At 35.2% G+C, this 72,089-nt stretch overlaps 5 protein-coding genes across 5 annotated transcripts; 1 reads left to right on the top strand and 4 right to left on the bottom strand.

The window, feature by feature from the left end:
- The first annotated feature begins 15,289 nt into the window (after window positions 1-15,289).
- On the top strand, window positions 15,290-16,225 carry LOC107637671 (uncharacterized). Its single transcript, XM_016341044.3, has one exon. The coding sequence runs from the start codon at window positions 15,436-15,438 to the stop codon at window positions 16,123-16,125; it is 690 nt and encodes a 229-aa protein (XP_016196530.1). The 5' UTR covers window positions 15,290-15,435; the 3' UTR covers window positions 16,126-16,225.
- A 619-nt stretch (window positions 16,226-16,844) lies between these two features.
- Window positions 16,845-20,601, bottom strand: PDE320 (pigment defective 320). The gene is made up of 5 exons (XM_021120959.2): window positions 19,839-20,601; window positions 18,991-19,228; window positions 18,223-18,586; window positions 17,730-18,061; window positions 16,845-17,184 (listed from the first exon to the last, which is right to left on the bottom strand). Exons 1-5 carry the CDS (start codon window positions 20,096-20,098, stop codon window positions 16,990-16,992), a joined length of 1,389 nt encoding a protein of 462 aa, XP_020976618.1. The 5' UTR covers window positions 20,099-20,601; the 3' UTR covers window positions 16,845-16,989.
- Window positions 20,602-32,390: 11,789 nt separating this feature from the next.
- LOC107639115 (uncharacterized) lies at window positions 32,391-35,882 on the bottom strand. Its single transcript, XM_016342537.3, has 4 exons — window positions 35,754-35,882; window positions 34,406-34,660; window positions 33,630-33,697; window positions 32,391-33,538 (listed from the first exon to the last, which is right to left on the bottom strand). The coding sequence occupies exons 2-4, from the start codon at window positions 34,509-34,511 to the stop codon at window positions 32,657-32,659; spliced, it is 1,056 nt and encodes a 351-aa protein (XP_016198023.1). The 5' UTR covers window positions 34,512-34,660; window positions 35,754-35,882; the 3' UTR covers window positions 32,391-32,656.
- Window positions 35,883-35,918: 36 nt separating this feature from the next.
- GCD1 (ribosomal protein L20) lies at window positions 35,919-40,074 on the bottom strand. The gene is made up of 3 exons (XM_016342539.2): window positions 39,328-40,074; window positions 37,042-37,231; window positions 35,919-36,395 (listed from the first exon to the last, which is right to left on the bottom strand). Exons 1-3 carry the CDS (start codon window positions 39,960-39,962, stop codon window positions 36,177-36,179), a joined length of 1,044 nt encoding a protein of 347 aa, XP_016198025.1. The 5' UTR covers window positions 39,963-40,074; the 3' UTR covers window positions 35,919-36,176.
- Window positions 40,075-43,053: 2,979 nt separating this feature from the next.
- LOC148566896 (uncharacterized) lies at window positions 43,054-45,862 on the bottom strand. Its single transcript, XM_088484477.1, has 4 exons — window positions 45,821-45,862; window positions 43,906-44,139; window positions 43,609-43,701; window positions 43,054-43,293 (listed from the first exon to the last, which is right to left on the bottom strand). The coding sequence occupies exons 1-4, from the start codon at window positions 45,860-45,862 to the stop codon at window positions 43,054-43,056; spliced, it is 609 nt and encodes a 202-aa protein (XP_088340603.1).
- Between the last annotated feature and the right edge of the window lie 26,227 nt (window positions 45,863-72,089).

The raw sequence follows: 72,089 nt of genomic DNA, 5'->3' as shown, positions 1-72,089 counted from the left end.
CGTTTCTTAGGAATACGCAACGTTCTCAATGGGTTTTAATGGGCCTTTATCATTTAAAACCTCTTCGTGTTCCTCAAATCATCCTTATTCATCATTTTCTTTCTTCTTGTTTCAAAATTTTTCATCTTCTCTGCAACATTTTCATTATTAGAAAATTTCACTTTCATGGATTCTCAATCCGATCTTCACTCCAGTAGTACTCCAGCCATTACGGCTGTATCATCTTCTTCCACCACCATTGCAGCGACTACTATCACTATCGTTCTTGTCACCGCCTCCACTGTAGGTGCTACTATATCTTCTTCTCTTCCTGCCTTTGCCTCCACTGCTGTAGCCACTTCTCCAGGTGGGGCTCCCGTCACCCCTAGTTCTTCTTCACGAGAAGAAGATGACGACAATGTTCACGTCCTGGATCTTTCTTTTTTGGTGACAAATGTATCACAGTTTTATAATGATAATGGAATCCTAAGAGCTCCAAACCCTTATGTAGAGACCACCGTTCTATGGAAGAGTCAGGTACTACTTCCATTCAAAATCTTCAACGTTTTGTATTCATATTTAGGGTCTATCTCTACCCAAGAGCAAGTCGAGTCAATTTCTTCTTTCTTTTCGTCTCCCCTTGATTTTTTGCAAGAACGTTAAAGACAAATATTTTGCTAGTCGAGTTTTTAAGACTACACCACCTAAAGAGTTGAGTTCCTTATTTTTGACATGGCTATCGAGACTTTCTCCAACCTACAAACCTGTGCGAAGGTCTTTGGGCATAGTATCTACCCTTCGAATGGCTACTTATGATTTGTCTTACACTGCCCCACTTCTTGGTGCTAGTTTATATTTTTGGCATCCAACCACAAATAACTTTGATTTTTCATATGGAATGATGGGTCTGACCTTAATGGAGATTTTAGCCTAATTGGTTTATCTCCTGATGAGGAAGATGTCTGCTGGACAACTTCATGTCTTAAAGACATCTTCGATATCAACTTCGACTCGACTTCTATGTCGGGTTTTATTAAGAATAATATGGGTTCCGAGGGTGATCCTGTTATTGACAGTGAGCATGTTACCTTTCTCCTTTTATGGTTCAATGCTTTTATTTTTTTTCCCAAAATCGATCCAAATTCAAAAAAGCAATTACTCCCATTAGCTATCATGTTCCATCATAAAAAATACATCAACCTTCTCTCTCTTATTTTGGGTCAGTTATACGAGACACTTTTCTAGGTGGTTAGTGAAATGTGACGGGGTAAATCATCGACCAATCCTTTTGCTCCCCTTTGGATTGTCAACTTGTGGCTGAAATCTTTGTTTGAGCCTAAGTTTACTGCTCCTTCTGAATTCCCTAAAATTCTACTTGAAGGTATTCGACTGTCTTCTCTTTCATGGTCGAAGCCAAAGGGTATATCCTCCATTGATGCTTTTTATCATTTCATTAAACTCTTCCTTAATATCAAGAATAACGAAGACTCCTCATATCATCCCAATCCCCTAACTTGTCGAAAAAGTATTGTGGGTTACCTCCATTCCCTTACTAGTCTCAAACCCGAAAATCAAGAAGTTCTTGATGAACTGTGGTCGACAACTTTAACTTCTCAAATATTTCCAATAGGATTTCCTCATGAGTTGACTATAGTTCTTAAAAAGAAACTTGTCACCTACTCCCCACAATTTGTGTCGAGGCAATTTGGTCTTGCACAAGCACTACTTTTTCCACTCTCACTCGAAGCCGAAGCTCAAATAATTCATTATGAGGTGTCGGATCTCAAGGAGTTCGACTAAATTTTGGACCTGAACTACCAGAGAGTGACTTCCCAGTATTAGAGATATGGCATTAAATTTTGCTTTCTTTTGACACCTGATTTCCATAAATAGTGGTCAAATTATTATCCCTCTCATTTTCCTTCAATTGAGCAAGCACTTTCTAACTTGGTTCTTCTTTCTGCACAGACTGTTGTTTCGTCGAAGAAAACAAAAGATAAGCACATCGACGAAATCATTGCCTTTAAAAAATATTATAAGGTAAAATGAAATTTTAGGAACGTAAGGTATGTGTTCATCGAGGCCTCTGAGGTAATGGGAAAAGAAAAAAGAAGCACATTTTCATAGATGTCTTGATTGTTACTTTAAAGCCTCATCTCGAGACCCTTTTATTCAGAAAAATTACTTTATGAAAAAATTTAAATTTCCTTCTTTTTTCTAATGTCCCCTTTTGGCCTTGCTGATCGACTACCTGACCCTCCTAAAGGAGCCTTGGAAGTGGATTATCGACTTCGAAAGAAGGATCCTTGTACCTTATGCATGAACACAACTGGTGCCATCTATTACCCAGGCGCTAGAGATAAAATTCATGGTCGGACAAGGATTGATAGATATCCTCTAGGTACTATGTTTTCCTAAATGCTTGAAAACTTTTTAAGTCCTTACTCCTCTTATACTTTTTTTTATGTTTCAGCTGCTTGACCAACAGTGGCGGATGTTGCTCCTGACCCTAAACCAGTCGAAGAAAACAAGGAGTCGGATGAGAAACCATTCCTAAGAAAACAAAATCCAAACGGGATCAGGGTAGAGGATGGTCAAGCGAGGCTACCGTTACTTCAAAGAAGTGCGGAGCTGTCAACATCCTCATGGGAATAAACCTAAGAAGGTACAAAAATCTGATCCAGTTCCTCATGTCAAGGTATCTTTCGCGCACTTCATCTTTAATAATTGACTTATATATTATGCATATTTTAATAATATATTCACCTTATCTTCCGGTCGAATCCTACAAGGCATAGCTCTAAATCTCAAGTTGAAATACAAAGCTACTCCGAGCCAGGTGTCGACCCCTCAGGTGTCGAACCTGAAGTTACTCAACCTCTTTCAAAAGTGACTACCTCCCTTCCTTTCTTAAGTCCAATTCAAACTACACCGTCGACTACCGCTTCTCAAGCTTCGACTGACTCCCCAATGGTAATCACACTTGCCTTTCTCTTCTCTTTTATTATATTCATATTCTTACTTCACGTAATACTTTGTTATTTTCCCTAGGCAAGTTATATGCCTCTTTAGACCAATGCAGAGACCCAGCAAGAATCTGCTTCTGTTTTGACCTCAGTTGCAGTAACTTCGACCATCTTTTCTACCCAAAATCCAACTAATGTCGAGTCTCTTATCAATGTCCCTACTCCTGAAGCTGAAGACTTGAATTTTGATAATTTTTATTTTGACCTTGCCAACATCCTCTTAGAGGCTCAACAAGTATACTCCTCCGAAGGAACAACAGTCTTATCTTCTTCTGGTTAAGAACCTGAAGTCGCCCCTTCAGTACAAGAATCGGAAAAATCATTCCGACTCGCAAAGAAGGAATCACCTCTCCTGAGCCACAACTTCCATCAGGCCCCGACCATTCGGTTGTTGAAAGGGTCTACATTGTTCTTGATTGTCTCAACCATCCCTTGGAAGAGATTAACAATAATGTTGACCTGAAGGCTTGATTATTGGCAGCCTTCAACTTCCAGAATCAGAAAATCTCGACCAATGCCTTAACATCTTTGGAGACCTTTATGGAAGATATTTATTACCATATCTCCAAAATCGAATCTATTGAGAAGAACTTTAACACAACAATCGAGACTTTGACTATTCATGATAAACAGTTAAAGAAATGTGAAACAGCCAAGTCTCAAATTGAAGAAGTCCTATCAAAAAGTTAATCCAAGGAAAAGATTATGGCCACTAAAGTTGAAATTATAGAAAAGGAGTTGGCTGAACTAAGATCAAGCAAAGCAAAGGTCGAGGCGACAAATACAACACTCAATCAATTACTTCAGAAAATAGGTTAAGTCCGTGCATCTAAGACTTCGAGTCGCACTGCTTTTGTCGGAACTGTTAATCAGACCATCAAGGCAAAAGACAAAACTGTCGAAGCTTCTGCCGCTCTGGGTCGAAAGCAGGAGGACCTTAAGATTAAATTTAGAACCTTGTTTTAATTTATTGTATTTTAGTTGATACTTTTGACTATGAATTTTCTATGTATGCACATTCCCTATCTTTTGTTTAATGACAATAAGATAACTTAAGATATTTACCATTTACATGCCCTATTTGTTGAGCAGTTGTTATATCTCTCAATTCATAAGCGTTGCCATTAAATATTTTTTCGACTCTAAAAGGACCTTCCCATAAGAGAGGCCATTTTCCTTTAACTTGCTCAGTAGGGAGAACTAACTTTAATACCAAGTCACCGACCATAAATGCTTTTTTCTTTATTTTTCTATTGTATGACTTATCGATACTGTCTTTTTGTCTCACCATTCGATTAAGAGCCATTAGTCGAGATTGGTTTAATTGGTCTAATTCATCAATCATACTCGGCCAATATTGTTCAACAGGTAAATCATTCTGTTTTGTCACTCTGACTGTTTGCAAATTTATTTCAATTGGTAATACTGCCTTGTAACCGTATACCAACTCATAGGGAGTCGAACCTATGACCTCTCGAGGGGAACACCTATATGCCTATAATACTTTACTTAAAGTATTATGCCAATTCCGAGGCTATCTTCTTATATGTTTCTTAATCAAACTAATTAAAGTTTTATTAACAACTTCGACTTGGCCATTTGCTTATGCATAATTAGTGCGGAATTTATAACCCACAAACTAACCGGCAAGTGCACCCGCTCGTACCAAGTAGTACCTCAAGTGAATGAGGGTCGATCCCACGAGGATTGATGGACTAAGCAACAATGATTGTGTGATTTACTTAGTTAGACAAACAAAAAAGAGTGTTGAGAGTTCAATTGCATCAAACAATAAATTCAGAAAATCAGAAAATAAGCAGTAAATTGGTGTGAATAATATGGGAAAAAACAGTTAAGGTTTCAGAGATATTTATCTTCTGGATTAACTTTTCTTACTAACTATTTTAATCATGCAAGATTCAATTCATGGCAAACTATATGTGATTAAACCCTAATTTCTTAGATATTTTTAGTCTCCTCTAACATTCATCAACCGTCAATTCCTTGGTCACTTGATTCCAATTAGAGGGTTAAGTTCAATTCTAGTTTATATGTCACATAAATTCTAATTACCCAAATATAAGAGGATTATATGTCATGTATCCCGTTAAGTCCAGATAATTAGAGATTTAGAAGAAATTATTTTCAATTTGTTGTTCAAGTAAAGAGCTTTTCCAAGTTATATAAGAACTCAAATAGAATAAGGATCATACTTCCATTCCACCCAGATTCATAAGATAAAGAACAAAAACAATTCTTGAAATTGAAATCAATACATGAATTAAAATAGAAAAGTAATAGTATTAATCCATAGAATAAATAGAGTTCCTAACCTTAACAGTGAAAGTTTAGTTGCTCATGGTTCAGAGAGAAAACTAGGATTCAGAAAAACTGTAAATTGCGGAATGAGGTAAGAGAAGAGAAGAGATCAGAGAAGCCCGAAGGGCTGATTCTTTTCCCTTTTATATCTAATCCTAATTAATGTAAAAATATATTTTCTAAAAAAAAAATATATTTTCCTATTTATAAATAAAATAAAAGTTTAATCAAAATTAATAAAAGATTGCGTGCTGGCTTCTTGGAGAAGTGGGGACCACCCCAAATTGCTGAACCTGGCGCCAAACTTAGGCTGGGCCAAGTTTAGCGCCATTCCTTCCGCTTGCGATTTTCAATTGTTTCTTCATCCTAGCGCCAAACTTGGGAGAATCCCAAGTTTGGCGCCACCAAGGCAGTACGCATGGGAAGCTTTGTGATGATCATGGCGCCAAACTTGGAGAATCCCAAGTTTGGTGCCACCAAGGCCGTACAATCTGGGAGAGAAGTGTATACTATTATATATTGTTGAAAAGCTCTGAAAGTTAGATTTTCGATGCCACTAAAACCGCATTAATTTGACCTCTGTAGCTCAAGTTATACCCGTTGGAGTACAAAGAGGTCAGGATTGACAATATCATCAACTTTCTTCCTTTTCTTCTACACAAACTCTATCAAATCTATCCGAATGCTACCTGAAATAAACAGAAATTGTAAACAACTCAAAGTAGTATTCATAGTGGCTAAAAGTAATTAAATCTTGATTAAACTTAATAATTCAAATGCAAATTCACTAGAAAAATATAGAAAAGATGCTCACGCATCAATAATACGGAGTCAAATATATAAGTTTAATTCCTCCCGACTCAATATATCCTTTGACTTGTCGACCTGTGAACATAGTTCTTTGGTCTATAGTCACAGTTTAAGGAATGCCAAATCTATGAATAATCAACTCTTTAATAAAATCAATTATTTTAGCTTGTGTGACCTCTTTTATGAGCTCAACTTCCACCCACTTAGTAAAGTAATCAACCGCAACCAAGATGAATTTATGCCCCTTAGTCGAAGGGGGATGAATCATTCCTATTAAGTCAAGAACTCATCCTCTAAATCGCCATGATTTAATTATAGTATGTAAATCGGTGGCAGGGACTCTCTGGACTTGTGCATGTATTTGGAATTGATCACAATGTTGAGTAAAGTCGATACAATCTTTCATCATTGAAGGCCAATACAGTTCTTGTCGACGCAAGGTCCAATGTATTTTTCGACCCGCTTGATGAGTGCTACAAATTCCTTCATGCACCTCAGCCATAGCTAATATGCATCTTGCATACTCAAGTATTGGAGTAAAGAACCATCGACACTTTTCATGAAAAGCTCACTTCAAACCAATACAAAACATAATGCTTAATACTTATTTTTTTTTCTTTGATTAGGAATTTTGAGAAAGTCGACAATCTTATACCTCCAATCATTTGGATCTAGAGTGTTTGCACAACAAACTCCTCTTACTTCTAAAGGAGTTAAATTGGTTTTAATTTCACTAAACTCTTTTATCAATTTAGGAGATATTTTATAGCCAGAAGCAATCTGAGCTAACTTTAGAATCTTGATTCTACTCTCTAAATATGTGCTTAATCAAAACCGAGTCAAACTCAGCCAAGAGTCGAACGGCTACTACAAAATACTTGGCCAAATTCTTACTAATAACTCGATAGTTTCTGGCTAATTGTTGAATCACTAATTATGAATCTCCTAGTATTTCGACTGTTCTAGCTCCTTTCTCAATTAAAAGCTCTAGGCCAATAACTAAAGTCTCATACTCTGCTTTATTGTTTGATAATCCTGACTCCAATCGAAATATAAATTTGGTCAAACTATCATCATGGGTGATTAAGATTTTTCCTACTCCTACTCTGTTTTGATGTTTCGACCCATCAAAAAATAACCTCCAAGGTTTGAGCTCAAGATACCTAATTTTGGTTTGTTTATCAATCTCGACACAAGGATGATCTGCTAAGAAATCAGCAATCACTTGCCTTTTGACAATCTTGGAAGGGATATAAAACAAAAAATATTCGATTAATCCTAACATCAATTTGCCAATTTTCTCCCTTAGTATTGGGTAAGAAAATATGTATTTGATAACATCAAATTTTGATATAACATAAACATTCCTTCTAATTAAATAACTTTTAAGTTTAGTACAAGAGAAATAAAGGGATAAACAAAGTTTTTTGACTGCACTAAATCTAGTTTCTACATCAATTAACATTCGATTCAGATAGTAAACTACTTTCTCATTTTCATTTTTGTCTTCTTGGGCTAGCATGCTCCCTAAAGTTGTATCTGATGTAGCAATATATAATTTTAGTGGTCAATCTCGTTTGATCGGTGCCAAGATTGGTGGTTAAATCAAATACTTCTTTATTTGGTTGAAAGCTTCCTGATGTTCTTTCTCCTATTTGAATTCTTTCCCCTACTTCAATTTCAATAGAGGAGTAAATATCTTTGTTTTTTGCAGATAAATTTAAAATGAAGTGTCAAAAAAAATATTTTACTTAAAAAAGATTGAAGTTCTTTCTTGCTCTTGGGAGGGGGACTCGAAAATATCCTGACATTTATTAGTGTGGATGGCTACACCCTTTTTCTGCATAAGGAATCCCAGAAAATTTTGTACAGATACACTAAAAGCACATTTTAGTGGGTTCATCTTGAGTCGATGATGCCTCATTTGCTTAAAAACCATTTCTAGATTACATAAATGAGCTTGTTTTGACTCTGATTTAATTACCACATCATCAATGTAAATTTTATAAACTTACCGATAAAATCATGGAAGATCAAGTTCATAGCTCTTTGGTAGTTAGCCCCAGTATTTTTAAACCCAAATGGCATAACTAGCCATTCATAAGTGCCAATGGCTCTAGGACATCGAAAGGCTGTCTTTGACACATCTTCTTGGGATATAAAAATATGATTATATCCTGAATATCCATCCATGAAGTTCAGAAGTTTACTTCCCGCAGTAGAGTCGATCAACATCTCTGCAATTGGCATGTGATATTCATCTTTTGGTGTAGCTTTGTTCAAATCCCTTAAATTAATACATACTCTTAATTTCCCATTTTTCTTAATAACAGGAACAATATTAGCAATTCATTTGGCATACCTGACTGTGCAGATGAACCCAGCTTTAATGGGTTGAGCGTTTTCAATTAGAGAAAGTTTATGCTCAACCAGAGATCTATCCAGACCAGACATTTTCTCATATTGCCAAGCGAAACAATCTTGAAATCTCTTCAAGACTTTTATTTGTTCTTTCATGAATTCAGGATCTAAGCTTTGGCTAATGCAAGTTATTCGACGTTTCCCACCAATCTCGACCTCGTCGAGAGAATTTTGTACTTCAACTTTTTTATTGTGCAAATCTTGATAAACTAATCTGACCTTTCAAACCCTAAAGGGTCGAGGTCATATATACAATCCAGTGTACATTCTCCTATGCACTCCTTTTCTCAGCCATATAGGCTGAAAGTCGAGCCTAGTAGCTCGTTGCATCCATCTAATAAGTGGATATTGTGGCCAAGTTTTTCTTGGCCTTAGGGACCAACTTCATACCATGGGTCCCGACATAGAAATTTTTTATAAGAGAGATCAAAGGTGATCATATCAATATCTAGTGGTCGAACACTAGTATGATATTCTTTGAAGCTGACATTTGTTTGTTCGACATAGCACGAGCTATCATCAGCTTCAATTTCCTTAATCCTTCTATCCTCATCTTAAAGCACCAACTTTTGATGCAATGTCGAAGGAATTGCCCCTACTCCATGGATCCAGTCTCTTTCTAGCAACATGTTGAAAGTTGCCTTGGTAGGCGCCACAATGAACACTGTGAGTCTTTCGACACTTCCTACCTTAACCCTTAGTGGGATCATTCAAACGATTATTGTTGATTTACCATTAAATCCAATAACAACCAAGTTCATTTTAATCAGATCTTTGACTATTTTTTAGAACAGAGGTAACATGCTCTCTGGCAATAGATTAATTGCTGCTCTTCCATCAACTAATATATGATTGATTACTAATCATTCAACCTTTACTTTAATATGCAATCATCAAAGATGACCCTTAATGATCTCATCAGATCTTTCAAATAATTTTTCCTTAATCATACCATTTTCAACAAATCGGCATTCATCTCCTGGGATGAGGACATCACAATCTCCTTCGAGACAATTCCAAGACCCTTTAGGATTGCCTTGGAAGTCGTAAGAGAGAATAGAAATAGTAGCAATATACCCAAAACCAGTTTCTCCAAACATCACATCCAAATCATCCTCAAAATCAGAATTGAAGTCTTCTGTCAATGCCTCTTCTTCTTCCTTTCCCTTAAGGATCGACTTGGTTAATGAAGCTTCTTCCGACTCACCTTTCACTTATTGACCTTCCACCAAGGATACTTTTTTCCTTTCTGTCCTTGTCCTTGAGGCGGCTTACTTTCCTTGCTCAATTCTGCATATGGCACTTGTGTCTCAACACAAGCCTTTTGCGCTTGAGCTATAACTCTTGAAATGAATGGAGCTCTTTCCTAAAATCTGCGTCGAGACCTGGCTCGACCACCTCCTTTTTTACTTGCCCTTCGTGGAAAATCACATCTTTTCTGGCCTCCAGCCCAATTCCCAAAACCTCCTCTAGGAACATTAAAATTGTAATTCCTGGAGTAGTTTGGAGCATTGTTTTGTATCCATCTGTTATTCGACACATTTGATTGAGGAACTCTGGTCCGACTTGACACCCCTTGTGGATTTTGGTCGTTAATCGAGCTTGTCTTAATTCCTCTTGATAAACATACTCTCTATTCTTTTTATATGATTTGAAAGCCTTGGCAGCTGAGATATCAAACAGCGCACTGCGTCGAGGGCATATAGCCACATATTCTTCGTCCTCTCTTTGCCTTAGCAAAAAATCCAACAAATCCTCTCCTACTTTTGGATAAATAGACCTTTCTGATTTGAACATATCCAATTTGAATTAATCTTCTTTCTTTGCAGGTTTAACAAAATTCATGTTGATTGAGAAGGCCATTTTTTCTGTTTCAGCAAAGTTTGATGTGACCTAGAAAGGATCAGAGTTGACCTGCATCTCAGTTTTGTCAGCAAACTTTAATCAACCTTCTTTAATAGCCTTTTGTAGCAAGTCCTTGAAATGAATACAATTATTAGTATAGTGCCCAAAAGCTAGATAAAATTTACAAAACTTTTTATTTCTAATCTCAAAAACAAATGGCATTCTTTTCCTTTAAAGAAGTACAAGATGCTTATCTTTTAATAACATATAAAAAATCTGCTCAACTTTGTTAAGTCGAAAGAATAATTCTTTTCTCCTAACAAAAGGCCTTATCTTTTGTTGGATTAAGAGATCGGCATACATAAGGAGGCATATTTTTTAATTCTACAGCAAAAGCGGATTCATTATTTGACTCTTCCTCACTCATACAATCAACAGAATTTACCTTTTTGTTAAAGAAATGTTTCCTTTTATTTGATTTTATCTCTTCCTTTTCTTTATTCAATTTTTTTTAATTTGCTGCAGCTAACTGAGCTAGGTCGAGAAATTATTGATTTACTAATTTCTTTTGAATATTGAAATTGAGCCCATTGATTGCTATCTTGACTACTTCAGGTTCTGGAATAGGAGTGAAACACTTATTTCTCATATTATTAAACTGGATAAGATAGTCATTGATCGACTCACCTTTTTTCTCTTCATGATGAATAAATCAAACAAAGTCATCTTTATTTCTCCCCTAAAGAATTGATCATGAAAACTCCTTTTCTAATTGAGCCTAACTATAGATCGAATTAGGTTGCAAGTTTGAAAAGCATGTGATGATATTTTTTTATGAATTAAGAAGGAAAGTATCTCATTTTCAAATATTCATTATTAACCAATTCACCAATTTCAACTGTATATCAAGCAATGTGTTCTACGAACATTTTTTCACTTTTTCCAGCAAACTTTGAAAGAGATTTAGGAGTTTTAACTCCCCTTGAAAGTGTAGCTTGCAAGATATAATTCAAAAAGGGGGATATAAAATAAGGTTGATTTGTCACCTCTATATTCAATCCGGCTCTATTTAGGATTTGCTCGATAGCTTGAGTTATGTTTTGACCATAAGCTTGAGCAGCATTATTTGCTCTAACTTCATTTAATACTCTATTTGGATCTTCTTCCCTATTCAGTATTAAAGGAGGATTATTAGCATGAAATCCTCCTAGAGGTGGAATCAATGGTCGATTGATTGCTACTGCAATATCATCGACTCATCGAGCGACCTGTTCTATTCTAGCATTATTATTTTCTAACATGGGATTTAGCACTATAGTCATTTGCTGAGTAAGTATATTTACTAAATTATGGTGATTGTCCTCGATTTGTTGTCTGAACATAGCCAACGACTCGACTGTGTTAGGGTTTCGACAGGAATCTGTCTCGACATATCCGAAAAAATAGAAGGACGTACCCCTCCTGTGGGCAACCAACTCGTCGCCATGCCTTGTGTGGAAATAACATTTGGAATTGTAGAAGTAATTTGTACTAAAGGTACTGACCCTAAATAAGGAGGATTATTCATCAAATATTGATGTGTACCATAATTTGGCATATAAGGGTAGTACTGATTTGGTACACCCATTGAAGAATAACTTAAAGGAGATGATGCAAGATTATACAAAGGGTTATTCCTTATATTACTAGTACCTCCAACATATCCAGTATTAGAATTCTCTAAAGGTGGAGAATAATTCGGAGGTACCCATATTGAGGCTATGTAATAAGTATAGCTATTGGAATTCCTTCCGTCGACTGTCAACCCGAGAGTCTGGTCAAAGGGACAGCCGCTGTTTTAGGGTCTCTCGTGGAATCTCCAATATGATTATTTGACATATCTGTCGAAGTTGAGGCTCTGTCAGACATTATTAACTTACCACTCTGTAATCGCATACACAGCTTGACACAAAATGAACCCAGAGTCCTACAGGGAGTGCCATATATGTTTCACTTGATTTTTGGTACTTTTCGACAGGGTGTTGAATCGAGCTTGTATTAAGATCTCAGTTCAGGAAGCAGATACGACTCCTCTGAAAAAGAGTGAGCTCGACCCGGGAATTACTTAGTAATAGTGTCGAAGCAACTTGCATCGAAATTACTAGTGGCGAATTTATAATAAACAGATAAATAAATAAAGAAAAGCTTTAAATAAATGAAAATATAAAATCTTAGTTGCAAAGCAAATAAGATAACAACACAACACATAAAGGAATGAATGAAAATGGATTAAACATAAAATAAAAGAAAATAAATTAGAAAATGACTTCTAACACCACTACATTTGCTCTCTATGTTTTTCTGATGCGTTGCTGAGACAAAAAATTTATGAGTTTATGTGATGATCTAGTGTTGTTGATTGAAGTCCCCATTTTCTCTTCTAGATTCCTTCTATTTATATTCAATAAAGGTGGACCTGCTTCTAAAGAATTTTTTAACCACTACCTTAGTTCCTTTTTTTCCTCAGGCCATGATCTTACCTTGACCCTAAAGAATCTTCGTATGGTATCCTCACGTTCTATCTTGCCTTGTCTTTCAAATCCTACGTTCTTGCATCGTGTTTGTATTTGATCACGTGGTGTCAAACTTGATGGATGCATGCTCGACTTACTTTGAACCAACTAATCCCTCGACTTCAAGCGTCCTTTGTTTCCATAGTCGAAAGAGGATTTTCATAACTAAGTGACAATCATTTTAATTAAATTTTGACTCCCTATAAATCGAATATTTATGGGTCGAAATTTATACCAATAATGATAAATAGAGAGCAATTAATAAAAATTATGTAAAATTCAAAAGATAATAAATATTTTATTATCTAAAACTTTATTATTAATTTCTATGTTCATATTACAACAATAAAACACAGTAAATAATGAAATACATAAGCAATTTTGTTTCATTTCACGTTATCCGTCATTTATTACAGTGAAAAATCTAATAAATATTCTAGATATATACTCTCACTATCAAGCATCTAATTATCATTTTAATCTTAAATTAAAATTGACTAATGAACATTATCATTGGATCAATATATACTCTCTCTATCAAGTGTTGGTACAATAAAAATAAATACACATTTTTTTATTTACTCCATTCAGTAAATTTAATTCTTCTTTCAAATCATTTATCTATTTTTTGTTTTTGCTTTTACTTTTTTGTTTTTCTTAATTTTTAAAATTTGATGGAAAAAATCACTCAATAAAAAAAAACGTCTTCCTCAATATATAAAAATAATATCTAAATTGTATTCACATTAAACAATAGAATAATATTGTACCCACTACTTGATAACTTTTTACTTTATTATATTTACTTGTTGGATCTTTTTCTATTTTTTATGTATTAGTATAATTTAGTAAATTAAAATTATTGTAAATTATATAATATGTATTTTTGCTTAATAATTTTTGAGTATATATATATATATTTCAAGATATATCTTCACACACACGGTTACTACTTTGTATATATATAAGAGGAATGTTAAGCCAGCAATTTTTGTGATTTATAACCATCAAATAGCCATTAATGATAATTTTAATGGTGTGCAATTGATGTAAAATTTCATCAAATAACTTACTTTTCTTTGCTAGTTATATGCTGATCAGAATTTAAAAAAGTTGCTGGCCCTAAACTTTTCCTATATATAATAAATAGCAGAAAATCAAGAAACTTAAATGAACAAAGGTTCGATGGCAATATATGGCCGAGTTTGGTTGCTGTGCATGTTCATTAGAAACGTAAATTCGGTGATACAGTAGAGTACTAGAAGTCAATAAATTTTGTGATTTATAGTTATTAATTAATCATTATTAATATTTTTAATGGTATGAATAATATGAGATTATTCACTTTTCTTTTTATAATTAAGTGTTCGCCAAATTTTAATAAAAATACTCGCCTTCTAAATTTTCTCTATCTATTTTTCGTTTGGTAAAACATTTTTAAAAAGATATTCTGGTATATAATGACACACAAAATTATATATTTAGTATCTTATCATAGAAAGCTAAGTTTGAACACAAATTTTTATTATAATTTATTATTGCTTTAAGACTTTTAAAATTCTACCTCCTTCCTTATCAATAACAATAACAAAAATAAAATTGATTTTTGTTGACAGATATATTTATGTCTTCTAATTATATAAATTTATATGTATCTTTGTCCCTATATATGTGTAACCTTATGTATGTGTTTTTATTATTTTGAGATAGTAAATAAATCCGGCCAATGAACACATAAAGACCTTATCATTTTCAAGTTCAACCTTATGGTACGATACACATTTTGCTGAACACAAATTTGTGTATGTTATTAGAGACAGAAGTATATAGAAATAAGAATATATATTTAAATAGGTCTCTAAAAACTTTTAAGTCGATTACTTTTATTTTTAAAAAAAATTTATTACATCTAAATTACTAAATTTTATAAAAATAAAATATATAAATCTTTATATCACACTTTTAAAGATTTATTTATCTAAATAAAAATAATAAATCTAACTAAGACAGAAATTTATATCTTTTTTTATAAAATTTCGATGTAAAACTATTTGGATATATACTCTAGAAATAATACAAGTTGAGGTAAGAAAGATATCAATAATGACTTCAAAATTCAAATTCTCCAAAAACGTGATGGTGCAAGTAGAGCAAGCTTAGCTCTTATTATTTCCCACTTTGGCCAGTTATATCAACACGTTGCTTCCTGGAAGCAGCACACTCCTTCCAATACTATTATTATTCTTAGGCTTCAAGTTTTCTCATCCATCTCAATCAAAGACTAGTCAAAAAGATACTTACATATATATCACATTTTGAAAATTTTACTTTGACAATTACACAAGCCACTACTATATGTAATAAATTAAAGCCTACCCTTCATTCACTCATTCATTCATTCATTTACTTTCATTATCAATTCATAATAATATGATTTCTATCTAACTTTACATTACAAATAGTTTTGTTCATTCACTTAAATTATGGCTGCTAGTGCTACCAATGATCATAATCAATGGAAGCAATTCAATAATCAGCACCAAACTCATCAGATGACGGCGGCGGCGGCGGCGGCAACAACCACCATGGTGGCAGCATCATCATCATCAGAGAGTATTTTGAGTCCAAAAGGAAGTGGTGTTACAAAACCAATTAGAAGAAGATCAAGAGCATCAAAGAAAACACCAACAACACTTCTCAATGCAAACACCACCAATTTTAGGGCATTGGTGCAACAATTCACAGGGTGTCCTAATAGCAACAACAGCATTATGTCATGTTCATCACTAATTGGGGTCCATAATAAAGGTCCTATTACCTTAAATTTCCAACAAGGTTCATCATCATCATCAGCAAGAAGAACAATAATTCCATCATCATTTGTTGTTGGTGGGGGAAGTGGAAGAGGTTATTGTTATGATGATCATAATCAGGGTCAACAACAATTAGCTGCTACTACTAATAATAATAATAATAATTCTCTTTTTCCATGGCAGAAGCAACAGGATCATCAATTGCAAGAGCAAGAGAGTGGTTACTCTTTTGATGAGTATGTTATGAAGAACAGTTATAATAGTGATGATCATGGCATGATGATGATCATGGATAATGATTTTAGTTGGCATGATCTTGCTGTCAATAATAATGCCTTCCCTGATCATGATACTTACTAATAAGAATTAGTGAGTGGTATCAGTAATTAATTATTAGTTATATATATTGTGTAATGAAACTATGAAAGCGTTTGATATATTAATCTATCTCTTGATTAAATTGCTGTTCTTGTATCTAGAATGTTAAATCTTGTTATTAAGTTGTGTTTGAATGATTTATGTTTGAATATGAATGTGAACATGAATGAATGTTCAAACATGTGATGGAGTGAGTCTTTGGTCAACGGGACCAACTTGAGAGAGGTAATTAAGAGACAAAAAAAAAGATATATTATATTATATGAGGTTTTAGACTTTAGAGTGTTGGTCAAAGGATTAGGAATAAGAAAAATAAAAGGTATTAATTTTGGTATGATATCTCATCTAATATATTAAAATCTTAAAGTTCTTTACTTTATAAAATCTTGTTATTTCTTTTCAATTCTTGATTTTAAGAACCAAGTAAATCTTTATTTTATATATCTTATTCTAACACAGACATTAATTATGTAAAAGAAAATATACCACTCCCTGCGTCTAAAAATAAGTGTCGCTTTAACTTTTTTGATACATTAAAAAACCAATGTATTTAGCTGCAAAATAAGTTAGGGGGTTAAAAAAGGATCAACACATTATCTTCTTTTTCTGTCAACTTTGACATGTTCATCACTATTTTTCGTGTCGACAATTATAATCCCAAAAGATATTGAAAGAAAAAAGTAACAAAATAGAAATAGCTATTTCCACAGAAATTGAGATTGATAAATAACAACCACTTGTTTACATGACCATACAACAACCTTGCAATTTAATCTAAAGAACCAAAAAAAGAATAAGTTGAAATTAAAAGAATGGCTATGGAGTAATGTGTGTTGATGAAACTCCTTATTTCTCATAGAAGCGAAGTTCTGCCATAAACTCTTGGCGCTGGGGACAATACCATGCAACTGCTTTTGCTGAAAGAAGTACTTGCAATGCATACTCAATTGCTATTACTGAATCCTTTGCTTTTACAATGTTAGGGTCCTTCAAATCAATTGTTACTCCTGAATCAACTCTAAAACTCAACGGCCCAAAAATCTGCAAAATCACACAAACATGTGTTAGTAAGTGGTAACATGCAAGCAGCTTTAAGAACCAAATTTTTGTGCAGCATTGTAGAATTTAGACTTTCTACTAGCCTCTAAATTTATTTAAGATAAATTACATTCACTTCCTTTGAGGTTAGGAGATATTTACACACAACATCCGTAGATTTGTCATGTCTACACGAACCTCCTTATGGCGGAGGTCAATGCAAGTTATGTCGTGTTTATAAAGGTGATTAGTGTCACGATACACAAAATATGAGCAAGGGTGCTGAGTGGCATATAAACTAAATCTAAGAGAGATTAGTATATACTTCTACAAATAGAGGGGTGTCATGAGAAATAATTCCCAACCCACCCATGCTAAGTGTACACTAGAAATCAATCACCCATTTTTGGTGGGTACATAGCATTTTTGTTTCCCACCACAAGGGAGGTTAGTGTAATTTACCCATTTGCAGTCCTTTCAAGATGGAATTGAACTAGCCAGGAAAAAACTTCTAAGAATGTGAAATCGGACAAGTGAATTGGTACTACCTGCTGTTGAAAAGATAAGGTGGCATCGGGGCAAACTGCCTGAAAATCATCCAAGCTGGGCTTTCTGGATTGGAAATATTCCCGTGCTAGATTTCTCGCACCATAAAAGAATTTGGTACCTGAAGGTATATTCAGCTGGGCCTGAAATCGCGTAAGATCTAGATAACGCTTTTGGAAGTTTCCAAGTTGGGCTGTAAGAGAAGCAGATGCAAATGTATCTGCTAGAAACGAAGCATTAAGCCCATCAGGATTATCAATAAAAAAACCTATGGGATCTTCATTTGCCAGTGCTCTTTCTGCACTCTCTCCAAAACCAGTTGTAGCAGCAGCACCTTACAAGAGAATTCAAAGAACAAATAAGAAAAATGCCTATGGTATCCAATCCATGACATAAAGCAATCATTTAGTTATAGAACGATGATCATTTTAAATCTATCTAAATCTCTTCGTCTTGACTATTTGAGAAACTGTCACAGAGAAGTGGCCATCTTACCGATATTCCATGATGCAGACACATTAGGATTAGAAATGAACAAGTCATATGGTTGCACCAATTTCAACTTAGGAGCTTCACTTTTCCAAATATCAACCTTGTTCCTGAAAGATATGGAACTTTTGAGGGCTAAACCTGGAAGTATGTTTCGTGGTGGTCCGCCAATTTGATTTTGGATCCTGTCAAAGGGCTCAGGTGACCCAGAGTTATAGTGCGCAGATAAATGATAACTCATAGAAGAATCGCTGGTTGATAGGGAAGCAAAGTCGATCGCCATTGAAAATGGAACATCCCAATAATTACCAGACTTGTCAACAAAAAGACCAGGCAAAACTGCCTCCGCTGTGAGTTCATGACTAGGAAACTACAACCACTCACCAATTGCACAGTTAGTATAAATACACAAAATCTAGCTCAGTATACACGCAGCATGATAACGTAAAGTAAGAAAGATAGATAAAAGTAGTTAGCTAATGTGGTTTGTATTAACGGTGTATGTCCAAATTTTTAGGTAACTTAAAATTCATAATCAATTAATAAATGAAGAAGTTACATTCATAGACAAATTTATCCCGAAATATGGCCATTCACAATAACCGAACACCCCTCAAGGAAAAATGAAAAGTACCTAATAGGAAAACAGAAAAGCTCATTTAACAATCTAATGTCTTGTCATAGAATTCTAAAACAGAATACTAAAATTCATCAAGAAATGGAGCCATGCAAGGAACTTTAGAAACTCAAAAGAATATACACGCAAATGCTTACCTTGTGACGAAGAATTGCTTTCCCTCTTGGATTATCATCATAGTCTAAGGCCAAATGTAAGATATCATCCGATGTTAACTGGAACTCTGAAAACAAGCCCAGTGCATATAAGGATTTCTGCTGCAGCTGTCTCCCAATGGTTTTAAACCAAGACGAAACTCGAGATGGCTTTTCCTCACTTCTTTTAACAAATGAAATGAATTTTTGCAAATGGAATTGACCAAGAAGATATACAACCCTGCAAAACTTTCAGACTTGAAAATCAGAATTCCATGAGAATTGACACAGTTCAATTATGACAAAGACACAGCTAGGAAAAGAAGAAAAATTAACTTAACAGGATAATTCAAACAATAACTAACATGGTCACTTTAATCCTGTCCTAGTCCTACACATAAATCTACCCTCAATGATCTCATTAATCCACCCACATTGTAATAAATAAAAAATTCCACAATGTCACATATCTTCAAATTAAAACTAACCACATCCAACTCTGCTGCTTCAGTAGAAGCATGCCATTATCTAAGAGAGCAACATAACTATAAAAATTCCAAATTTCACCCCCTTTTAACTTTCTCCTATTGAATTGATTGATGCAATCAAAATTCAGAACATTGGCAGCCAAGCCATAAACAAAATGAAAAGACCCTCAACAAGTAAACATATCCAAAATGCAGCCACAAAGAGATAAAAACAGCAAATTTAACATACCCCGCTGCAAATTCCGCCAATTGACCCACCACATGAACCAAAACAAGAATACCCAGATACACAAAACACATAAAAATCAAAACTTTAACTATGGGAATGAACGAAAATGTGAAATCAAGCTAATATTTTGATACCAGTCATCGTTGAGTGGGAGGGAGAGGACTCGCTGGAGGGAGAGTCCATTTGGTTTGGAGAAGGAAGGAACAAACGGAGCGAACATGAAGCGCTGCATGAAGTCAACCTGCTTGGGCCTGGAAAGCCTGGGCCCCCTGGAAAGGCCCAAGGGTAGAGGATTCCCAGAAACAGGGCAGGCCGAACCCTCGAGGGTCTTTGGAGTTGAGACATCAAGGTCCCAAAAGCCTCCTCCATCCATTACCCATCTCAACTTCCTCATCACTCACTGTTTCGCATACGGTTGTGTTGATTTCACATTGACACTGGTGAAGTGTGTGTGTGAGTGTGTTGAAAATTGGAATGACTCTTCTACATACTCTACTATTTCTGAATTCTGAGTGAGAGTGAGTGCGTGTGGCTTCTTCCCAAATGATTGTTGAATAGAATCGATCCTTTCCTTGAGAGTTGAGTCACATGGAAAGTGGTGAAAGAACAGAACAAACAGGGAAAGAGACGAAAAGAGGCTTCTATGGTGGTTGCTAATTTCTACTTACAATAAAATATCATTTCTGTTGGTGCAAAATATTTCAGTAGTAAAAAATTTCAACTAACTTTATACTTGCAAAAGATTGATCTAAATTTAGTTTGACAAAATTATTTAATAAAATAATTATTCGGAATTTTTTCCATTTAATTCAATTTTCATAAAAAATGGGGCATCCAAACAGGCCTTAAGAATTAAAAGAGAAAAAAAAAACAAAAAACAAAAACAAAAGAGAGAGACAAAATAAGGGAAGAGCAATACGAAGAAAATGTGAAGCTGAAAATGGTTGTAGGGTCACTTACCAGTTACCACCGAAAAGGGTTTTTGACTGATGAATCGGTGAAGAAATGGAAGAGGGTTTTAGGTGGAGAAGGTTCGAATAGAAACAAAGTGTGTAGTGAGGTGGCTTGAGAATGTGTGTGAGCGGTGCAATCAATTAGGATACGATTGTGGAGTGTTACGGTTTTATATGTATATTAAAAATCAATCATTAAATTATCTATTTTATATATATATAATTTAACTTTTTTAATATTTATTTTATATCGATAGTTGATTTTATTAAAGGTTGTTTTTGATAATATAAAGTTAGGGTAAAAAACAGAAATAAGCCAAGGGTGGAAAGAAATGACATGAATCAGCCAAACTAAAAATTGCTTCACGAATGAGTCAAAGCACATTACTATATAATTCGAATCAACTTGGTTCGAACTACAATAACACATAATTCGAACCAGGGTAGCTCGAATAATGATGGAACACGTGATGAATATAATTCGAACCTATATGGTTCGAACTAGAATTGAGAATAATTCGAACTAGGAGAGTTCGAATTACACATTTGGACGTTTCACCAAGTAATTCGAACCTAGTTGGTTCGAATTAGTCAAAGTTTGCCTCGAATAGTAATTCGAACTGGGCTGATTCGAATTACACAGGTTTTCGCTATATAAGGAGTTCGAATCAGCCTCATTCGAACTACGTTTCCATTCTCATACCCCACCAAATCCCAGAGAAAATGACCCAGATTTGATCCGACAAAGACTCTAACAGAATACTCAGCCGATGGGGGACGATCTGGAAAGGCTATATCGGTTGGACGAAGTTGCTCATATAGCCGGGGTCATCAACGACGAGGTTAGTTGATAGAAAACTTTGTGCTAGCGGTTTATCTAAGTTAGTGGTTTTGCATGCGGTTTTAGTGGCGGTTTATGTTAGCGGTTTATCCTAGTGGTATTGCAAGTGGTTTATTTGAGAGGTTTTGCATGCGGTTTAGTTGGTGGTTTTTGTTAGTTGTTTAGCATGCGGTTTTAGTTGGTGGTTTATATTAGTAGTTTTATGTTAGTGGTTTTGTATGCGGTTTTGTTGATGGTTTATGTTGGTGGTTTATTTTGGTGGTATTGGAAGTGGTTTATTATGTGATTTTGTGTGCGGTTTATGATAGTGGTTTTGCATGTAGTTTTCGTAAGTGGATTTGTATGCGGTTTATGTTAGCGGTTTGAGCATGTGGTTTTACAGCTGGTTTGTTATATTGGTTTTGCATGTAGATTCTGTTAGTGGTTTCCATTAGTGGTTTCTGGTGTTGGTTGTTTTTGTCACTGGTTTTCTACATGGTTCTAATAATGCGGTGCATGTAATGCGCAGCCACAGCGATGCATCAGGAGCATGCGGCGGCAGCAGGGCATGCGACTCGATGAGCGGTATGTTCCGTACTTGCAGATGGCTGGATTATACCATCTAGCGAGGCTGAATGATAGATGGTTCCGGTTAGATGAGCCCCTTGTCAGTGCCTTTGTCGAGCAGTGGCGTCCGGAGACGCACACCTTCCATATGCCATTCGGAGAGTGCACAATCACACTTCAGGACGTGGTGTACCAGTTGGGGTTGCCAGTGGACGGGCGTTATGTTAGCGGTTGCCTTACAGATTTCCAGATATACATCCAGGGTGGCCGTCCAGCTTGGGTGTGGTTCGAGGAGTTGCTTGGAGTGATTCCTCCTCCGAGCCAGGTTCAGAAGTTCGCAGTAAACTGCACCTGGTTCCAGGAGACTTTTGGAGAGTGCCCTGAGGGAGCCGATGAGGAGACTGTGCGACGCTTTGCACGTGCCTACATCATGATGTTGTTGGGCACTCAGCTGTTTGCCGACAAGTCCGGCAACCGCATTCACATCAGATGGCTTCCCTACATAGCTAGGCTTGAGGAGATGGGGACCTACAGCTGGGGGTCTACAGCACTGGCATGGTTGTTCCGGTGCATGTGCCGAGTGGCAAACAGATATGTGGCCAAGTTAGGGGGCCCACTTCAGCTACTTCAGTCTTGGATCTTCTGGCGCTTTCCTAGGTTTAGGCCTGCCGGGTATGATACATGCAGCTGGCCATTGACCTCGAGGTACTTTAGTCAAGCTTCTCTATTTCAATTTAACATAGCTGTGTCTATGTACGCTTCTAATGTATTACAAATCTGTTACACATTTAATTAGCCATAACACCCATGTGAGATGTAGGTGGTCAGGTTACAACCCTTCCGGTAGCGAGAAGGGTCCTAGAGTGCAGATGTAGAGACTGAGGATAGACATGTTACAAGACAGGGATGTGAGTAAACTACTGCCTAAGTTTATTTAGTAAACCAAACTTTATGAATTTGGTGCATGAGTTGGCCTGACAATGTTTAGTTCTTTGTGCAGTTTATCTGGATGCCGTATAGCTTCCCCGATGTACTGCAGGTTGTGCATCCAGAGGCGTTGGAGCCTCGGCATACGGCGTTGTGGCGGTCTGTGACGTCACTGATATACTTTGCCGTCATAGAGTGGCATCAGATAGATAGGGTTCTACCGCAGTTCGGCGGAGTCCAGCCCCGTCTACATCCCACCCTGAACATCGACTTTCTGATGTCGAAGGACGGCAGAGGTGGTGATCGTTGGTTCCCGTACACTTTGCAGTCATGGCATCTTCATTGGGAGACCCGTGCGGACCACGTGCTCAGGTTCGATGTTGTTGCAGACCCTGGACCGTCACATGAGTTCCTGGAGTGGTGGAGTCAGCATGGAAAGAGGTTCTTGTCTTCAGAGATGTACTTAGGAGATGCGAGAGCCGTTTCTATTCCTGTGGAGGCGTCACAGAGGGGTGTTGGGCGAGTTCCTGACATGGATCGTGTTGATGACGTGCCGGACAGGCATCGGGTCGAGAGGAGAGCTCGTGTGGGGACACGACGGAGCCAGCGTGAGTGGAGGTGGCTGGACCAGGCTATGGACGAGGCTGACGGGGGTGGTCGACGTGGAGGTGGACGAATGCAACAGGGAGTATGTTGGAGTTCCCATCTTGTGGAATCGCGACAAGCAACGTTCCCCCATACTATCCATACAGATGGGTGCCGTCAATACTAACCAGCGGCTTGCAATGATGGAATGCCTCGATACACGGTAGAAACGTTCAGAATAGTCTGTGAAAATAAGCTTGAGACTTGTCCAACTATCCACCAACTCGAACAGGGCTCGTCCTAAGGACTGCAACAGTACCAGGCATCGTCAACTGGACTCCCAACACCCACCTGGGGAGCTCATTGTACGACTCATCCCAGTCACCATAGATGAGGGCAATAGCCTTCTGCTTCGCCAACCAGACTCTCCTGTACGTCGGCCTAAACCCAAAGTGTGCGGCTGTGGCATTTAGGAGCACCTTGATGCTGACGGATGCAGCAGCCCTAACCATTGGCATAATGAATGCCGATATCACATGATAATCCAAACTCCTATGGTCGCTGGAGATGGAGGTGGCAAGACAGGTATGAGGTCCATTGTACCGTTTGACTTCCCAAATGCCCTTGCGCTGCCGGAGACTCAGCCGAATCAACCATGTGCACCCATTCCCGAACTCAGAACACTTGCCCACATACCGGCGATAGTCAGACTCCACTACCTTGTACTGTACCCCTCGGCGGATGCTGTAAGTCTTCACACTTAACAGGGCCTCATCTTTATCCTGAAATTGCTGACCAACCTGGAACTCTGTCAGACCAGCAGTCCCTTCCGCATGTCTAGCTCCAAATCCAGCAGGCTGCCCAGAAACCCCCTCCTGCCTCATGGCATCCAAGTCCAAAGAGGAAAAATGTGGTGGATACTGCTGTGTGCCAGAGCTAGAACCACCTCCCGCCCCGGCAGGCTCACTCGCTCCAATATCATCGCCACTGTCATCATCAATCATATCCGGCTCGACATCATCGTCCTCTGGATCACCCAACAATTCCTCTCCAACCCCAGGCAGTGCAGCACACTGTAAAGAGGTCGGCAGAAATTCCCCTGTTCCGACCTCGTTGCCTACACTGCCGTTGAGATCAACAGCGAACGAAGGGGAGGCGACAGGTTGGACGGGTGGCTCGTATGCAGGGACGGAAGAAGAAGCAACGGCAGGTCTGGAGCTAGAACCGGCTGCCGTGGCTAAAGTGGTGGTATTCCGGTTCGAACCCCCTGAGCTGGATACCACATCAACCAACTTTGCCAACAGTTCTGGTGTCCTCACTTCTGGAAACTGTCAGCGTCAATGAAACATGACCTGCAAGTCCTCATCACTCCTGATCGTGAAACAATCATACTTCACGGTTTCCTGGAGCACCGTGATTGGAATGCGATAGAAAAACTTCTTAACCCGCTTCGCACCTTCCAGACCAAGTTTCAGCAGTACAGACCTAACAAGGTCATCATAGCTCGTCGTAGGCCTCATGATAATATAGAGAGGATCCTTATCGGTGAACTTCACACTAGAACGAGTTTTCCTCTTAATCGATCCTCTGTGGTGAACCAACACTACAAAACTCTCCTCACTAGCCATCTTACCCCCTCTAATGAGAGCAACTCACATTTACAACCATATATATACAGGTCTGGTGCTCACTAATTCGAACCAGCCTAGTTCAAAATATGGTTTGTGTAATTCGAACCAACCTGGTTTGAATTACTTTGGGAAGCTTCCACTCACATAATTCGAACTCATCTAGTTCAAATTATGTATGTTTCTAGTTCGAACCAAGCTGGTTCGAATTAGTCTGAATTTCGCTAAACAATTCGAGTTGATTCAGTTCGAATTATATACGAATGCAAGTCGAACTAAGCTGGTTCGAATTGTATAGAGAAGTGCTTTGGTTGATTGATGAAGCAATTTTTAACTTGGTGGATTTACGTAATTTCTGGCTTCCCTTGGCTTATTTCTGTTTTTTACCCATAAAGTTAGTTTACATTTTCATTATCGGAAATAATAATCTATTCTCTCTGGTTAATAATTGTTCTGAGTAAAGAAGTGAGGGTAACAATATGAAGTTTAGGATACAGCCTGTAATTTTACTCAATACTCAAATTCGATGATTAGGAATATTACTTTCTGTTGACCGTGACAATGATGATGATGACACTAGAATGAGCAAAGTTTTTACTGTTAAAACTATAGGAGTCAGCAAAAATAAATGTGAAGATGAAAGATAGCTCAAAAGTACAAGTTAAAAATAGTTTTTGTTTAAATTTGTTTAACTCAACGACTATTTGTGTAGTTGACGTAAAAAAGCAATTGTGAGTTTGTGACAATATATAATATAGGAAACATTTCAAGTGCACTGGGGAGTACCGGTGCACCAGTTGTTTTAACCGTTGATTTTAATTAATATATATTATATATATTTTTTATAATTCAGATCAACGGTTAAAATAACTGGTGCACCGGTACTCCCGGTACACTTGAAATGTTTCCTATAATATAATCCTATGTTTGTGTAAAATGTTGTGAAACAACTAAATAAATAAGGAATATGTAATTATAAAATAAAGTAAATAAGTATAAATAGAGAACTCTAGTACTATAATTACTATCTCAATATAATAAAGATGATTAATATTGATATTAATATTATATGTAAAGAGTAATAAAAAAGAGTATTTAAAATACTTATAAAATAAAAGAAGAGAAAGAATTGTAGTAGAAATATAAAGAGAAGAGTATTTGATTGCAATATAAAGAGAGAATTGATTTCTTATTACTTGCTTGTTTTATTTCAAACGTTGCTTCTACTATTTATACACATGAGAAGGTTTTGATTTCAACCTTCATTTATTTTAATTGTCTTGGAGAGAGGTTCCTTCAATATGGAGAAGATAAACCAACGTGGTCATCCACATACTTATCTTAACACTCCCCCTTGGATGACCATTTAGGATCATTGCCTCATTAAAATCTTACTAAAGAAAACCCAATGGGAAAAACTTTAGTGAAGGAAAAAGAGTACAAAAATCCTTTGTGATGGGGACTGTCTCATTAAAAACCTTGTCAAGAAAAATCCATTGGGAAAAAAACCTGACCAAGGAAAAAAGAGTACAGTCTCCCCCTCTTGTCGACATCATTTAATGTCTCGAAATCGGCGTATCCCAATCTCATGTACCAATCTTTCAAAGGAGGATTTTGGGAGTGACTTTGTGAATAAGTCTGCCAGATTGTCACTTGAGCGGATCTGTTTGACATCAATTGTCCCTTGATTTTGAAGATCATGAGTGAAGAAGAATTTGGGAGAAATATGCTTTGTTCTATCACCTTTGATGTATCCGCCTTTAAGTTGAGCAATACATGCTGTATTATCTTCAAACAGGACAGTTGGAGCTATCTTATGATCAATCAGTCCACATGATGACAGAATATATTGGATCAAACTCCGGAGCCAAAAACACTCGCGACTTGCTTCATGAATCGCTAGTATTTCGGCATGATTAGAGGATGTTGCAGCAATCGTCTGTTTCGTGGACCTCCATGATATAGCTGTTCCACCATATGTAAACAGGTATCCTATTTGAGATCTCCCTTTATGTGGATCAGACAAGTAGCCAGCATCTGCATAGCCAACTAGTTGTGACTTGGATCCATAGGGATAAAACAATCCCATATCAACCGTCCCATGAAGATATCGAAAGATTTACTTGATTCCGCTCCAATGTCTTCTGGTTGGAGAGGAACTATACCTTGCTAGTAAGTTCACAGCAAATGATATATCGGGTCGTGTATTATTAGCAAGATACATTAGCGCTCCAATGACACTAAGATATGGTACTTCAGGACCAAGGATATCTTCATTTTCTTCCTTAGGACGGAATTAATCTTTTTTCACTTCCAAAGATCTTACGATCATTGGGGTACTCAAGGGATGTGACTTATCCATATAAAATCTCTTCAAGATCTTTTCTATGTATGTTGTTTGATGAATAAAGATCCCACTTTTTATATGCTCGATCTGCAAGCCGAGACAAAATTTAGTCTTTCTAAGATCTTTCATCTCAAACTCTTCTTTTAGAGTTTTTATAATTGTTGGAATATCTTCAGGAGTCCCAATGATATTTAAATCATCAACGTACACAGCAATAATAATAAATCCAGATGCAGTTTTCTTTATGAAAACACAGGGGCAGATATCATCATTCTTGAATTCGTTTTTGGCCAGATACTCAGTAAGACGATTATACCACATTCATCCAGATTGCTTTAGACCATATAAAGATCTTTGCAATTTGACTGAGTATAACCCTTGCGAATATTCATTGGATGGTTTAGATATCTTTAGTCCTTCAGGGACTTTCATATAGATATCCCGATCTAATGAGCCGTATAAGTAGGCTGTTACCACATCCATTAAATGCATATGCAGTTTATGATATGCAGATAAACTGACCAAATAACGCAATGTTATCGCATCCACTACAGGGGAATACGTTTCTTCATAATCTATACCAGGCCTTTGTGAGAAACCTTGTGCCACAAGTCGGGCTTTATAGCGCACAACTTCATTTTTCTCATTTCGTTTTCTCACAAATACCCACCTATATCCAACAGGTTTTACATCTTCTGGTGTACGGACTACAGGTCCAAAGACTTCACGTTTTGCAAGTGAGTCTAATTCAGCCTTCATGGCTTCTTTCCATTTTGGCTAATCATTCTTTTGTCGACATTCTTCAACTGATCTTGGCTCAAGATCCTTACTCTCATGCATGATATTTAATGCCACATTATATGCAAATATTTCATTGACAATTGTCTTATTTCGGTCCCATTTCTCTCCTGTAAAGACATAATTTATTGAGATCTCATCATTTTCACAATTTTCAGGTACCTGAACGTCTTCTGGCGTTAACACTATATCAGAATTTTGGACAACTGCAGGTGTCTCTACTATGTCTTTTTCAACAGGAATATTATTTACCTCTTTTCTCTTTCGAGGATTTTTATCTTTGGAACCAACAGGCCTGTCACGCTTCTGGTGTGTATTTGCTTCAGTGGCTATTTGTCCTACTGGGACATCAATTCGAATTGGAGCATTTTCTGCTGGTATATAAGATTTGGTTATCCTCTTTTATATCGGAAAATGCATAAGGCAATTCATTTGCAAATGTATAATCTTTTGAACTTCTAGTTCACATTGCCTTGATCGATGATCTAAATGCATCAACGATGATGCATTCCAATTAAGTTCCTTTTCAGGAAGCTTATTCTCTCCCCCTAATGTTGGAAATTTTGATTCATCAAAATGACAATCCGCAAACCGGGCTTTAAATACATCTCCAGTTTGTATCTCAAGATACCTCACTATAGAGGGAGAATCATATCCAACATATATCCCCAATTTTCTTTGGGGTCCCATTTTGGTGCGATTAGGTGGTACAATGGGAACATATATCGCACACCCAAATATTTTTAAATGGAAAACATTTGGCTGCTGGCCAAAAGCTAATTGCATAGGAGAGAACTGATGGTAACTCGTTGGCCTCAAACGAATAAGTGCTGCGGCATGTAAAATAGCATGCCCCCAAACCGAGGTTGGGAGATTTGTTCTCATAAGCAAGGGTCTAGCAATTAATTGGAGGCGTTTAATAAGCGATTCTGCTAACCCATTTTGTGTGTGAACATAAGCTACTGGATGTTCAACACTTATTCCATTAGCCATACAATAAGCATCAAAAGCTTGGGAAGTAAATTCACCAGCATTATCAAGACGAATTGCTTTAATTGGATTTTCTGAAAATTGTGCTTTTAATCGAATAATTTGAGCCAATAATCTCGCAAACGCCAGGTTGCGAGAAGATAATAAGCACACATGTGACCATCTTGAAGATGCGTCTATTAGGATCATAAAATATCTAAAAGATCCACATGGTGGATGAATAGGTCCACATATATCACCTTGAATCCTTTCTAGGAATTCAGGGGACTCAAATCCAATTTTTACTGGTGATGGCCTTAAAATTAACTTCCCTTGAGAACATGCAGCACAACAAAATTTACTAGTTTTAAGAATCTTCTGGTTCTTTAGTGAATGTCCATGAGAGTTTTCAATAATTCTCCTCATCATGGTTGTTTCCGGATGACCCAATCTATCATGCCAAGTTATGAATTCATTTGGGCTAGTAAACTTCTGGTTTACAATGGCATGTGATTCAATTGCACTAATCTTAGTATAATACAACCCAGATGAAAGTGAGGGTAATTTTTCTAATATAACTTTCTTATTTGAATCATGAGTTGTGATACATAAATATTCATGATTTTCCTCATTCATTGTCTCAACATGATATCCATTTCGGCGAATATCTTTGAAACTCAACAAGTTCCTCAGGGACTTGGTAGATAATAGTGCATTATTTATTACAAATTTTGTTCCTCCAGGAAACAAAATTATAGCTCTTCCGGAGCCTTCTATCACATTGCCTGAGCCAATGATAGTATTAACATATTCCTCTTTTGGCACAATATGGGTAAAATATATATCACTTTTGAGAATTGTGTGTGAACTTGCACTATCTGCAAGGCATACATCTTCATTATATATCCTTGCCATTTTCTTCAAAGACAAATAATAATAACATGAGTAGTATGCATAGTTAAATTGAATACTTAATCGGAATTATTTTTCTAAGAAATACTGCACATAATATCATATACTAAAATTTTATTTTAAAATTTGACACATTTAATAATTTCAAAATTCATAAACATTAATATTTCATTATTTATATACATCACATTTGAAACTTAAATACATAGAAAATAAAACTTAACAATAAATTCTTTACATTATTTATTTACATAGATACTTCACAATCTCACATATTAAACTATTCCATCATTGATCAAATGGTCAATATTTTTTTCAGGGTCCTCAAAGAAATCAGATACATCATAATGAGTGGTGGAATTTTCAGTATCATTTGAAACAAAATTTGTTTCCTTTCCTTTGTCATCCTTTTTCAAGGATACTTGATAAAGATCAACTAGGTGCCTTGGATACGACAGATACGTGACCAATGGCCCTTTCCACCACAACAGAAGCATTTATCCTCAATTGATTTACTTTACCCATTGTTTCTTTCTTTATCCCACTTCTGGTGAGATCCTTTCTTATGAACATAATTTCTTGAGAAAAGGACAAATAGGTCCCTGACCTTTTGTCCCGCGGACATTTTCATCCCTGACCATTGAAAAATACTTTTAAATCCCTGACCTTCACAAAACTTGGACGAATTAGTCCCTGACAGAGGCATTTAGACGGATCAGTCCCTGACGGAGTCATTTGGACGGAGGGACTGATCCGTCTAAATTTTGTGAAGGTCAGGGACTTAAAAGTATTTTTCAATGGTCAGGGACAAAAATGTCCGCAGAACAAAAGGTCAGGGACCTATTTGTCCTTTTCTCTAATTTCTTTTCCTTCCATAACTTTTCTTGTTATAGAAATCTTGCCATTTACCTCTTCTGGAGTTATAAGTTACTGCATTTGCTTCAGGAAATGGGGCAGCGCCAACTGGGCGCGCTTCATGATTTCTTAAGAGTAACTCATTGTTGCGTTCAGCAACAAGAAAGTAAGAAATTAGCTCAGAATATTTTTAAATCCTTTTTCTCGATTGCTACTGCAGGAGCACATTCGAGGCATGGAAGGTTGAGAAAGTTTTTCTAACATATCGGGTTTGAGAAAGTATCACATGATTGTACCTTTCTTCAAGGTCTTTTCACAGATCTGCAGGATCTTTTAATGTGAGATATTCATTTTTCAATCCCTCGTCAAGATGACGACGAAGAAAAATCATGGCTTTGCCTTTATCCTTCAGGGATGCATTATTTTCAGCTTTAATGGTATCTCCAAGATCCATTGAATCAAGATGGATTTTAACATCATGATAAATAATTATTTCCAGATATATCAAGAGTATTAAATTCAAGATGAGAGACCTTCAACATAATAAAAATTTGTTACCTGGAGTCTTTCTAAAATTTCGTTAGAGCTTCATGCTGATAACGTGTTGTGAAACAACTAAATAAATAAGGAAGATGTAATTATAAAATAAAGTAAATAAGTATAAATAGAGGACTCTAGTACTACAATTACTATCTCAATATAATAAAGATGATTAATATTGATATTAATATTATATGTAAAGAGTAATAGAAAAGAGTATTTAAAATACTTATAAAATAAAAGAAGAGAAAGAATTGTAGTAGAAATATAAAGAGAAGAGTATTTGATTGCAACATAAAGAGAGAATTGATTTCTTATTACTTGCTTGTTTTATTTCAAACGTTGCTTCTACTATTTATACACATGAGAAGGTTTTGATTTCAACCTTCATTTATTTTAATTGTCTTGGAGAGAGGTTCCTTCAATATGGAGAAGATAAACCAACGTGGTCATCCACATACTTATCTTAACATAAAACATGTTTATATTAATTGTATATAAAAATCAAATCTAAAATGAAATAGGAGTAAATATTATTTTTTTTAAATATATGGTAAATATAATCTAAAATCTTACATATATCTTAAAGAAAGAGGTATATTGATATTGTTGGGTAGAAGATGAGAGGTGTATTGATATTGAGTTTGGTGTTCTTAGAGAGATTTGTGCTTTTTCTTTTTCCTACCATTTTTCTCTTTTTGGTTAGATAAAATGAACTCACTTGAAGTTCAAGCACAATGGGAAGTGAGGAAAGGTACACAGTTCAAACAGAAGCAACAAAAAGATAACCAACCAACCAGCCAACATTACAATTGATCCTATTTCTGAACTCCATATCCCTTAGTTTTGTGTACAATATCCAGCTGCAGGATGCAACATTTAATGCTTCATTACATGACCTTCCCACTCCACTTGACAATCCTGCTTTTTTCTAATCTAGAAGTTATGAACTTAAGATTCTGTTACAACCAAGCTACACGCATAAGTAGATCAAAATACAGTAGTTCAGATCATATTTACACCCTTGGGGAGTTTATTTTACACTACAATGTCAACTATCACTGTCACTATCACTAAGAGAAAATATTGAACCATTGATCTGAGATTTCTGTTCTATTAGATTTCTATCTTTAAGTTTACAAAAAAGTGTGGGACTATCCTTGATGGGAGAAACCCCAAGACTTTGAGAAGCGACAAGAAGACGCTTCCCAACTCTGGATTTTCTCTCTTTGGAAACCAAGTCAGCATGAAATGGAGCATGTTTTCTGGATCTTCTCCTTTTAGGCCCTGCTTTTTTGGAAACCGAGTCAACCTGAAATGCAGCATGGAGAACAGGTGGAGCTGTTTTGGGAGTTGCCGGCGCCGGAATATTGATTCGTCTCTTCAAACAACTCTGTGGTGTGGCTTTTGATTGAACTTCGATATCACTGTGAACAGCATTGGACGTAAAGTCTGCGTTTGGAGAACTGCTAATATTGTCAATCCCATTGAATCCCAGAAAGTATTTATTGATTATGGCTGACACTGATATCACTTGTGTTGGCATCTTACTGAGACTGCCTTGCATTGAGTTTGCACACAACACAGCCTGATTTTCAACTTTATTTTCTTCCTTCAAATATTGACTCTTCTCGGTGGTGCCGGTAGGTTTTTCGTCTTCTAGAGTTCCACCAGCTGCATTTTGCATGTAATTTTTGCGGAACCCTTCCGCTCTTTTTTCCTCACTATTGCATATAGCTTTTTTCTCACCATTTGAGGTCGTCAGGCCCTGGCGTTTGGAAAGAATGGCTATGCCAAAGGGTGAACATGGAATATGCGTACGCGTTAAATGCTGAATGTCCATGTGAAGAAACCATGTTCTCCTCATCTTGGGGAAAACATGCTTTATAGGCAGGGAATCTGGCAGGTAGTAGAAGCATGATTTCCGCTTAACCTAGCAGAATATGCAGTAATTTCTTGAGCACAAACTGCTTGTTGAACAAGTTCATAAACAAAGCATAGATACCTAAACATTAAGTACTTACCATTAATCCATTAACTTGGATTTCTCCTGTATCTGGTAAACATCCAAGGTGTACTCTCGCAAAGTCTCCTGAAGAACAATCGTCACATCAATCGTTTCTAATGTCAGAACAAATGAACTCTTAGTTAAACTGCATTTAATCAATAAAAGAAAGACTATAATACTCAAAGAACACTAGATTTCGAACATGCCATTTCAAACGGAATTTGCATCCCCAAGGAAGAATTCCAAACAATGCAGGAAAAACGAAGAACCGTGATGACATTATCATCGGTTAACTTCCACTAAAAATTTTGCAAAGACATTGCCAGGTGGTAGTGTTAATCTCCAAAATATATCTAACTTAATAATCATAGACTCGTGGATCCAACGATACACTCCTCCAGTATATGTTAATATTACTAATTAATAAAGCAATTAAAAGAACAATTTGATTTGACATACTGTCTCTAAACCTAAACTAAAAGAAGCAATTCAACCAACTTCCCTTCCAGCACAGTCCACACAAAATGCTGATAAAACCTTGAATGAGGATATAAACAAAGATTAGAACTAATAAAATAAAAAATTCAAATGGCTCTAACAAGGTACAAAATCTATGAGGAGAACATTCAGGGCACATGCAAAAGATTCACAACATAAAAGATTGACCAAACTTGTTTCCCTCTCACAATAATAAGTACATTAAAGTTACAACAAAGATATAAATTGAAATTTGAGGAATAATAAAACTAACAAAGAACTCATGACGGAAAAGAAAGAGAGATTGGATGATACTTTTGAGTGATGCGACTGTAACGTGTGGAAAGGCATTGAAAGCAATGCGAGTGCCGAAATTGGTGTCCACAAACACAGCAACTTCACCAGCTTCCATTGTTGGCATTCAATCTTTGTTCGGAGTAACGAAACAAAAAGAGAGCGTGACGAAAGATGAACAAGGCGGCAGCAGAAGCGTCTTTCTCAATTCCTCCTTTTGGGATCATCAATTCATCAACGCCTCCAAGGACCTATTGACAAAATATTTATATTTTGCTGCCAAAAACAAAAGTTAATTAAGGTGTTCATCAAAAAAGAAAAGAAAAATTAAAAAATATTCTAATTAAGGTATTAAAACTTAAAAGTGGAAGTTTTGTAATTTTTAAAGAGAGAGAGAGAGAGAACCAAATTTTCTATAATATTAAAGAAGTTCAAAATTTACCATTTTTTCTCTTTTGCGTCATCTCACATTAAAAATTAGTTACTAATTAATTATTCATATAAATATATATAAAATAACATATATAAATATAGATAAATCTATAATTGATTTTTAATGTGTATATAATATGTTAGAGAAAGTATAAAACACATTTTTCACAAGTGCCTTTAGAAAAAAAATACATAAACAGTGATATCTCTAACACACTATGGCCCAGTTTGAGTAACTAACTTAATTAAGTTCCTTTTGATAAAATAACTTAAACAATAAATGACTCTGTTAAAAGTAACTTATAAATAAGTTATTTTGTGTTTGGTTTTAACTCTAAAAGTGCTTATTTTAAGAAATGTAATGAAAAGTAGAAGTATTATGAGAGAAGTCATTTTTTTTAACTTCTCTATAAGCTCTAAAATAACTTCTTAGAAAGTTGTAATTTGGTTTTGAAAATTGCACCCGACATTAATACTACTACTTTTCATAAGTCAAAAGTTAAAAAAAGCTACTTCTAGAGTTTCCCAAACGGGCCCTATATACTTTTAGTCTTTGTGCCTTTTTTATAAAAAATGATACAAAATACATTAAATTAGTATCTTAAAACATAATATTTAGGGAGAAATACTAGAGAGTCAGCAACTTTTGTGATTTGTAGCCATCAAATAGCCATCAATGATAGTTTTAATGATGTAAAATATCATCCAATAGCTCACTCTTTTTTATTGGTTACATGCTGGCCAGAATTTAACAAAGTTGCTGCTCCCTAAACTTTTCCATATTTGTGTTCATACGTCATCTGCAAAGCATAATTTTATGTCTCTACATTCTTATCACAATTTTATGTCTACATTCCTATCACAAAGTTCTTTGCCTATAGACAAGGACAACCTAACAACAAATGTTACCATCACATGTATCCTTGAGAATTGAGACCTTTAGGTGTGATGGGATCATCTGGATTCAGATAATATGGACTTGGTGTATGCCTCATGAGTGCCTAATTCGAATCTGAGTGGGATCGTATAGTCCATCTTTCTCCAGCAAATCAACATATGCAAACAACTGTAAATACACCTTGTTAATTTTCAGCCATTGGTATTTACCCTTTCTAAAATAGATATATAGCAAAAGGATGCCAACATCATTGTTAAAAAGAAATTAAGCAGCATAGTGCGAGGAAGAAAAGGAAGCCCTTGAATCAGCTTATTAAAAAATGATAATAACTCACATGTAAAGAGAGAATTGGCAACAACTAACAATACATCCCCTATGTCCCATGCCATTGGATGCATAGGACTACAAATTACAAAATTCTAGGTTTAACAGCTAGTCGTTCAAAACATAAGAATCAAATAATCAAGGAAGGATCCTCTTTCGTCTGCGTGGAGTCTCTCGCTTCACATACATCTTCTCCATCTCGTTCAGTGGCCGAGTTGAGCCATCAGGCATGCTAGCAAATTTCCAGCCACCACCACCTCCACGCTTCCCGCGGGGTCCCATTTTCTCTACAGTAAAAGTCCATCCATCTGAAGGGCGTCTTCGACTATATCTGTGGCACCTCACCTCTCCAGCCATCTGAACACCACCAAAATCCCATTATTCAGTGAAGATTGAAATGTAGTCCCATTATTTATCATGTGTAATCGCAGAACAACAACAAATGTTGATAAGAGTGAAAAAGTGGAATATGAATTCAAATAACTATCACCGAGACCTATCTCTGTTCGCTTACTCCCTCTCCAGTCTCCTTTAATACTCTCATTTAATACGGGTATAATTGGGGGGAAGTGTAATCTAGATTTCTTAAAAGAACAATTATTTGTAAAAAAGAGAAAACAATAAAAACAATAACATATCGTTTTCTGTTTTCATTTTCTCTTTACAAAAACACCGAAAATAAAAAACCTTGAAAATAAAAACACAAACCAAACATGCCCTAAAAAGTCATATGTGAAAAGTTATTTGAAAATAGAGGTAATACTAAGTTTACTATAGATCAACTGATCAATAGTTAGCATCAACAGCAAATAAAATGGTTGTCATAAACAAGTCCCATCAAAGTCACAATGTGGATATTAGATTTTGCCATTCATTCAGCAGAAATAAAATAGGACAAAACTGGATTCTATTATTCCACAATATAAGGCCTATTGATATCTGGAAAGTATATACCCTTATGATTATCATATTAGGACATAAAATAATGGCCAAGTGAGCTTACTTTCTTTTTGTTGAAGTTCATCTTCTCAACAAATTCTCGATAGAGCATTTCATCTTCCTTTTTGGAGATTTCATAATGAACTTCATCCAAATCCTTGGTAATGCCATCCCATCCCTCAGGCATGACCTTGAAGTCAGGTTTGTAAGGAAGGGATGCAACATGGAACTCCCTATCATGGGAATTAAAGAACCTGCAAGAACAATGATTATAGCAAACAAATCAACAATAATCGAGATTTAAGAAAAAAGCTCCACTGTTCTTCTACAATTACTACATTGCCTTAACACAAATACACAATACTCCCTTAATTCCAAATTTAACTTAAAAGTTCAAAATCACACCATGTATTCAAACATAAAAAAGGTAATCATATTCTGCTACACATAGAAGCCAGAACAGGAATAATTAAGATAAAAGCTAATATCAAAGTGGTGCTTTACAATCCTAGACTACCTACAGCCATCAAATACTACTAAAATTGACATCAGGATGTGTAGCATCATGTAATTCACTCAAGTAAATCCAATTGAAGAAAACTTGAAAGTTGAAACCAATCCAAAAAGTGATAGTCCACCATAATGCTGCTCAATGTAGCTAGACTGCTACAGAAGCAAAGGAAAGCCGCACAGTTTAGCAAATCATCACTAAAGTAAATCAGAAGACACATCATTAGACATGTACAATTCTTAACAACAAAGTTTCAAGCAGTGAACAAAAAGAAACCAATCTGATACAAGTTTTAAGTTATCATATCTTGTAACAACTCCATTTTCAAACAATTCTAAAAGCAGCAGTTATCAATTTAGATCAGCCACTTCTCTAATGATAAACAAAAATTGAAAACCACCAAGGACAAAATTAAGGTTTCCAATGCAACAAAGCAAATGATCAGTTTTTACAAAACAAATTACCAATAGTTTCTCCACTAGTTATGGTTGGCTACATGGATCAAAGAGCTACTATATTTTTTAATATAAATTACACTCACTTCTCCTAATGTTTGTTTAAATTAACATCGAACTTCCTCTAGTTGTCCAACATGCACTATCCTTCAATAATTTACTCTTTTTTCTGGAATACCAAAATGTCCCTGGCATAATCCCCACCCTCTCTCTCACCATCTCCTCTACTACCAGACAAAACCACCATCCAACCCTCTTCTCCCATCACAAACCCTTGCGGAAATGATCAAGAGCATAGTGGTAAGGGAAAGGGGAATTGACATTATTGTTGGTGGGATCTTGATCATTGATCACTAATTGTAGGGTGCATTTCAAAATAGCAGATTTCAAAATCAATCGATAGATCCCTCAGAAAGCCAAGTATCAACATAGGAGGGAGCACGGCTTCAAAAATCGAAAAAGGGTTCCTCAACCCCATTGCAAACAAGTTGTGCAGAGGGAGCCCCCATGTTTGTTTTTATTACAATTCTGTTACGCATTACAACAAGGTAACAGTTTATGCCGTGCTTCCTCCTTCGGATTACTAAAGTTATCCTCACAGGGAAAAATCCACCAACCAACAAACCAAAAAAATGGTAGAGCTCTTACTGCTTAGATATTTGAAAATTAAAACATTGCCTTTGAACCATAATGTGTGTTTCAGAATCAATGGATAGATCCCTCAGAAAGCCAAGTATCAAAATAGGAGGGGGCACAGCTTCAAAATCGAAAACAGGTTCCTCAACCCCTTTACAAACAAGTTGCGCAGAGGGAGCCCCAATGTTTGTTTCGATTCTGATTCCAGTACTCATTACAACAAAGTAAACGCTGTGCTTCCACCTTCAGATTACTAAAATTTTCCTCATAGGGAAAAATCCACCTACCGTGGAACCAAAAAGAAATGGTAGGGTTGTTAATGCTTAAATATTTGAAATGGCAACCCTTTGATCTGTTGTGTGTTGCTTTGAATTGGAAAGTGCAAAATATGCAAAACCATGGAGACTGAGAACAAAGAAATCTTTGTGCGAACACTTTTTTTTCTATTAATTACAAATGTAACACATCCACATAAGATATATTTTCTTTCCAAATAATCAATCTGCTTAAGGGTAAGGCAGAACTCAACGATGTTTCTTCACAATCTTTAATGCATTCTTTTTTTTTTTTACATAGATGCTACCTGAGCATCACTCTAGTGTATCAATTTAATACATTTAACATTCACAATGCATCCTTTCTTGATCATACATTCTTTATTCATCACAATACCATTATCAAATGTATCAACAGCATATGAAAATCACCAAACAAGCATATCAACCAAGTAAAACACACAGGAACTCACTCGGGAAAGGAATCGAGCAGTTGCTCAACAGAGTCATCAAGGGGCTTGCCAAGCTTCTTCTCCTCCTCCTCCTCAAGTTCCTTGAGCCAAAGGATAGCATGGACCCTCTGCCTCATGACCCTGTAATCTTTAGCAAGCTTCTCTACAGTGTAAACCTCAGGATTTTGCTTATGCAACCGGTACATTTCAGCCTTCTCGGAATCTTTGAGGTAGGATCCCCTGGCACCAGGCTCCTGGACCTGTTTGAGGAGAGCGGCAGTCTCCATCATCCTGTCCTTCCACCCATCCAAGAAAACCTTGCTTTTCCTGTTCTCAGAATCCAGCTCCCTATCAAAGTCATCGATTTCCTGCATATCGGAGAGGGTTTTTGATTGTTCATCGGAGAGTGAGGGAACGGACGTGGTGGGAGGGGCGGTGGATTCTCCGTTGAAGTGGTCCTTGGTGATGCCGGTGGACCAAGTGGTGGTGGAGGAGGGGGAGTCCCAGCCTAGGTCATCGTTGTCGAAGGGGTTGCCCCCGGATGATAAGGTTCTGGAAGGGAGGGATCGAATGCGACGGGTTTCGTGGTTGATGAGGAGGTCGGAGGCGGAGGCAGTTCGTCTGGCGGCAGAAATGAGGCGGTGAAGGGTTTGCATTGTGACGGCCAACAGGAAAGAAAAAGAATGAGTGAAAGAAGCAAAATAGGCTGTAGACTGGGCCTGTGCCTTGTGGGGGAGAGGGGAGAAATGTTAGGGGTTTAGCAGGTGTGCCATATGGTGAAATTTATCAAAACAACTACAATCATCATTTATCACAAAAAAAAAAAAAAAAAAAAAAAAAAACTACAATCATCATTCAAAGTTCAAACATATAAATATGATTAACCAGTAACATTTTACATTGTAATAAGGGCAATGTACTCAAATAAATAAAAGGAGAGAAAGCTTTACCAGATTGTAACAATTAAAAAAGGATATGCAGGTAAAGCTTTTTTTCCTTTTATTTATTTGAGTAGATTGTCCTTATAATAATGTTATACAACCAAAGTTAATTACCCAACCAAATCCAACAAATTGATAAAAAATTTGAGGGTCCATATTGTTTGGATTATTAAATAGTTTTAATAATAAAATATATTTTTTATTTTCTTTTAATAATTACTAATAGTTTTTATTTAATTTTATTTACAAATTAATTTTTATTTATTATTTAATTTTAAAATTTATTTTTATTTTTTAATTATTATTTTATTATTCATCATTTATGTTTATTAACAATTAAAAATAACAACAAAATAGATCTTTCATTAATAGTTAGAAAAATCGTATTTGTTGTTAATTCAATCGATTTATTTAACACCAATTAATTGATAATGATAAGAAACAGGTGGTATCAAAAAATCAATTGGAAATATAATACAATTGATTGAACTGCGCACTAAAATATGAGGTTTTTTTGTCTTCAATCGATTGGAAGTGCAACATGACGACAAAATTCAATCGATTAGAAGCATACCACAATCAATTGAATTACGCTCTAGAATATGAATTTTTTCGTATTCAATCAATTGGAAATATAACACAATCGATTGAATTTTATACGAAAATATAGGTATACTTCTTCAGTTATTTTTCAATGACTTTTTAAATAGATATTTTCTGTTTTTGGTTCTAAAATTTTTCTCTAGTTTCGTGCACTAAATAAATATCTTGGTTTAAAAAGAAAACATATTTTTATTATGTAGTAATGTCATTTCCACTTATTATTTCAACAATTATGTCATACAAATATGCCAATGAGTTATATCTTAAATGGCATAGTCTTTCCATACTCATCTAAAAATTCGTAGGTTCGAGTCTCTCTATCTTTAATAAAAAAAAAACTATGTCATACAAATAATTGCTAATTAATGACAGTTTAAAAAATCAAAATTACTAATTAATAACAAGTAGACTAAAATACTAAAAAGTTATAATCTTTTATTAGAATTTTGTAATCAAGTAAGGCATATATTTTGGTTCTTAATTAGTTTTTAGATTAAAAAAAATGAGTTTCAACACTGATTGTTTAATTATACATGAGCAATTTTAAATACAGTATAGTGAATCAAGTTAGTTAATATACATTAGTTAATTTTTTTAATTCTAACAATTCTCAAATTTTAGAGTTAATGATTTATGATTCATTGTCTATACTCTATAATTTAAAATAAATAAAATAATTTTAATTATTGTTCATAGAATTATATAATTTCATGCATAAACCTAGCCACTCCTATACAATAATTACTTAATTAGTAGATTTTTTCCCTTTTACTGTATGCAATTTATATATACATGGGATCATTTTCTGAAAGAAAATTATGTGCGTGCTACACTTACTATTCGATCTCTACATCAAAGTAGAGTTGGTTATTCACATTAATATTAGGGCCCTTAATATTATATAAGTTAGAGGTGACGAGGCATTATGACACCTAAAACTTAAAAGTACGTACATAATATTTGAAGAATAATGATATATCTAGGAGCCTATAAAAAAAAGATGACCGAACAAATAATCGCATCATACTCGAAACGTTGAAAATATAAAACATTGATAAACAGAAACCAACAAGACACACACACACACACACACATGCAATCTCTCATACTCTGAAACACTTTTAAAACTTTCGTTGCAATCTTTGTATTTCAAATAATCATCCTTTGTATTTTCTTTAAATTTCTGAATTGCAATTCAAATTCATATTACTCGATCATATTGTGAGTATTAATATTTAACTCATCATTAGTTTATTAGATGTTATTATATTATTGATAGTGCTCTTGTTCAATTTATATCTTGTTAATTTAAATGTTTATATTATTAATAAGATATTAATAATAGTTGGTATCAGAACCAAGTGAAGCTTGGTTCTGGTATCTTCTCATGAGGCCACCATTTAAACATGTTGCCAAGACACTACATCACATCTGGAAAACAGCAGCAGTTATGTAGTCGATTCGCAACGGTGTTTAAACGCTGCAGAATGGATAGCAGCGGTTGATAACCCGCTGGGAGATAGCGTGCGGCTAAACCTTTAGCAGCGGTTAATAGTAACCGCTGGTATAACCGCTGTTAAATGGTATTTGTGGCGACATAATTTGCGGTGGTTCTAACCGCTACTAAAACGTGAATAGGGCTGCTTGTAGATGGCAGCGGTTGTTAACTGCTGCAAAATGCTATTTGTTGAAAAGCTGTGTTAAAATATAGCGACGAATTTGTAACCACTGCCAAATGTAGAGTTATAGTTTTTTTTTAAAAAAAAATCCGAATTTATAATAATATATTCCAATTCTTTAATTCTTTATACGTTCTTCCACTAAGTTGCTTTAATTTATTAAAACAACCAACAACCAATCAAAGTAAAATACACAAAACAGAACAAAAATATATGCAAAAGTCAATAATTATAATAGTAATTTGAATTCAGTGCATCGATGTTTGTAAACTACAAATAAATATCTTAAAAGTTATTAGGACAGTGAACAGTTAAAAAGTATTTAGATTCCAAGATTTATCATTCAGATCATTAGTGCCAGCACGTCATCTTGTATGGAATGAGGTCGGTGCACTTCCCAAAGAATACAGATCTGCAGCTATTTTAGATGGCAAATTACCTCTTTGTTGTCGGATTATGCATCTTAACAAATTTCCCATTGTCTGTCTTTTTGCCTTCTCCTCTGCTGCCTCTGCCTCCATTCTCTATCTCTTTGCCTTTTCCTCTGTTGCCGCTGCCTTGAGTTCTACTGCCTCCACCTTAAGTTTTACAATTTCCATCTGATACTCCTCAATTTGCACACCAGAGTCAGACTGCTGTGGAATATTATGAAAATACTGAGTGGGACATGGACCGAAACCTAGTCCAAGAACTCGTCCTGGGTGCTCATTTCCAAGCACTTGTGCAAGGGAATCATTCTGTGAAAGCTCCTTGTTAGAGGCGTCCTAGCCCTCAATATGTTCAATTGCTTCCTGCAGACATGTGAGATTCAGATTTACACTAATTTAAATTCAATGGTATTAATTCAAAAAGAAATTTGAAAAATTAAAGAACATGATTTACCCCAACAATACGCGCATCTTCATTCATAAACGAACCATCCTTTTTTTTTTTATGACTCATGGTCCATGTCTCTCCTCTACCAATAGGCCTTCCCTATTATTGCTCCTATAACATTCATCAAGAAACAATCATATAACAAACAACACTATATTACCAAAAACAAGTCAAAATTCTGAAACTGAATTTAAATTGATTACTTCTTCGTGTCTCTTTCTTGCCATTGTTTTAGAACCTCCAGTATGTGCGTACAGTTGCTTTAAACGATTTATGGCATTTTTTCTACACTTCTCCTACGAACAAAAAGACAAACATAAATGTTAACAAGATAAATTAATACAATGTTAATGGTCTATAACATAGCCATGTACAATTTGAGGAAAAACAAAAAAGCATAAGGTGAAGATATTTTAGGTAGAAGTTTTTTCACTATCACAATAAATTCAGCATATTTAGTAGTAATTCATGATGGTTTAAAATCGAATACAATGAAATACCAACTCAATATTTGTCACCTGTGTGTCCTCCTTCAACTGATATTCAAGAAACCATTTCCAGTGATTTGCATTTATTCCTGATGGCTTATGCTTGACATTTTCCTCAGAAGTAAGTTCTTTGTCATAAACCTTATGGAACAAAAGATTTTTTGCGTTCCTCCAGTATCTTCCTATTCTTTGTATAATTCCCCGCTTTATTCTTCCTCTTCCATCGTCCTCATAGTGAAAGACTCGCTACAAATAGTTTAGATCATAAGATAACATAATGTGTATGATAAAGATTTTCTATCAGTGCTTTCAAACCATCATTGTAACCACTTAACTTTAACTCCACATCCATACTACATCACAGAACTTTATACACGAGTGATCAAATCAACACACAAGCAAATAGATCGAGAGCTTTCCACCATGAAAACTTTATCCAAAGGGCTAAGTTCAAAGAGCAAGTTTCACAACCAATATAACCATATAAAGAGCAAGAATCACAACCAATATAAGCATGCCTAATCACATAAGGCCACATAACTTAGTCCACATAAAGATTAACAAGAGATTATCATACAAACAAAAAATCACAGTAGGTGGACCTTGATCATGAACTTCAAGAATAAAGAGACCCTTGACAAAGATGGCTTAATATTGAGTATTTGTTTTTCAGTAATCAAAGTTAGCTGGGAACAAACGCATGAAAGCCACTCTTATCTTCTATATTCCCTTCTAACATACACCTTATTAGTAATAGGATCAAATCAAATCTTGATGGACCGCTCACCTGATCATACATGCCACAAAAATTTTTAATAATGATAATAGAAATATCACCTTCAAGATATGAGAAGAATCCCCCTTGCTGACCAGCTTAGTAGTGACCAAGTATATATCACTTCATTAAATAATGGTATTAGTTACTAATACAATCTGTTAAAACTTTTTGGTAAAGGAACCCATCAAATCCTATTAAAGGAATCAAGTTGAATCTCTTCTACAATAGCTTTCTACAGCCAGGGACAAAAATAACAAAGTTGAAAGGTGAAGGGCTTTTTGGTCGGGAGGGTTGAGGAGGAGCGGACTAAAATTTAACAGAAAGAAAATATATAATAATTAACCACCTGAAACAGACTTACATATTATTAGAAGATACATCATTAGACATGAACACTTTTCGGCAACAAAATTCAAAGCATTGAACAAAAAGAAACCCAACATGCACTATCCTTCTCTAATTTACCAGACAAAAACAGAAAAATAGAAAAACAAAGAAATCCACCTACTGACGGAGAATAGCAAAACAGAAAAACAGCATAACCAGAGCTAGTCAATAATCAAATAATCTCTCAATAAAAAACTAAAACCACAAAACATTCAAATTTTCAAAGTTAAGAGGGTAACGAATTTCATTTGTGTAAATGTGTTCTATATTTATTTTCTTCTGACATTTTGATTTAACCAAAATGAATAAATAATAACTAGTCACTCTTTAATTGTTTACTATAAAAGCAGCTTTCACAATATCATGAGGTTTATAAGTTTTATTATTATTATTGTTATTATTATTATTATTATAATTTTAGTTACATTGTTATACACGAGGGACCGGATGATTTGGAACTAAGCTATATAATAACGTAGTATAATTTACACTAAACAAAAAAGTCCTTATATATATATATATATATATATATATATATATATATATATATATATATATATATATATATATATATATATATATATATATTCTCTAAGAATTTGTATTGTCGATATCATGTGTGTGCGTCTTAATCTTTTCCTTGTACTGTTCATATAAGAGAAAAAAAAGAAGAAGCATTTTACACTTGAAAAACGGTTGAACGACCCAAAAATACTTCAAGCATTGGTAACGCCTTACTTTATCAACAAACTTAAAAATTACCTTAACCTGGTCAAACGCATACTCCTTGAAAGCCTTGTTCATTGTCTTCCAACTAGTTTCACAAATTGGTAACTGTTGAAAATCAGCCCCCAAAGTCCCCAAGAACCCGCTCAATAGGCCCGTGACGAACGAATTTCTGTTTAGTAAAGAATTTTTATAAAAATAATCGCGTTGTAAGTATAGCTTCTAAACCAACAGAGAATCCTTTCGTACAAAAATTTGGTTGTCACAAGTAACAAAACCCAATAAAATTTATAACCGAAGTATTTAAACCTCGGGTCGTCTTCTCAAGGAATTGCAGGGAGATATGATTTATTATTGGTTGTGTAAAACAGTATATTTTTTGGTTTTTGAAATAGGGAACAAGTAATTTAAATAACAAAAAAAATAAATTAATAATTAATAAAATTTCTTGGCAATGTATGAGAAATTGAAGTCCTATCCTAGTTATCCTTATCAATTATGACGAGAATTGGATTCTGCTCCCACTTTGTTAACCTCTAACTATGAAGGTAAGTTAAGTGGATGAATCAATTTAATTCCTCAGGTCCTAGTCAATTCCTAAGAAAAGACTAGAGTTATTGGAATTCAAATCAATCAGCAAAGAATTCCAATTTTCAATCAACAAGGAGTTTGATAACTCAAGTGTCTCTAATTTATCAATTCATCAATTAAAACCAAGAATATAAAAAGCTAAATAAAAATCATAAATCTAAAATACCTCAAATTGCATTAATAAAAGAAATCAAATCTAACATAGAAATTCATAAATTAAATTAGAAAAATAAATAAAAGGAACATTGAACCTGAAATTGAGAAATAACCATAAACTGAGAGGAATCCTAATTCTAAAAATCTAAATCCTAAATCCTAAGAGAGAGGAGAGAGCCTCTCTCTCTAAAACTACATCTAAATCCTAATAATTGTGTATATTAAAGCTTTTTTTATGAATGAATAGATTATCCCACTTTATAGCCTCTAATTTATATTTTCTGGGCCGAAAACTGGGTCAGAAACAGTCAAGAATTCGCTGGTTGCGAATTCAAACACGCTGATTTTCACAGATGCGACGCGTCTGCATGATACACGCGTTCGCGTCACTTATCCTCAGGCAAACTATGGCAAATTATATATTATTTCGAAGCCCCGGATGTTATCTTTCCAACGCAACTGGAACCGCCTCATTTGGACCTCTGTAGCTCAAGTTATGATCGATTTAGTGCGAGAGGGTCAGGCTGACAGTTTTGCAGTTCCTTCAATTTCTTGTATTCCTTCCACTTTTGCATGCTTTCTTTCCATTCTCTGAGTCATTCCTGCCCTGTAATCTCTGAAATCACTTAACACACATATCAAGACATCGAATGGTGATAAGAGGAAATTAATTTTTGGTAATTTAAAGGCTTGGAAAGCAAGTTTCCAATTATAGAACAAAATTAGGAAGGAAAATATAAAACCATGCAATTTATATGAATAAGTGAGTAAAGAATTGATATAAACCACTCAATTGAGCATAAAATAAACCATAAAATAGTGGTTTATCAATATTCCCACACTTAAACATTAGCATGTCCTCATGCTAAGCTCAAGAGAAGCTATAAAGGAGTGAAGAGGAATGGTAAAATGTATGAAATACAACCTTTGTATATGAATGCAACTATATATGCTAAGATGTTTCTATCTACTTGGTTAAAAATAAACAAGTTTTCCAAGACAAATATAAATCAAATTCCACTAATTCAAATCATACAATAAAAGACAAGTAAACTTGTAAGAAGACAGCTCATGAAAGCAGGGAACATAGAATCAAGCATTGAACCCTCACTGATAGTGTATATCACTCTAATCACTCTAGTGTATAGGGTAATCACTCTATTCTTCTCTAATCATGCTTTCTAAACCTTATTCTTCACCTAACCAATCAACAATATTTAATGTACCAATGCAAACATCATGAGGTCTTTTCAAGGTTGTAATGGGGCTAAGGTAAGAGTGAGGATATATGTATGGCCAAGTGAGCTATAATATGAATCTTTAACTAACCTAAGCTCTCACCTATACACACACTCTATATACTTTTAAATTCATGCCTAGCTACCCAAAATTCCCACTTTTGCATTACATACTCATGCATCAACCTTTCTTTTAATTTTTACCACATATGCATTGATCTTGGAGCTTAACTTAACTTAAAATTGGGGTAATTTTGTTCCCTTATTTATTTACTTATTTATTGAATATTTTTGGATTTTTTCTTTTTTTTTTTGGATTTTTTTTGAAACATAAGCATATATCAATGCACATGGTGTTTTGGTTTAATTTGATTTCACATGAGCATGCTCCCAAATTCCTGATTATTTTATTACTTTAATCCTTTCCTATCAACCCATGTTCCCACATTTCTCCACACTTGGTGAATACACAATTTCTATCTTAAGCTAACCAAAGATTCAATTGGGATATTTAATTGTTTAACCGCTTAAGGCTAGTAATGTGATAAAATATAGAATAAATGGGATTAAAAGGCTCAAAGTGGCTAACAAGGGTGACATAAAAAGGGTAGGCTTATTTGGGAAAAGTGAGCTAAAACAAGTAATGGCCTCAATCATATGCAAGCATGTAAATACATTAAGCATTGGACATATAGGATGAAACAAAATAAAGATTACAATCATAAAGAAGTGAACACACAAGAATAAAATATTTATTAAATAATGCAACCATGTAATTAAGCTCAAAATCTCACGGGTTGTGTGTTCTTAGCTTTTTAAACTATATTCCAAATACAACTTCAAACAAGTTTTAACAGAAAAAATTTTTCAATTTAAATTAGTGAAATACTATAAAAATTTCTTGAAAAAGAAAATATTACTTCAACCAAGTAGGAACTAAATGCGTAAAATCAAGAAAACATATAATCAAATATGCAGATGCAACAATGAACTAATAAAGAAAATAAGACATTGGTGTTGAGAAGAAAATAACTAACCCATGGAGATCGGTATCGACCTCCCCACACTTAAAGGTTGCACCGTCCTCGGTGCATGCTGAGATGTACAAGTGGATGGGTTGCTACAGCTGACACTTGTAGATAGAGGCGCCTTAGCTGGAGGTCTCTTGGTTCCTCTCCGTGCCGGTATCTTATCAATAGCCTTCTATTTTCCTTTCTTGGTACCCATGCCTAAGGAAGAAGAAAAAGAAAGAGTGTGAAATATAGAAAACTAAGACCGGAAGGGAGAAAATTCCAAGTGATAAGGAATGCCAAAGGAAAGATGATAGCCCAACTACATGGTAGCTACAACATGTAGGGAAGACAACAATAAAGATAAAAAAGGGCAATTCAAAATAATTAGATGCAAGAGGGTAAAAACATGCAAATAATAGGCATGAGAAGCATAGCTCAAGCATCAAGTAATAAATATGCCAAATTAAAGAGCATGTGTAATGATGACAATTGTGAATGATAATCCCAAATACATGTGGAGCACAAGTGTTGTGAAAAAGAGGTATGCAAGTGAAAGAGTAAAATAAAATAAGATTCAAAATGCCATAAAAACTTTTTCACAAACACTTAGTGTGCAAGTTAAAATAGGGATGAAAATAATGTAATCCAAATGTATATGAGAGCTATAAGTAAATGTCAATTGTCAAATCTCTCCTCAGAATAGCCACATGCTCAAATAAAATAAGGTACTATCCAAATAAAACTCTAACACCAACATAAAAATGCATGAAAAAGAATTGAAAAAGAAACCAAAAGGAGTTAAGCTAAGATAAAATTGAGAAGAAAAAAGAACAAATAAATGCATTAAATTAAAAGGGATAGAAGAATAAAGGGGGAGAAGAAAAGAAAGAAAGAAGAAAGAAGAAGAAAGAAATTAGGATTTGGGGAAGAAAATATAAGATATCTTGGCTGATCTGGATAAGTTGTGCGTCACATATGACGCGGACGCGTGGTGTGTGATTTTTGTCAAGTGATGCTGACGCGTGGGTCACGCGGTCGCGTGACTTGATTTAAGCGAATGGCACGATGGCAGCCATGCGTTCGCGCAACTCTCTATTTCAAACCCATTTTGCCAAAGATTTGGGGTGACGCAATCGCGTGGTTGACGCGATCGCGTGAATGGCCTTTCTTTTAAAAATGACGCAGACGCGTGGGGCACGCGTTCGCGTGGTAGGGCTTGTGCTTCTAGCATGGTTCCAGCCCCACTCTATCATAACTTACTGCCATACACCTCTTTACATCGATTTTGCAGGGCCACGTGTTCGCGTGGATGACGCGGACGCGTGGGGAGGCTATTTCGCAAACGACACGAACGCGTCAACGACGCGGTCGTGTGGCCATACTTGTGCCTAAGGCACGCCTCTAGCCACGCTTTCGCGTGACTCTCTGTTCAATTTTCTTTTCTTCCAAATGCACCTTATGACGCGGATGCGTCAGCGACGCTCGCGCGTTGCGTACGAAATTTTTTTTATGCAGAATGTAAAATGCAGAATGCAAATGCTAATGCAGATATTATAAATGAACACTAAGAAAAATAGAATAAAATAAAATTAAGAATAAAACGAAATAAAATAAAACTAAGACTGAAAAAGAACGATTATACCATGGTGAGTTGTCTCACACCTAGCACTTTTAGTTAAAGTCCTTAAGTTGGACATTTGGTGAGCTTATTTGTTATGGTGGCTTGTGCTTGAACTCATCTAGGAATCTCCACCAATGTTTGTACTTCCAGTAACCTCCGGGGTCCCAAACTAGGCGCATAAAGTCCTCAAGCAAGTTGAAGCAAGTGATAGGGCTCCAAGAGTGTTGATTGTTGGAATGAATTCCGGGGTCCCAAACCTTGCTTTTGCACCCGTCTTCTTGTTGATCATCATGATTCCATATGGGTGGCAAGCATTCTGAATTCTCTATGGAGTACTAAACTCTTCTTTTAGATCTAACCAAATTATCACCAGTTGAGCCCTTACATCTTTCTCTTGAAGTATCAACCTTGATAAGCCTTGATTTGCAACTCCAACCATTAAACATTCTTCTCTTACGCTTAATGCCACAAAGGTTCCTAAGTTGGCCGTCCATTTCAAGAATACCGTACTCAAGTGGGATAGGAAGACGAACAGAGATAAGTTTTACCCACTCAGGTGAAGGAGTAGATGACAACCTAGGTGGAGAAGTCTCCAACGTTCTTGACAAAGCGTACTCAACTCCCATCCATCCTTTTCGAAGGGCTTCTACTTCCACATCATTTGCAGACTCAATCAGAGAAGAGTCTTCATACTCAAGGAGTTCGTTTGCGGATGTAGATTTATCACTAGGAGGACTTGATGCATGATTCTCATCACCAAGGGAACTTACTTCTTGATCTATCCCATCCAAGTCTTCATAAGGAATATGCCATGGAGGTTGTGCACTGGCCTTCTTGACATCAATTTCAATCTTATTGGAGGGGTGCTCTATAATTCTAGATTCCCATAGAGGTTCAGCATCTCCTAAATCTTCAACCACTTCTTCCTCTGCAACTGTTATGGCTTCCTCCACTTGTTCTAATACAAAGCCATGTTCCTCGTTGTCCACCGGAGTTTCTAGTGTCTCTTTCATGCTACACTCTTTTTTAATTCTCCACATGTAGCCATGGGAGTACTTTGAGTGCTCAGATGTTGGGAAGCTAATCGATTTACTACCTTGGTAAAGGCAGTCGCGAATTCTAGTACTCCCCGTTTCATCTCTCTTTGCCCTTGAAGAAGAACACCAATAGTATCATGCATTGAAGGTTGAGGTGGATGTGAAGGCTCATTATTTGGGAGGAAAGGTTCATGATAAGAGGGTGGTTCATCACTCTCTATTTTTTCCACTTGTTTCACAGCACACTTCAATTCCTTGCTCTCAAATTGAGATTCCTTAGCCATGAAAGCTTCAGGTGCTGTTTGGTTTATCGCTCAGTCCAATTGACGTAGGGTTGCTTGAAATTGATCCATTGTTTCCTTGAGACGATCCCTTGACTCTTGTCCTGCTCAGATATCATAAGTAGGATCATAAGGCTCTTGGATTGATGGATATGGATGTGGTGTATATGGAGGTGGTGGTCCTTGGGAGTAACTGGGTTGGAATTGGGGTGGATCTATGTATGGCTCATATGGCTCATAGGGTGGTTGATATGGTGGATAAATGTTAGAATCATGTGATGATGTTTGGTAGTAGGGGGCTTGTGAGTATGGTGGTCTGGAGCTGTGTTGAGGAGGCGGTTCATAGGCATATGATGGGGCTTGTCGGTAATTACAAGAGGGTCCACCATATCCATCATCTTGGTACGCTCCCTGGAATGACTCTTGACTATAGTAATTTGGTGGAGGTTGGTTGTCACGAAAGGGTCCACCATAACTATTATCTTGACATGCATTGTTGAATGGTCATTGTCTATGGTAGTTTGGAAGGTGTTGTTGCCTAAATGGTTGATCAGATTCTCGTGGCTCCGTCCATCTCTGATTGTTTTGACCTTGATGCATGTTCCTGTTATAATTTCCATTCCTTGCAACAACATTGGAACCAAACTCAAAGCGATGGGGGTGAGAACTTATAGCAACTAATAAAAATTAAAAATAAAAACAAATAAACAAGCAAAGGAAAATAAAATAAAATAAAATAAATAAGAGAAAAGGTTTGAAAAAGATTTGATTTTAAGATTAGAAAAGATAAGATAAGTTAGGTAAGAGAAGATAAGTTTTTAAATTAAAAGGTTTTGAAATTTAAATTTTTAAAATTTGAAATTTAAAATTTGAATTTTAAATTTTGAAATTTGAATTTTTGAAAAAAGTCAACAATATAAGATAAAGATTTGAAAAAGATTTAAATTTTGAAAAGGTTTGGTTTTTAAAATAAGATAAGATAAGATTTTGAAAAAGATATGATTTTTGAAAAAGATTTGAATTTTGAAATTTAAAACTAAGATAAGATAAAAAAATTTTAAAATAAAAATCTATTTTTTTTTCGAAAAAATCAATTTAGAAGTAAATATTTACAATAACCAATAATAAGGCACACATTTGCAATTGCCCGACAACGGTGCCATTTTTGACGAACGGATTTATGTTTAGTAAAGAATTTTTATAAAAATAATCGCATTGTAAGTATAGCTTCTAAACCAACAGAGAATCCTTTTGTACAAAAGTTTGGTTGTCACAAGTAACAAAACCCAATAAAATTTATAACCGAAGTATTTAAACATCGGGTCGTCTTCTCAAGGAATTGCAAGGAGGTATGATTTATTATTGGTTATGTAAAATAGTATATTTTTGGGTTTTTGAAATAGGAAACAAGTAATTTAAATAACAAGAAAAATAAATTAATAATTAATAAAATCTTTTGGCAAGGTATGAGAAATTGAAGTCCTATCCTAGTTATCCTTATCAATTGTGATGAGAATTGGATTCTGCTCCCACTTTGTTAACCTCTAACTATGAAGGTATGTTAAGTGGATGAATCAATTTGATTCCTCAGGTCCTAGTTAATTCCTAAGAAAAGACTAGAGTTATTGGAATTCAAATCAATCAGCAAAGAATTCCAATTTTCAATCAACAAGGAGTTTGATAACTCAAGTGTCTCCAATTTATCAATTCATCAATTAAAACCAAGAATATAAAAAGCTAAATAAAAATCATAAATTTGAAATACCTCAAATTGCATTAATAAAAGAAATCAAATTTAACATGAAAATTCATAAATTAAATTGGGAAAATAAATAAAAGGAACATTGAACCTGAAATTGAGAAATAACCATAAACTGAGAGGAATCCTAATTCTAAAAATCTAAATCCTAAATCCTAAGAGAGAGGAGAGAGTCTCTCTCTCTCTCTCAAAAACTACATCTAAATCCTGATAATTGTGTATATCAAAGCTTTTTTATGAATTAATGGATTTTCCCACTTTATAGCCTCTAATCTGTGTTTTCTGAGCCGAAAACTGGGTCAGAAACAGCCCAGAATTCGCTGGTTGTGAATTCAAACACGCTGATTTTCGCAGATGCGATGCGTCCGCGTGATGTACGCGTTTGCGTCACTTATCCTCAAGGAAACTATGATAAATTATATATCATTTCGAAGCCTCGGATGTTAGCTTTTCAACGCAACTAGAACTGCCTCATTTGGACCTCTGTAGCTCAAGTTATGATCAATTTAGTGCGAGAGGGTCAGACTGACAGCTTTGCAGTTCCTTCAATTTCTTGTATTCCTTCCACTTTTGCATGCTTTCTTTCCATCCTCTGAGTCGTTCCTTCCCTGTAATCTCTGAAATCACTTAACACACATATCAAGGCATCGAATGGTTATAAGAGGGAATTAATTTTTGGTAATTTAAAGGCTTGGAAAGCAAGTTTCCAATTATAGAACAAAATTAGGAAAGAAAATATAAAACCATGCAATTTATACGAATAAGTGAGTAAAGAATTGATATAAACCACTCAATTGAGCATAAGGTAAACCATAAAATAGTGGTTTATCAGTCCGCTGCCTGACCAACTTGTTACAACTCTCTGTTATGTTGGAGTACGATCTTCCTTCCAAGAGGAAGTGCTAATGCCTCCTTAACAGTCAGCTCCATACAAGAAGTCACGCCGTTTTCTAACAGAGGAAAAAAGCTTTAAACGTTAGTTTACTAAGAGAATTAGAATGCAAGGAGAAGAGTAATTACAATTTCTAAGAAACAAGCCAAAAAAAATACCGATGACATCAACTTCCCAAAAATCGGTGTTCTTTTTTGCTGTTGGAATTGCCTTGATGTTCAACTTCATGCGCGGCAAACAAGTCGTCGACATGGTCATCAAATGACTCGACCTCATCCGCTTTCGAGTCATAGTCTTCATCTTCTGAATAGTCAACTGCAACTTCATGTAAATCCGGATGCTCTGTGCATGTTGCAGGAGCTCGAGTGTCCCCCGTGTCACTTGACGGAGCCAGCCGTGTTTCATTGCGTGGTGGTCGAAATGGTGCAGCGTTAACACGAGATTGTCGAGCACCGTTACCAGAATACGGAGGTGGAGGCGCTCTAACACGTCGCTATGCACTTGAAGTATTTGCTCCCGTATCCTTCGTTCCATCCGTGTGCTAAAAACAAAGTAGTTAGTACATCAACCAGTTTTTTTTCAGTATTCCCACAAATGATATTGACTAAAAGTCTATCCTAAAAGGCAAACCAACATTTGAAATAAGTGTTGCATTACTTAACTCACCAAAATAGTTTGGATTTGACTATCAAGGGCAGCAACAGTGTCGACTGCAGTACTAACGGTGTACCGAGGTTTCCTAGGCATTTGATTAATCCTTTACACAACATAAGGTCATTAGACAATTAGCAAGAGAACGACAATGTAAAAATTAATAGTACACAAAACTCAAACCCTCACCAACAGAATTATGTAACAAAAATTTTTAAAAAATTATCAAGGTTCTGAAAACTGAACCGGTCATTAAACCGTTTTAGTCACTGGTTTACTGGTTAACCAGTTCAACAAAAAAAAATATTTTATAATAAAAAAATTATAAATAAACACACCATACAATATAATTATAATCTAATGTAAACTTTTAAATATCTTCCAAATTTAAAATATTACATGTAAAAACATCAATCAAATTATTATTCACATATGCATTATTATAACTAAGTTGATTGTTTTAAATCATAAAATATTTTAAAAATATTTAAACCCATCAATTTAAATAGAAACTCATTAAATTAAAAGACTGATTAATTTAATTGAGCTGATTCAATTCATATATTTCTTCATTGAACTAAAAGGCTGGTCATGATCAATTTTACTTCTTTCTTAACAAAGGTTGATCATAATTCTAAATTTTTTTTTTGCATAATTTACTTCTTCCCTAATAAACCTTTAACAAATTTTCAGCATAGTTTTAATAAAAATTAACAAAATATTCAGCACAATTTTAACCAATATTGATCTAGTGAACTAAAATCAACTAATCATTCAAATTAATGATTCAATCCAAAGCAGAGAACAATACAGCACATGAGCATAGTTAATTATTCCATGAGACAAATTTCAATTTGAGTAGCACATTAGCACTAATAATCCCTGAAAGGATAATGATAGCAACTAAAGAAGAAAGTTATGCAGCAGAAAAATAAAAGACATGAGTATTATGCAGAGGAATAATATCATGACTCTTGAAAACAAACTCTAAATTGTTATTAGAAAGTTACTCCTTTAAATCACACTTGGCTAAAGCCTTATATATTCTCCTTAATTTAGGAATCTAACCCGAAAGCACTAAATAAGCTAAAGATTACACAAGGCCAACTAATACAACTAATTACACTTCTTTCAATCTTCTTCTTGATCATCTTGATTATTTAAAACAAAAGAATTATTCTCCTTTACAATTAAAAAAAAAATTGTTTTGAAAAAAAATGAAAAATAGAGAACAGAAAATAAAAAAATGAAGCCATTAACAAAATTTAACGTACAATTTTAATAGACATTCACCAGAAAACTATAATCACCTAATCATTCAAATCAATGATTCAATCTAAAGCAGATAACAATACAGCATTTCGTGAGAGAGAACAGGGTTTGGAGAACGAAAATTGTTCTAAGCAAAAAATTGAAGAACAAAAAATGAAAATTAAAAAAATGAAGCCATTAACATCATTTTCAGCACAATTTTAATAGACATTCACTAGAAAACTAAAATCACCTAATAATTCAAATCAATGATTCAATTCAAAGCAAAGAACAATACAACACATGAACATAGTTAATCATTCCATGAGGCAAATTTCAATTTGAGTAGCACATTAGCACTAGTAACCCTTGAAAGGATAATGATAACAATACTAAAGAAGAAAGTTATGCAGCAAAAAAAATAGAAGAGATGAGTATTATGTGGAGGAATAATATTATGACTTTTAGAAACAAACTCTAAATTGTTATTAGAAAGGTACTCTTTTAAACCACACTTGGTTATTAGTTATATTTCAAAGGTGTTTGGAAATCTATATAATAACTTGTTTCATCTCGTATGATCATAAACTCAATAGCTCAACAATTCTTCTTTTCAAATGTTAGGAGCCAACATTTTTCTGTGATTTTTGTTTATTTTTTTTTTCAACTACACATTCATTCAGGTACCACCATTTTGAGTGGTAGATGCTAATTTTTTCTCCAATGTGTATACTCAATATTCATTCTTCACAATCGTGCAACACAGTAAAAATCTCGTTAATAGAATTTTTAAACTTATTTTTTTTATTTGGATGACTATTTTGGTTGTTTTATTCTATATTTTTCGTTTTCGTTTTTTTTTTATTATTTTTGTTCTATATAAAGAGATACTATTAATTGAGGTTAAAGCCGTTTTATATCATTGATCCTTTTGTGTTTTTTTTTTTTTTGGATTTTGATTGTTTTTTACGATATGTTTTATTATTATTAAATTATTCCTCCATTATTGTAATGAATACAATATTTTTAAATTATTTTTTAATGTAAAATTTTTGAAAATGTTTCCTTGAAGCAATAAATTTTTGGAAGATTATTTTTAATTTATTAACTCTTTCACTCATTTTTTATATCTTTCACCTACATGAATTAGGTGAGTAATGAATTATTTGTACATTTTTAGTCTCTTTTGTATGTTATCAATTTTTTTGGTTTGTCATAACAATAAACCATATGTTTATCTAAATTCTATCTGCACTAACATTTAATGTTCCTTAGTACTTATTATTAATTAATAGTCAACTATTAATGCATCTTGATGTTATGTGACTTATTGAATTAATATTAATGTGTACATTTTTTAATTAAAAATATAAATCCTACATAATTCTTATCTTACTACTTAGGTAAATAACTTATATTTAACTTGTTATGTTCCTCTACTAACTATTAGTTAGTACTCATTCCATCGAGTATATATAAAAATAAAAATAAAAAGTAAATAAGTTATATTGATTATTCCGAAACAATTTTTTGGTGAATTACCTAATGTTTATAAATTTTTTAATAAAAATATTAATATTGGCGTCACTTTTTATTTTTTCAATTATTTATGTTCTATTTAAAGAGAAATAATAAATTGATTTTGTGGACGTTTTATATCATGGAACTTTTTGTTTTTTCTTAGTTATTATGTTTGTTGTCTGTGAAATATTTTATTCAAGTTCAATTATTTCTAAATTATTGTTTTGAATATAATAATCTTAACTTATTTTTTATTATAAAACTTGTTGGAAATGTTTTGTTGAAGCGATCAAATTTTTCAAAAATAATTTTTAGTTTACTAAGTCTTTTGTTTCTTTTTGTACACATTTAAGACTTTTGTTTTGGCATTTTTGACCTACAAAAATAAGGTAAGTAATGAGTTATTTATATATTTTGTATATTTTTAGTTCCTTTTTTTAATTCCTTTTTGGTTTGTCTTAATAATATTCTCCATATTTATTCTTGTTATTTATTTTTATGTAATGGTCAATTATTAATGAATTTCGATATTATGGACATATTGAATTAATATTAATGTATTCATTTTCTAATTAAAAATATAAATCCTAAATAATTAATATTTTATTACTTAGTTAAATAGTTTGTCTCAAATTTTTATGTTTGTTGTGTTCCTCTACTGAGTACTAATTAGTACTCATTTCATTGAGGAGATGTAACCAACAAAATAAATAAATAAATAAATAAGCACATATTTATCCTAAAACAAATTTATGATAAATTACATCATGTTAAAAAAATTTTTATTATAAATATTAATAAAGAATTTATTCTATTCTAAGACGATCCATATTTTAGTCCCTTTTATTTTTTTTTGATGATTCATCTTGTATTTAAGATAAAAATAGGGAATCGTTTTAATTTCTTCTTATATCATTGACCTTCTTAAACTTTTTTTTTTCGGTTATTTTTGTCTTAAAAATATTAATCCTAAATTATAATTGTATTCCTCATTATTAAATTATATTTAACAGTAAATTATATTTTAAATTTGATTGTACATGTTTAGAATACATTGTAACTCTCTCAACAAAACATGAAAATAAATAACGAAGCTCGGATCAAACTAAATGGACTTCAACTATGTCCAAATCAATGAAATATATTGTAACCCTTTTTTATTCACTAAAATCATCATCAAAGTAATTAGTAATTGATTTTGTGAAATCTATCCATCTTCATATTGTAGAATAATAAACAATTAGCAAAAACTTTGATGAGAAATTATCATCTTTTTAAAGAACCCGGTCTTTTTAACATATTTAGAGTCATATTATAACTATAATCATGTGGAGTCTTTTTTTTTACTATTAATTTTATATTCTACGTTTTACTATACATTTTATTATAAATTTTAATATTTTTAGTTGGTAGTTGCACACTTATTTTACTATACATCGTATTTTTTACTACATTTTTTGTTTATAATTTTTTTTGGAGCAACAAAAACCAAAAAATTAATACATATGTTCTTATAAACTCAAACTATTTTTTAGATGCATATAAAACACAGTTAATTTTAATTTACTTGACACATTTGAAACACAGTTATTCCCTTATATTGAATATAATTTTATATTATAACCATAACGTACACGAAATGCTCATACATTATTCCATAAAAAATCTAGCAACAACATAAAAAATCACAAAAAATATTCTGTAAATAACACAATATATATTTTAACTCCAAGTAGAACTGTATAAATTATATCATGCGGATAAAATACCCTAAGCTATTTAACATTATTTTAGTGTTGAACAAGTTGTATCATATTAATTATTAAACTATATCTTCGGTGTATAATAGATATGGACAAAACCTGGATTCTTAAGCCACGAGATTGCATATAATATAGACGAGGACTCAACAAGTTTCTAGACTTTGCATTTGCAAATACATCATCGGATGACATGATAAAGTGTCCATGTCCACAATGTGGGGTTCAATTTATGCAAATAAGAGAGGATGCGTACGACCACCTGTTGATAAAGCCCTTTGATGAGTTTAGAAAACTCCAAATTGAAATTAGTGATGATCAAACATTATTAATAATTTTGATTACCTGCAGATTTTGTGTTGGGCTAAAAGGAAAGAAAAATTTGCAAGCCCAAATGTAAATCTAATATTCAGCCTTGGTTTAAAAGTGTTTAAAGTATTGTGGCTGAATTGTTATTATACTTGTTGGGCCAAACTTAACTATTATTAGCCCAAATCATTTTGAAGAAGAGATCCACTAGCATAATCCAAATTGAAAAATGAGAAAGAGGGAACCTTGCATGCTTGCACGGATCCCACTCTCTTCTTATGGTGGATTTCAAAGTTATTAAACTTGCTTTAATTGCATTGGAACCATGAGAGAGAAATTAGCAATTGATTTGATTGCTATCATTAGTGCTACACGCTACCTAAAGCAAAAAGGGAAGTAAATTAATTTAGTTTGATTTCTTCATTCATATCCATTAAAAGTTTTCTCTCTTCTCACTCATCTCTCTTCTTGCATTCAGTCACTTTCACAGAAAAAGCATGGAAGCTTTTGTAATATATCAGAATAAAGAAGAGGAAGCTAGAAGCAAGCTAGAAGCCATTGTGATGATGGCACCAAGAAAAAAAAGCTGAAGTATGGAGTGACTGAGATTTTTGCTAAAATGGGTAAGAAATTGTGAAGTAAGCTCAAGCTCTCCATACCCTAAAATAGAAGAAGATCCATTCGGTCAGAGGAAGAAGATCCTTGGAGGGATGGCTTGTCTCTGCTTTTGCTCAACCACTATAGGAGGTAGCTACTGTAGCTACGTGGAGGATGAGGCAGAAGTTGGAGCAGATGAAGCTGTCATCATCAATAACTCATCAAAGGCTAGGAATCCTTCTTAGAGTGCAAGTCAAGATGGAAGGCCCGGATTGATGAAACTTGGTGTAAAAGGAAGACACAGAGGTAATTGCATGTTGGGTTTTATATTCGGTTTCCTCTCCTCTCTCTCTGGCCGAACCGGTTCTGGTTTGAAGAAGAAGAAGTTTAACTTGGTTCAACAGTTTCAACCATGGAGGCTTCCCCTTTTATAAATAAGGGAGAACAGCTAGGGCTTGAAGCAAGGAGTGAGAGTGCAAGGTACAGAGTTCTCATAGCTACCTAAGCTAACAGAAGTTCTTCTCCTTCAATGTTTTCTATTTTGTATTTTTCTATTTAATTTTGTCTGTCTTGAGTCTCATGAAAAAAAAGACAAACAGTGAGGTTTGTATGAAAAAGCCATAGAGCAGAAAAAGGTAGATAGTGTAAAATTAAAAGAAAAAGCCATAGATGTCCTTAGAGGTCCTTTGTACATATGTGTTGTGTTTCATGATTCTGTGGAAATCTCCTTGCAAGTTGGGTTAGCACTTAGCAGTTGAAAGCTTGGCAGTGACCAAGTCAAGTTCAGGATTGGAGATTAGATTCTGGACTTGTCCCGGATAGGAAGGGTAGTTCCTAGGGAAAATTGGTGTATGTAATCATGATGATTATAGTGAAATTCCATCATTGTTGTGATGGAGACTGGATGTAGGCTGCATTGCACTTAGCAACTGAACCAGGATACATCTTGGTGTGATTTTCTCTCTCTTCTACTCCATTTCTGTTTTCTGCTGCGTAGGAGACAAAACTAAAAAATATCTCTTGGCTGGTTACGAGAAAAAAAAGAAAAAGTCTCTTGACTAGGCACGAGACAAAAATAAGAAATATCTCCTCAAGTGTTCTGAAAGGACAGCAAGTGTTATCAAGCGAAAAGGGGCTAAGATTCAACCCCCTTCTCTTAGCCACTGATAAACCATCAATTGGTATCAGAGCTTGGTCTCAAAGAGATCAAACTTTACAGCTTGGAGAAAAGATCCAGATGGCAGAGAACAGTGGCTCAACCCTGGTGTCCTACAATCCGACAAAAGCACAGTCAAGCAATAGACCTCCTCTTTTCAATGGGAAAAACTACACCTATTGGAAGGAGAGAATGAAGATTTTTGTGCAAGCAGTAGATTACAGACTATAGAAGATCATCCTTGAGGGTCCTCAATTTCCAACCATCGCAAGTGCTGAAGGAGTAATCTCTCTTAAACCAGAGGCCAGTTGAACCGAAGAAGACAGAAAGAAGGTGGAGCTCAATGCCATGGCTATCAACTTGCTCAACTGTGCAATCAGCTTCGAGGAATACCGACGGGTATCACGATGCACAACGGCAAAGGAAATTTGGGACAAACTTCAAGTTACTCATGAAGAAACCACCATAGTTAAAAAGAAAAGGATAGATATGTTAAACAGAGAATACGAAATGTTCATAATGAAGGAAGGAGAATTAATAGATGAAATGTTTGAAAGATTCAACACCATCATTGTTGGCTTGGATGCTATGGGGATCAAGTATCCCGAATCTGTGTTTGTGAGGAGAGTTCTAAGATGTCTTACAAAAGAGTGGAAAACAAAAGCATTGATAATACCTGAGAGAAGTGGTCTTGATTCTATGACATATGATGACTTGAGAGGAAATTTACTTGCTTTTGAAAACACTTATTTGAAAAAGGATTCAAAAGGAAAAGGAATAGCTCTTACATCTGTTTCTAACCCTCTGGATGATGAATCCAGTGATAACTCCTCTGAAAATGAATTTGTGTTGTTTGCCAAAAAATTCAGAAAAATGGTAAAACTCAAGGAAAGAAGCAAGGGAAGCAGCTCTAGGAAACAAAGGAAAGATTTTAGCAAGGTGATATATTACAACTGCAAAGAAACTGTGCATTTCAAATCAGATTGCCCTAAGTTGAAGAAAGAGGAGAAGCCAAAGAAGGGAAAGAAGAAAGGTCTGATGGCTTCTTGGGAGGACTTGGAAAATGACTCAGAAGATGATGAAGAATCAGAAACCAAGTCCCAACCATGTCTCATGGCAGATCACGTTGAACAGGTAGTCTTTCATAACCCTGACACTGAAGATCTTTCATCTTATGATAGACCACCTTTCTGGAAAAATTAGATGCTTCTTGCTTGATAACCAAGATCTTGAACAACAAATCACCATTCTTAAAGCAGAAAATAGTTTTCTTAAAGATAAATTAAGGGAGGCTGAAGCTGCTGTTGAACTTGTTGAAGAAAACAAGCAGCTAAAAGCCCAACTTAAAAGCTGTGAAAGTGATCATTCGGTTGTTGCATATGTAGACTATTTTAAAAGAAATGAAGAGTTGCTTAAAGAGGTCAATAAGCTTAAAGAAGACTTAGCCAAGCTCACTCAAAGTTCTGAAAATCTAAATCAAATATTGGCTAGTCAAAAACCTCTTTATGATAAAGCTGGCTTGGGCTTTCTCAAATCTGTTGAGAAACCTTCTTTTGAAAACATTGCTTTATCTTCTAATGATACAAGGTTTCAAAACCCAGCAAGCTTTAGCAAAACAGCAACTCCAAAATTTTTTAGACTATGTAACCGAAATGGCCACTTTCCCATTCAATGTTTCTTTGGTGAAAGAATGATTGGTGACAAAGTGTGCAAAATTGTTTTTGACTATAATGGATTGAGATATAAGAGATGGTTTAACGTGAAAGGAACCAAGAAGATTTGGATACCTAAGGTCACTTGAGCTCATTTTGTAGGTATGCCTAGCATCCAAGCGGAAGGACAATATGTGGTACATGGACAGCGGATGCTCTAGGCATATGACCAAAAAGGGAACCTTCTTCATAAAGCTTGATGAGTATGATGGAGGATTTGTCACTTTCGGTGATGATGGTAAAGGAAAAATAGTGGCCATTGAAAAAGTTGGTAAAAGTTTCTCATCTTGTATAAATGATGTCCTTCTTGTTAATGGTCTAAAATACAATTTACTAAGTGTTAGCCAATTATGTAATCTTGGATATGAGGTTATTTTTAGAAAATTGGTATGCTTAGTTATTTGTGAAAAATCTGGGGATATTTTGTTTGAAGCTAAGAGGTGCAATAATGTGTATGGATTGACTCTTGAGGACTTGAAAGATAAAAAAGTTACATGTTTTACCTCTCTTGAATCTGAAAAATGGCTTTGGTATAAGAGATTGGGTCATGCTAGCATGTACCAAATCTCTAAGCTAGTTAAGAAAAACTTGGTTAGAGGAATTCCAAATATTAAATTTGATAAGGATCTTACTTGTGATGCTTGCCAATTAGGTAAACAAGTTAAATCCTCTTTTAAACCAAAAGATGGAATTTCAACCAAGAGGCCATTAGAGATGTTACACATTGATCTTTTTGGTCCAACAAGAACTCAAAGTTTAGGAGGTAAACACAACGGTTTGGTAGTGGTGGATGATTACTCTAGATTCGGTTAGGTACTTTTTCTTGCTTATAAAAATGATGCTTTCCATGCTTTCTCAACCCTTTGCAAAAGAATTCAAAATGAAAAAGATTTAAAGATTGCCCATTTGAGAAGTGATCACAGAAAAAAATTTGAAAACCAAGACTTTGAAAAATTCTGTGATGACTTTGGAATTACTCATAACTTTTCATGTCTTAGAACCCCTCAACAAAATGGGGTGGTTGAAAGAAGGAATAGAATCCTTCAAGAGATGAATAGGGCTATGCTATGTGAAAATGAGATTCCAAAATTCCTATAGGCTGAAGCTGTAAATACAGCTTGTTACATTTTGAATAGGACCATTATTAGAAAAGGTTTAAAGAAAACTCCTTATGAGCTATGGAAAGGAACCCCTCTTAATCTTAAGTATTTCCATATTTTTGGATGCAAATGCTTTGTACTTAACAATAAAGAAAACCTTGGTAAATTTGATCCAAAATCATATGAGGGAATGTTTGTTGGATACTCCACCACTAGCAAGGCTTATAAAATTTACCTCAAAGATCATAGGACCATAGAGGAATCCATACATGTTTCTTTTTATGATTCTAATTCAATTCCCAGTGCTGTAATAGAAGATGATACAGATTGTGAAGATGCTGTCAACAAGGAAACCAGTGAAAAAATCCCAAGTCTTCCCTAAATAAAGAATCAGTCCGTCTAGTTTTGTCTCGTCAGGATAGTGGAGACATTTTTGTTTTGTCTCCTAAGCCAGCAAGAGAATCTGGAACAGAACAACCCACTGAAGCTCATCAAAGCTCAACATCACTCCGAAAGTTGAGAGAATGGAAGTCCATGAGGGGTTATCCTCATAACTTCATCATTGGTAATCCCTCTCAAGGCGTAACAACAAGATCCTCCACCAAAAAGCAATCCGAACCAAGCAATTTTGCTCTCTTGTCACAAATGGAGCCCAACAATGTAAAGCAAACTCTTGAAGACCCTTCTTGGGTCAAAGCTATGCAAGAAGAGCTCGCTCAATTTGACAAGAATGAGGAAGGCAGGAGACAAATCTTAGGACGTGATGAACGGGCCATGAATCAGGGGGAGACTGAACTGATATTAATTATCTTGGGCCCCAACAAATTTCTTTGACTTACTCTGACCCGTTTTGAGTTCCTCTTTGTGTTAATCATAATTTTTTTTTGGAAGGTGTCACATCAAATCTTGTAGGAAGGGGTTGTTGTCAAATCAAATATTTATCCTTCCCTCATCCCTTGATTCTAGGAGCTAACCTTTTAGTTTTAATTTTAAAATCTTTCCTTGGTTAATAACCGCATCCCTTAATGGGTAATAACTCCCTCAATTCTCTCTCCACTCAGCATTAATTGCTTCCATAACCTCCCTCCTCTCACCACTCTCTTCGGCCTCTCTTCATCTTCCCTCTCCCATCTCCATTTTCATAACATGAAAAAGAAGGTTGCTCTAAGGAAAAGTAGCCAAATCCACACACCAAAAAGTCCTCCATTCTCAACCCCTCAAACACACACACACATTCATATACATTCCACATCTTCTTCATCCCCCTCACCCTCCTCCAAACAAACAGAAACTATGAGAAAAAGGTGATAGCAAAGAAAACTTCATCCAGAAGAAAGCTGGGAAAGGACAAAGATCCAATTGAAGAAGAAAAGGAGGAGTCTCAGACGTCCTTACCACACTCACCAACAAAGAAAGCTACCCCACATGCTTCTGCCCGAAGCTCCCAGCGCACCAAAAGTTACGTACTACGTAACACAAGGGAACCACGAATCTGGAATCCCTGGATTTCAAGAATAAACACGACAAAGGCCATTCCCATTTTGATCCTGGAAGGTTCAACTCCTGTGCATCTTATGAGTTTCACAATGAAGTGTTGAAGAAACGTCACCTATGTGCTTTCTACATAGTGAACCTGGACTCTCTCTTGCTGCAAAAGGAATCAATTTTATCACTCTTTTTGAGAATATGAAGTGGACTCCACTGTCCAATATTCAGAAACCTGTATACCCAGCATTGGTTCGAGAATTTTATGCAAACATGAGGTTGATTGATGGTGCAATCCATTCCTATGTGAAGCGGGTTTACATGACTCTAAGTAGAGAAACAATAAGTGCTGCCCTGGGTTATGTTGATGAGGGTCCAGCAGCTTATATGTCAGAAAAATGGGATTCTCAAGTTGGAGTCACATATCAGATTGCTTTATAACAAATCTGTGAGAATCTATCTGGTCTGGATGGCACCGTTCCAACTCACAAAGCCCTTGGTCTAGAAAGAGCTTTGCTGCACAAAATCATTACTCATATTCTGACACCACAGAGTGGCTCACACAATAGAGTAACCGTTTCTGATTCCCTTGTGCTTTTTGCTATTATCACTTCATCTCCTATTTCCTTCGCATATCTCATGGTTAGGCATATGTGGGAATATGTTAGAAGTACCAAAAAGGTTAACCTTCCCTATGGCATATTTATTACCTGCATCTTCGAATATTTCAATGTTGATCTAACTAATGAAGATGTAGAGAATAAAGTCTCATCAATTAAGGGAGGAGGAGTTTCAGGTACTATGAAAGGCACCAAAGGAAAACGGTCCATGCCCTCTGACAGTGATCTTGATAGCCGCCCAGCCGAACCGTCCAAGATGGCAGAATCGATCAAGGAAGTCCTCACTGAATTTTCTAACATATCCAAAATGATAGTGGAATCTTACAAGGCCGCTCGAAAGCAAACATATGAAAATGAAAAGGCTTGGACAAAGTGCCAAGAAAGAGTGGGTATGATGCTTCAGAATCTCGAAGAAGAGATGGGGGCTGCCGATAAGGATGATGAATCTGGATCTGGGTACAACCTCTCTGATGATTGACTTATTTTTCTCTTGTTGAATTATGGTTATGTTTGGTTTATTTTGGTACTTTGTAGGCTGTTTGGATACTCTAGACCTCTGTTATTTTGTTAAACTCTTGAATATTTTGGTTTTAGTTATATTTGTGTATGTTCCATTGTCATTTTTTTGCAGGTTTCCCTTTGATGACAAAAGGGGGAGGAAAGTTGAAAAATTGAAAAGATGAAAGAAACAGGGGCTGAAATCTCTTGTAATTCATGATCACCCCTGTGCACATACTCCTTGTTCCAATGATTATGACCTGTTTTGTTAAAATGATTGCTGGATTTGGAACTTAGTTATTTTTTTGATAATCCCTTTATGTTCTGCTGTGTTGATGCCTCATGATCTGTTTTGATTGAAATATTTGTTGAATTTGGGATTTAGTTGTGATTTGATAATCCTTTTAAGCTTTGATACATTGATATATTCCTTATGCTCTAATAGGTGAATCATTGCTAGATAAATATGTTTTGTGCTTTGATATGATTATGTTTGATTAAAAAAATATTTTTCTTGCTGTAAATTGATAATTATTGTGCTCTGATATGATGGCTGGAAAATGTTGTTTATTTAATCAAATAATTTGGCAGCAAATTCTTGGGAATTATCAAATGTGTCTTTTGTTTTTATGTACTTTGTACTCAAAACTTTTTTTGTGATTGAGCAGAAAGTTATTTATATGATAACAAGTCAAGTGGTGTTTATCATGTTATCTCTGCTCCTAAATCAAGCCATTCAACATTTCAAATTTCACATGTTGAATACATAGTTGCCTTAAGCTTGATTTTAAAAGGTTACAGGTAAAGCTTCCCTTGCTAAAATGGCATATATTTAGGGGGAGCCAAGTAACTGTTGGAAAAGGGGAGGAATACTAATCTTCAAAGGGAGTACTCTAATCTTTAATTCCTTTCCATTCAATTTTTAATAATGTTTGTTATCAAGGGGGAGATTGATGAGTTTGAAAAACTCCAAATTGAAATTAGTGATGATCAAACATTATTAATTGAATTAATTGTAAAATTATTAATTTGAGCCTTAATTTCCAATTTGCTAATTAATAATTTTGAGTACTTGCAGATTTTGTGTTGGGATAAAAGGAAAGAAAAATTTGCAAGCCCAAATGTGAATCTAATATTCAGCCTTGGTTTAAAAGTGTTTAAAGTGTTGTGGCTGAATTGTTATTATACTTATTGGGCCAAACTTAACTATTATTAGCCCAAATCATTTTGAAGAAGAGATCCACTAGCATAATCCAAATTGAAAAATGAGAAAGAGGGAACCTTGCATGCTTCCACGGATCCCACTCTCTTCTTATGGTGGATTTTAAAGTTATTAAACTTGCTTTAATTGCATTGGAACCATGAGAGAGAAATTAGAAATTGATTTAATTGCTATCATTAGTGCTACACGCTACCTAAAGCAAAAAGGGAAGTAAATTAATTCAGTTTGATTTCTTCATTCAAATCCATTAAAAGTTTTTTCTCTTCTCTCTCATCTCTCTTCTTGCATTCGGTCACTTCACAGAAAAAGCATGGAAGCTTTTACAAGATATCAGAATAAAGAAGAGGAAGCTAGAAGCAAGCTAGAAGCCATTGTGATGATGGCACCAAGAAAAAAGAAAATCTGAAGTATGGAGTGGCTGAGATCTTTGCCAAAATGGTTAAAAAATGGTGAAGTAAGCTCAAGCTCTCCATACCCTAAAATAGAAGAAGATCCATTTGGTCAGAGGAAGAAGATCCTTGGAGGGATGGCCTGTCTCTGCTTTTGCTCAACCACTACAGGAGGTAGCAACTGTAGCTACGTGGAGGATGAGGCAGAAGTTGGAGCAGATGAAGCTGTCATCATCAAGAACTCATCAAGGGTTAGGAATCATTCTTGGAGTGCAAGTCAAGATGGAAGGCCCAGATTGATGAAGCTTGGTGTAAAAGGAAGACACAGAGGTAATTGCATGGTGGGTTTTACATTCGGTTTCCTCTCCTCTCTCTCTGGCCGAACCGGTTCTGGTTTGAAGAAGAAGAAGTTTAGCTTGGTTCAACAGTTTCAACCGTGGAGGCTTCCCCTTTTATAAATAAGGGAGAACAGCCAGGGCTTGAAGCAAGGAGTGAGAGTGCAAGGCACAGAGTTCTCATAGCTACCTAAGCTCACTGAAGTTCTTCTCCTTCAATGTTTTCTATTTTGTATTTTTCTGTTTAATTTTGTCTGTCTTAAGTCTCATGAAAAAAAGGCAAATAGTGAGGTTTGTATGAAAAAGTAATAGAATATAAAAAGGAAGAGAGTGCAAAATTAAAAGAAAAAGCCATAGATGTCCTTAGAGGTCCTTTGTACATTTGTGTTATGTTTCATGATTCTGTGGAAATCCCCTTGCAAGTTGGGTTAGCACTTAGCAGTTGAAAGCTTGGCAGTGACCAAGTCAAGTTCAGGATCGGGGATTAGATTTTGGACTTGTCCCAGATAGGAAGGGTAGTTCCTAGGGAGAATTGGTGTATGTAATCATGATGATTATAATGAAATTCCATCATTGTTGTGATGGAGACTAGATGTAGGCTGCATTGCACTTAGCAGCTGAACCAGGATACATCTTGGTGTGATTTTCTTTCTCTTCTACTCCATTTCTATTTTCTGCTGCGTAGGAGACAAAACTAAAAAATATCTCTTGGCTGGTTACGAGAAAAAAAGAAAAAGTCTCTTGACTAGGCACGAGACAAAAATAAGAAATATCTCCTCAAGTGTTTTGAAAGGACAGCAAGTGTTATCAAGCAAAAAGGGGCTAAGATTCAACCCCCCCATTCTCTTAGCCACTGATAAATCATCAATTGGTATCAGAGCTTGGTCTCAAAATGATCAAGCTTTGCAGCTTGGAAAAAAGATCCAGATGGCAGATAATAGTGGCTCAACCCTGGTGTCCTACAATCTGACAGAAGGACAGTCAAGCAACAGACCTCCTCTTTTCAATGGGATGCATTTGAGCAAGACAAACTCCTATCCACATTATATGAAGCCAAAAAAACTATCCGAAAATTAGGGATTGGATACAAAAAGATAGATACATGCCCGAATGATTGCATGCTATATTGGAGTGATGATTTGGATGCGACCAAGTGCAAGCAATGTGGGACTTCACGATGGAAGCAAAAGATGCGAAAGGGTTCCGTTACAAAACTCAAAATACCTATAAGGAAAAACGGAAAGCCTCTCCCAGCAAAGACTCTCCGTTACTTTCCTCTGATACCACGACTACAACAGTTTTTCATGTGTAGCAAAACTTCAACTGACATGTTATGGCATAAAGAGGCTGATAAGTGATAATAATGATGGGTTCTTGAGGCATCCAAGGGACGCTGGAACATGGAAAGAATTTGATGCAAAGTATCCATTTTTTCTAACGATCTGCGCAGTGTTCGTCTAGCTTTAGCTAGTGACGGATTTAATCATTTCGGAAATATGAGCACGAAGTATTCTATTTGGCCTGTGATTCTTATTCCGTACAATCTTCCTCCATGGATTTGCATGAAACAGAAATCTTTTATACTATCTATGATTATTTCCGGTCCTAAAATGCCTGGTAATGACATAGATGTTTATTTGGAGCTATTGGTGGATGAGTTGAAGCAACTGTAGGATGGCGTTGAAACTTATAATTCTAATAAGGGGACCACTTTCAAGATGTATGCAGCGCTAATGTGGAGTATTAGCGATTTCCTAGGGTTGGAAAATTTATCTGGGTGGAACACGTACAGTGGGTTAGCATGTCCTACGTGTAACGTGGACGCTAAGGCTTAGCGACTAACATTCAGTCGAAAATGGTGTTACATGGGCCATTGCCACTTCTTGAATCAGGGCCATAAATATAGACTAGACCGGAATAGATTTGACGGACAAGTTGAAAGCAGAGATCCACTAAAAAAGTATTCTGGAACAGATGTCTTAAGGCAACAGTCTAACATGCAAGTTTCATTTGGGAAGAACTCAACTGTGACAGCCAAAAGAAGACATATTGGTCAAGATGCAGATTAAGATGACTCGTATTGGAAAAAGATGAATGTGTTCTTTGAACTCCCATAGTGGAAGGATCACATGTTGCGTCATAACCTTGACGTGATGCATATAGAGAAAAATATTTATGACAATGTGGTCTTCACTATCTTAAACGATAGCGCCAAATCAAAAGACAATCTTAAGGCTCGCAAAGATTTACAAAGCATGGGCATAAGGCCTGAATTGTGGCCGGACGAAGGTGGTAAATATCCTTCATCAATTTTCACAATGTCGAATCCACAGAAGGATGTATTCCTGAAGACTCGACATAATGTGGTCTTTCCAAATGGTTACTCGAGCAATATTTCTCGTTGTGTTGACTTCCGACAGCGCAAGTTGTCTTGGTTGAAAAGTCACGACTGCCACATTCTAATGGAACAATTACTTTCGATTTTGGTGAATAATGCATTGCCGAGTCCGGTGTCGACTGTAATTGCGAATTTGTCTTCATTGTCCCGAGAACTCTGTGGGAAAGCTATAAACCCTATGCAGCTTGGTGGCCTTCAAAATCATGTTGTGCAAACTCTATGTCAAATGGAAATGATTTTTCTCCATCCTTCTTCACTGTCATGGTTCACCTTACAGTGCATCTCGTTGATGAACTAAAACTTGGTGGCCCGGTACATTATCGGTGGATGTATCCAATAGAAAGGTTAGCTTGCTACTAAACGCCTTTAATACATTTATTTCATCTCATTACGTATATACTAAGCGGTGTGTTCTATTTATATAAAAGGTATCTAGGACGATTGAAGCAATACGTGCGTAACAGGGCACAAGCAGAAGGCTCAATTGTAGAGGACTATTTATCCGAGGAAATTTTGACATTCTGTTCTAGGTATTTGGATAATATTGAGACTAGAATCAACCGATCAGTGCGAGTTGATGATCAACCTGTTGATATTACACACAATAGAGGAAAAACTATGTTCCCAGAAATTGAAAAGGCTTCAGGGGCTGTTTCACATTTTGGACTGACTCCGATGAAAAAAATCAGGCACATCGTCATGTGCTAGTGAAT

The sequence above is a fragment of the Arachis ipaensis genome, chromosome B4, assembly GCF_059453495.1.
Source record: "Arachis ipaensis isolate K30076 ecotype BB chromosome B4, ASM5945349v1, whole genome shotgun sequence".
NCBI lineage: Eukaryota > Viridiplantae > Streptophyta > Magnoliopsida > Fabales > Fabaceae > Arachis > Arachis ipaensis.
Note: the sequence above shows the minus strand (reverse complement) of the source record. Positions and strands in the feature narration are given on the sequence as shown.

Excerpts from the sequence above, each read along its gene's own strand:
- GCD1 (XM_016342539.2), bottom strand. The coding sequence starts at position 39,962 with ATGCAAACCCTTCACCGCCTCATTTCTGCCGCCAGACGAACTGCCTCC. Across the intron at positions 37,232-39,327 it reads CTGCTCGATTCCTTTCCCGA|GTTCTTTAATTCCCATGATA; the intron begins GTGAGTTCCTGT and ends TTGTTCTTGCAG. Across the intron at positions 36,396-37,041 it reads TGAACTTCAACAAAAAGAAA|ATGGCTGGAGAGGTGAGGTG; the intron begins GTAAGCTCACTT and ends GGTGGTGTTCAG.
- PDE320 (XM_021120959.2), bottom strand. The coding sequence starts at position 20,098 with ATGAGGAAGTTGAGATGGGTAATGGATGGAGGAGGCTTTTGGGACCTT. Across the intron at positions 19,229-19,838 it reads CTCCCACTCAACGATGACTG|GGTTGTATATCTTCTTGGTC; the intron begins GTATCAAAATAT and ends AAAGTTTTGCAG. Across the intron at positions 17,185-17,729 it reads CCTTATCTTTTCAACAGCAG|ATTTTTGGGCCGTTGAGTTT; the intron begins GTAGTACCAATT and ends GTGATTTTGCAG.
- LOC107637671 (XM_016341044.3), top strand. The coding sequence starts at position 15,436 with ATGGCTGCTAGTGCTACCAATGATCATAATCAATGGAAGCAATTCAAT.
- LOC107639115 (XM_016342537.3), bottom strand. The coding sequence starts at position 34,511 with ATGCCAACAATGGAAGCTGGTGAAGTTGCTGTGTTTGTGGACACCAAT. Across the intron at positions 33,698-34,405 it reads TACAGTCGCATCACTCAAAA|GAGACTTTGCGAGAGTACAC; the intron begins GTATCATCCAAT and ends ATTGTTCTTCAG. Across the intron at positions 33,539-33,629 it reads TCCAAGTTAATGGATTAATG|GTTAAGCGGAAATCATGCTT; the intron begins GTAAGTACTTAA and ends ATATTCTGCTAG.
- LOC148566896 (XM_088484477.1), bottom strand. The coding sequence starts at position 45,862 with ATGAACAAGGCTTTCAAGGAGTATGCGTTTGACCAGGTTAAG. Across the intron at positions 43,702-43,905 it reads AGGTGACAAATATTGAGTTG|GAGAAGTGTAGAAAAAATGC; the intron begins GTATTTCATTGT and ends TTTTGTTCGTAG. Across the intron at positions 43,294-43,608 it reads CAAGAAAGAGACACGAAGAA|GACGCCTCTAACAAGGAGCT; the intron begins GTAATCAATTTA and ends ATTGAGGGCTAG.